General features: G+C 43.2%; 1 protein-coding gene across 1 annotated transcript; it reads left to right on the top strand.

Moving 5' to 3' along the window:
* The first annotated feature begins 30,149 nt into the window (after positions 1-30,149).
* On the top strand, positions 30,150-51,583 carry LOC119655012. Its single transcript, XM_038060682.1, is given in 13 exon segments — positions 30,150-30,866; positions 30,970-31,148; positions 31,243-31,399; positions 36,918-37,156; positions 40,136-40,268; positions 40,329-40,437; positions 40,496-40,573; positions 47,877-47,947; positions 47,950-48,184; positions 48,280-48,382; positions 48,475-48,583; positions 51,027-51,211; positions 51,274-51,583. Coding segments are annotated over 13 exon segments (1,878 nt in total). The 5' UTR covers positions 30,150-30,796; the 3' UTR covers positions 51,484-51,583.
* Positions 51,584-72,089: the final 20,506 nt, after the last annotated feature.

The following is a 72,089-nucleotide window of genomic DNA, read 5'->3' as shown; positions in this document are numbered from 1 at the left end:
CAGCTCTCCAAAATCCTGCCCATCCAGAAGTGTTGCTGATTAGGGCATCTCGTATCCTTCGATGTCCTGGATACTTCCGTACTTTGTTCAATCTCTTCATAAAATTCCCTAAGAATGTTTCGTTTTGCTTCATTGATCACGTTGCTATGCGTTTCCAGTGCATTTTTCTACCTCTGCTTGTCCCCGGTTTGTTTCGCCAGGTGAAAGGGTTTTCGGGCTCCCTTCCTCACTCTGGGTAGATTCCTATTCCGCCAAGGTACATGCCTTGATGACGTGAGCTGGGCAATTGGCCTGGGATATCTTCTGCCACTGTTTCCAGTTTTATTTTCATTCAGGTACCTTGCATCGTTCATTAGAATATCTCCCATATAAGGGCGATCTTTCTGCCCTGGTCGATCCTATCTATCGCTCCCTGAGCAGTTCGTATGGCCAGTTGATCGAAGTATGACCAGTAATTCACTATTCCACCAGCGATACGGTCTTCCACTAAAGAATGTGCATCTCTTAGTCTTGAATGTGTCATATGCCTTTGCGATGTATTGCATCACATGGAAAGCTCTTTCCATGGAGGTTTGTAGTTTAGTAAGTTTAGTAGGTTGGTTTAGTTACTCTTCCATCGAAGTTTGCGCATTTAAAGCTTTCGCAGACTAGTCTGATGTTCTTTCCCATTTGACTTTGGATTGCCCCGTGGTCGGTATACGGGAAGTCATCGCTTCCGCGCTAGGACACATTACGCGACAGCGCAGGGCTGATTGAAGTCAAATCTTGAAAAACCCCTTTCTGGTGTTTACATCACCTTCTTTGACCAGTGCAAATGGCAAATGCTTCTAGTAGATTGTGCCTCCTTGATTTTGCCTATCTGCTCCCCTATCTGAGGGTATATGAATTCATCTTATCTGCAATCCTCTTTTAATTTCGTCTCCTTGCGTCGAGAACGGAAGGGATTGAACGTTCTATTGACCCCTGCGAGGGTAGGCGGTCGTGAAGGTGGAAGCATCAGTGGATTAGTCACACTCTAAGGAGGAGCTATAATTGCATTGATGGGTTCATCATACTGTGGAATCTACTTTTCCAAGATAGCTGCCTGAAGAGCACTTCCTGCAGAATAGTAGAGAAGGATTGTTGGAGTCTCGGGAAGTCGTGGGAGGAGTTGAAGTGCATTTTAGGTAAGTGCGAGTGATGGACCGTAGTTGTGATTAACTGGTTGTTGTTGACATGTAATATAATGTATGACACGTTTTTTATCAAACAGAAGGGAATTTACTGAGTGCAGCCTCCTCCTCCTAATTGTCTAGCGTTCTTTCTTTGATCCCGAAACTTAAAGACCCGCACTGATTACAGTGTTCCCTGTTCACCCCTTGGTGGAGTATAGGGCATCTACACAGTCAGATTGTGCATCAGTCTCATTATTATCACACTTAACGTTGTGCAAGTGATAAGCTCACAGTGGCGAGACAAAAAAAAAGACGAACACAGACACCCATGGCGACTGGGATTCGACCTCAGAGCAGCGAGATTGGGAGCCCGACGCTCTACCGGCACGTGAGCATTGGCTCGATTGGCCAGGAACTGGGTATATACCATAAAACGGTTTGGAACCATTTACACAGTTACACGAGTTGACACAAAAAAATCTCTTGGACCGAATCAACGCCTGCGCTGCACTGCTGAAACGGAATGAATTCGACCCATTTTTGACTGGTGATGAAAAGTGGATCATGTACGACAACCTCCAGCGAAAATGATCGTGGTCAAAGCGCGGCGAGCCGGCCCAAACCATCGCCAAACCCGGAATGACGGCCAGGAAGGTTTTGCTGAGTGTTTGGTGGGATTGGAAGGGAATCATCCACTATGATCTGCTCAACTATGGCTAGACCCTCTATTCGATCCTCTACTGTGAAGCAGGCGATTGACCAGAAGCGGCCAGAATTGGTCAATAGGAATGGTGTTGTGTTCCACCAGGACAACGGTCGGCCACACACATTTTTGATGACCCGTCCGAAGCTACGGGAGCTCGGATGGGATGTCCTATCGCAACCACCTTATAGTCCGGACCTGGCACCAAGTGACTGCCATCTCTTCCAGTCTATGCAAACCGCCCTTGGTGCTACTAAGTTCGCCTCAAAAGAGGCTTGCGAAAACTGGTTGTCTGAGTTTTTTGCAAATAAGGAGGGGGATTCTATAAGGGGGGGGAGGATAATGAAGTTGCCTTCTAAATGGCAACAAGTTTGCGAACAAAACGGCGCATATTAGCTTGAAATCGGATAATTCTAAGTATCTTAAATAAAGCGTCAAATTCGATCACAAATACGACATTTCTTTTTCCCCAACCCAATATCTTAGCTAAGGATTCAGTATACTTCTATCCAATTTTTGAAGTCTTTGCTAAGTACTCACGTCGAATTGGTGGTTGATTGATGTCGCAACATTTTAGCTAACAGCCCCCAGGAAGATCTTGCCTTCGAAGAATATCCTCTGATCGCATTTATTTTTTTATTGATTTGATTAAAAAGTTAGGTCACTGTTACTTGCATACGTTTTACCTAACTTAACCTACCCCCTTCCTATTTTACAACCCTTTATTCGCAGATAGACTCGCCCAACGACACAAGTGGTGTAACTTCCTCTACCGCAACCGAACTAGGTTAATAATGACCATCTATCTAGTAACATATTCACTCTTCAATGCAGTTGCAGTTTACAAACAAGTCGGAATACCGGAAGCTCGCGCTTCGGGTATAAAGGTTTTGTGTTCATCTTATGTAAGAGACGCACATTTCTCTGTCCGTATATAGCTACAAATCCAACATAATCCTTCATATTTTTCCAAACTACGAGACATACGTACATATTAGAGCCATAGATATCACGCTCACCCTAAACAAACAAACTGCCTATTACCTGCTGTACACATATATGCACGTATCTAAATTTATCGTACCCATATTTCCGATTTACGTCTTATATCTATCTGAATTAGGCACTACCCGCAAAGTTCATTAGCACGCATATATTATATACCTACATATACACATGTCTGGTTGACAAATAACTAAAAAACTAAAACAAAATAATTGTCTGCGACCCAATTCGTAAGAACTCATTTCGTCGTGGTATTGACGAATTGATGACGTCATGCGGGTTGTAGAGTGCACGAAATTCACAAAAAATTGTAAAGTTTCACCCCCAATAACTTTGTTAATAATAGTTGGATTTTCTTCAAACTTGACCAAACTGTGCATTATATTCTTCGTTACACTCATGCCAAATTTTGTATTTCTGGGATGAACATAAGGGGGGGTGCCGGGTAAATTTCTAAAATGTGGAAATATACTATTATTAACTTTATTTGTGCAGATATCGGAACCGGATATATTTTGAGGCCTAGATTTCGTAGAGGTGCACCACTGTGATTTTTTCCAGATTTTTCGGTTGGATAGGTTCTGAGAACGAGACCTGTTACACTTTTTGTGGGTCATATTTTCAACCCTTACTCCCCTATGTTTCATCTAATATCAAATATTGAACCAGATTCGAAAAGTACTAATTGAGACCTTTCATTTGATACCCTACTTGGCTACATTCTGTGAAAAAAAAATTTGCACCCTCCATTCACATGTACGGAGAGCCCCCCTTAAACTTAACGCAAGATGGCGCCACTTACTGCATGTAAAGGGATCACCAGATTACATACTCTCACCAATTTTCGTGACAATCGGTCTAGCCGTTTCCGAATAAATCGGGTGTGACAGACAGACAGACAGACAGACAGACAGACAGACAGACGGACAGACAGACGGACAGACGGACAGACAGACACCGTCACCATTCTAATAAGGTTTTGTTTCACACAAAACCTTAAAAAACTGCGAGGCGTTAAAGATTTACGTTATAAATGCAAACGATAATGCGCTGCAAATACCGGGCTTAAAAACATACACGAATGACCGCAAACAAACCGCAAACAACCATAATACCAATGGATGGAGCTTTCCCGGTTCACATCCCCCTTTTACTGAAGCAAACCTGTGTCGGTCGCAGGGAGTTAATGATTTCGCGGCTGTTTTAACAGCGTATAAATATTAAATAATGCAACAGTATCGAATGCCAACTCAAATATAGATACATTCCGTAGCTACAATTGTCAGAGGATTACAAAGTATTGCTAATGCTTCGAAAATAATTGCCATTATTTATTTTCATCGGCCCCATGGATGCGCTGCACCGGAGCTAGGCGCAAATAGCACCGTTTATAGGTATAAGGCCCTAGCAATTTGCGAATTACTCCAACTACTCGCAAACTATTCCCAAATGGTTTGCCTGGGCCTCCGATTCTTGGCTATGTGGCTGTATCTGCTGCATCGCTACCTACCAAATTATCTGCATATCCTTTACGAAGGACTCGATTGAGATCCACGTATGAAATATTTTGCGCACCAACTTTGAAACCAAAATGTAGTCATTAATGTACTTCGCCGCATGTGAATGTTTCCACATGCAGGATTGCCGTAACAAGGAGCACCAGAAGGTGCAGAAAGAATTTGCTGAAGGGATTGTAACAAAATTCGTGGGGGCCAGCTGAGAGGCACAAATAACGAAGAATGTGGCGCAATTCACCACTGACTCTGGTTGATCCCCATTTTAACCAATTCCTGCTTCCATGCATTTCCAAAACGCAGCCAATTTCAATACAACTCGTAAAACAACCAAATTAAGAGCATGTGAAATATCTCCGAATTATCCATAAGCTCCGCCACCCGGGACCCGGCCACCAATATTCGGCTCATTTCCTCCGGGGGGCCCTCGTCTAGAGTTTGCATATAATATTGTAAACTCCATTTTCAACTTGCAGATGTTACACTAAGTCGGTTTCGACGGTTGGAAATTACACAACCATTCAATTTCACCCCCAGCCCCGGGCGAGCCGGAGTGAAGAATTATTTGCAATTATCGGCAAACAACATAAAACTGAATTTATTTGCTCCGGTATCGAAACGTATGAACTCATTGATTACACGGAGCACAATGTAATGCCGTTCGCAACGCTTTTTTCAACAATATTCGCATAAATAATTGCGAATATGAAATTGAAATAATTTTTATCTGCAATCGTTTAGGGAGTCTGTAAATTGCTAATTTGTTATTTTTGCGATATATCAAAAAATTGATAGCTCACGTATGGAAGCCGTGGAACACGCTTTAATTTTCTGGATTGTTAAACTTGTAAACAATATGCCAGGTTTTTGTGTATTTTTATTAATGGCAGGACAGATGTATTCATACGCTCTCTTATAAAGGTTTTCCCATAGGATTTAACAATGTAAATTGCCGCGTTTTCCAAGTAAACAATCATCACCCTCAATTGACCCTTCTTAATGAGAAACATCATAATTTTGCAATATAGATATGTAGATTGATAGATATGTAGATCTTCAAATCCTTCTTATAAATTCGTCCGTATGTATAATAAAAAGTCTTATTAAAATCGGTTCAAAATCTGTCTTTTGTTCCTGAGATGGAAATGTTTTAAGATATATGCATGATTTCATATGTTGCTAGCATTATATCGATAACATGCGATTTGGTGTTTACAACTTTGTTAGTAATAGTGCTGGGTAATTTCCACCAAATTTGGTAAGATCATGCTCTATATTATACCCTACATTGCCGCAAAATTTCTGGGTGCTAGGATGAACTTAAGGGCGTTTTGCAGCCAATTACTAAACATTATAATAATATACTATTATTAACTTTATTTGAACAGATATCGGTACGGGGGGTATTTCGGAGCCTCGAAACTATATGTATAGTGGTAGCCTCTTGATGTTTTTCAGATTTTCCGATTGGGTAGTTCCTGAGATTGGGTCCGTAAAAGAAATGATGATTTTCGAACCCCCGCACACCCCGCCTTTCCAACAAATGTCAAAACTAAGACCGGCTTTAGAAAGTACTAATCGATACCTTTCATTTGATATCCCAGATGACTATATTTGATGAAAAAAAATGTACACCCCCCTTTCGCATGTATGGGAACGCGGGCGGGAAAGCTAGGAAAGTTGTAGCTGCGTTAATTGGCATGATGCCCAATATCAAAAGGAACCAAACCACCGAAGAGTCTATTGCTGTGAGTGTGTTCATCCATTTTACTCTATGCAGCACCCGTTTGGTTCAGGCGTATAGGAGAAAATTATCTTCAGTACTAAGACAATGTGCGTTAATAGTCGCTAGCGGATTCCAAAAAACGTCAGGCGAAGCAGCTTTCGTAATCATGGGAATGGTGCTCATCGATATTTTGGCTGAGGAGATTCGAACACTATACAATTGTAAAGTACGTAGTGGCCATAATACCGAAGATCGCTGACGAGAAGGAAGAGCGCGTACAACCAGGGTGTGGCGGGAACTTTGGGAAAATTCTTATAAGTGGAGGTGGTGTACGTCCACCTCCACATATAAGAAGATTCTAAATATCCAGCGTTGGATTATGCGCAACCATGGAGATGTCCACTATCACTTGAACTAATTTCTAGCTGGGCGTGGGGAATACCGCAGGTATTTACATCAACATGACGATTCTCCCATCTGACCTCAGTGTATAAACGAATAAGAGGACCTAGAGCACATACTCTTCGTATGTCCCAGATTTGCAAATTAGAGGGAAAAGTTTCAACTTCTCTTTACAAGACTCTTACAATTGGAAACTACCATCCCGCAAACGCTCGAATCCCAATAAGTGTGGAAAGCAGTTAGTGACACCATAAGGTGTATTCAGGAGCGCTAACGAAAAAGCGGCAGGAGGGAACAATTCTCACCGTAGGAGTAAGCCGATAGGGCTTTAATCTGTCCCAATTTAATGGTTACAACACAACCGAACCCAGCAGAAACATTTGTCGGGCATTTGGAGCAGACAGATAAATGAACGTTGGTACGAAACTTTCGGTCAGGGGACATGCCCCTTCAAAGCGGGCCACGTGGACAACCAAAACCTTCGATCGAAAACGATGAGCGTACTAATAGGATTTGACACACATGCATCTGTAAGAGACATTGCAGACAAATTGAGCGTATACTATTTCGCAACTTGCAACTGTAGCTGGAGTTATCCAATATTCTTCTTTGCAACTTTGTGAGACCATTAATGCACAGAGCTACTCTGCCAAACTCGATAAATTGCATGCAAATTGCGTATCCTTATACCCAAAATAACGACCCAAAAATTAAACTCTGCGTCATTCACCTTATTCGTCTGATCCTTCTTCAACCGAAAATCATATTTTTAAACATTTGGATCACTTTTTGGCGGGAAAACGATATAGTAATTTCAAAAAGAGTTACAGTTGTTTGAAATAATATCCCTTAATCTTGCATTCCATCTATAACAACCTGGGTTCAGACGCTTGTGAAACCACAACAAATCGTCATCATCATCATCAAGGGCGTCTAGGCCTGCCTTAACAAGGAACTCCCTACACTCTGGTTTTGCGCCGAGGTCCACCAATTCGATATTCTGAAAAGCTGCCTGGCGTCCTGACCTACGCCATCGCTCCATCTCAGGCATCTGCCTCGTCTTCTTTTTCCACCATAGATATTGCCTTTATATACTTTCCGGGCTGAATCATCCTCATCCATACGGATGAAGTGACCCGCAAACCGCAACCTGTTGAGCCACAACCAGACGGTCATGGTATTCGTCATCCATCCTCATGCAGGGGGCCACAAATTCTTCAGAGGATTCTTCTCTCGAACGCGGCCAAGAACACAAGTTTCCGAGGAATACATAAGGACTGGCAAGATCATTGTCTTGTACAGTAAAAGCGTTAACCCTATGTTGGGACGTTTTGAACTAAACAGTTTTTGTAAGCTGAAATGTTGGCTGCGCGGATTTCATGGTCATAGGTGTTATCGATTGTGATTTTTGACCCTAGATAGGAGAAATTTTCCACGGTCTTAAAGTTGTAGTTTTCTATCTTTATTGTTTTCGTTTGACCAGTGCGATTCGATATTGTTGTTCCTTTGTTCTTTGGCGTTGGCGTTGGCGTTGCCATCATTAATATGCAGCTCGTGATCTCGTGCCGCCTGCTCGATCTGAATGAAGGCAGACAGCATATATTATGTTGTTTTTCCCATAATGTCAACATCGTCAACATAGGCCAGTAGTTGGGTGGACTTGTCCCTCGCATTTACGTCTGCAACGCGAACCACTGTGTCTAGGGCCAGGTTTAAGAGAACGCATGATTTGGCATCCCCTTTTCTTAGACTGTTGTTGATGTCGAATGGGCTCGAGAGTGATCCTGCTGCTTTTTTCTGGCCTCGCACATTGGTTAGGGTCAGCCTAGTTAGTCTTATTAATTTCGTCGGGATATCGAATTCTCTCATGGCCGTGTACAGTTTTACTCTGGTTATGCTGTCATAGGCGGTTTTAAAGTCGATGAAAAGATGGTGCAACTGATGTCCATATTCCAATAGTTTTCCCATTCTTTGCCGCAGAGAGAAAATCTGATCCGTTACTGATTTGCCTGGAGTGGAGACTCTTTGGTATGGGCCAATGCTGTCTCGGGCGTGTGGGACTATTCGGCCTAGTAAGATAGCGAAGAAAATCCTATAGATGGTACTCAGCAACGTGATACTTCTATAATTGCTTCATTGCGTGATATCCCCCTTTTTATGTATGGGATAGATAATGCCTCTTTGCCAGTCGTCAGGCATTGATTTGTTGTCCTTAAACTTGAGCATCAGTTGACCAAACTGTCGCAAATACAAGTGTGTGGATAGAGTGTTTTGTGGTTTGTGTAGGTTATCGGTTTTTTGGCACAAATAAATGAGAAATTGCTGCCTACTCAGAACACACTAAGGTACTTCGAATTGTGTGGAAGGCAATGTTTGATCCCCAAAATTAAGCCAAACTTTTGTTATGCTTATTGGGCACTAAGCTAACTATCCCGTCCGTTGACTGAACAGTCTCGACACGTTATAACGATGTTCAACATTATGATGAAGCTCCTGGCATATAGTTATTGAATTGAACTTCCATTTTTCAGTCGGTCAGACTTGTAGACACGAGTTCCAGTTTGAAATAATAAAAACTTGTTTCTTTTTCGTTGGTGTGAATGTTTATTCTTGCAAATACCGATATTTCGGGAACCACTTGTTCCCTTCATCAGTGCTAACAAGTGTTGTATTATTTCAAATAATTAATCGTTGGAAACACCGCATAATTTCATTCAGAGTTCCAGTTGTTTTTCACCCAGGACAACCTACAAATAGTGCTCCTAAGTAAAACTAGGCTGGATTACCGTCAAAGGCCTTATTTTCCAATTTAAACCTGTTCTGAGTTGACAGACACCATCCTAGACCCTCCTAACGACTTGTCTGTAAGGCAGAGTGTGGGCTGACTCCACTTAACTTGAAGAATCGATCTTTGAATCCTCTTAGTGGGATGAAGTCGGACCAAGTGCGGATCGATGAATGGAAGTCGAAGGCAATGCACGGTAAATACGTGAATTGTCTTCGGCAGCCATTTGTCAATTTGCATTTGTCGAACAGATGGCTGTGTGCTGGGGAGCTCTTTGTTGAGACGGAGGGATTCATGCCTGCCATTCAGGGCGGCGTGGTCGGCACCCCAGCTTATAAAAAGCTTATCAAGAAAGAACGGGTGGAGAACGACCAGTGCAGAATGTGTGTTTCGGCGTTAGAGACGTTGGACCATCTCATTTCTAGCTGCACTGTCGTGGCACCGGTGCAATACATCACCAGGCATAATACTGTATGTAAGGTGATTCATCAAAACCTTGCATACAAGTATGGCTTGATCACGGGAATATGTTCGCTTTACCGATATGAGCCGCAAGCAGTACTTGATAGTTCTGCTTACAGCATGTATTGGGGCCGGCAAGTTTTGATTGATCCCCGTGCTGCACATAACAAGCCTGACGTACTGTTAGCTGACAAGACGGGTCGCTCCGCGTATATTATTGAAGTTGCTATCCCTCACAGTGGCAACATTGAACAGAAATACGTGGCGAATATTGAGGGTCCTGTATGCGCCAGGAGACGTCTTGTTATGGGAGCATGGCCACCGGTTCTCCTCTATGGCGAGGATGTATTGACTGTTGCCCTTGACAAGTAGGTGCATCGTAACAAAGTTATAAAAGTTGCGGTTTTGTGCAAATTTACTGCAATCTAAAACTTTGAGATTTAGTATCATGCGAAAATGGATAGTCCCACATAATCATTACTAGCTAGGTATATATGGGACAAATGTCCACTTTAATAGATCAGAAATATACAAAATTATTCATAGGTCAAATTTTTGTTTCAGATGATGAAGCTCATTTGTATGCTTGCCATAATCCTTTCGTAAAGATTATAATAAACCCCGAAGTTCCATGAATCAATCCTAGGAACCCATCACATGGCTTTTATACGTTTATCAAACATAATTAAGGACGTAGCGTTTGCAGTTATATAATATTTTACGACGTGGACGCAACCGGGTACCAGATACAGGCTACATGGTCATCCGATAAATATTTGAGCAGCGCCATAATTTGTCCAATCATTAACTCAAAGCTTGGCCGCTACAACTTTCATCATAATGAAAACATATTTGCCAAGCGCAAGTAATCACTTAAAAACATTAGTTGGTCAGAAGACGCAGCTCGGGGTCGAAAGGATACGTGGATACTGGAGTCCTGAAATGGTCACTAGAGTCGGATATTATAATGTCCCCGTTGTGGATCCCAACGACGACGGCAACGACGTCGACAAAACCAAAACTCATTACCCGTAATAACAATAATAGAGTTTATTTTACAAACTACTTTACGCCGCTCCCCAGGCTCATGGGTGTATGGGCGTGGAGTTAATAGCAAAAGTTTTTGCCTAGCTGGGAAAAAATATGATCCAGAAACTTCTTTAGAAATGATTTTGTAAAGCTTAGGACAAAAGCGAAACACCGGACGTACATAACGAATCCCTTAATGGTGATTAAAAGAAATGCATGGGAGTCTGAAAAGCGCATAATTGCAATACAGTGGAATTCTGAATATTCCAGTGGAGACAGGACGTTCTAGGAGATTATAGCAGGGAAGGGACATTTTGGAGGCTGCTAGCATGTATTACCTATGGAAGAAAGCAAGAAATGCTTCTGAAAAACAAGAATGGGACTAGGATTTTGAAATTTAAATGGGTTGAGTTCTGCATACTAAGAGTCTGACAAGGATCTTTGTAGAACCCATCTAAAAATACGATAATAAAGTAATCGAATTATGTATCAGTTAATGCAAGGTTTGGGAATAAGGATTGAAAAGAAAGCGCCTCCCCATGTATAACAAGTCGGGAAACTGGAAGCTCAGCGCTTCAGGTATGAAAGGTTTTGTGTATTTCCTTTATAAAGAGATTTGAGTGCGCATTTGTCCCATTAGCATGTAGCACGCAAAACATGCATATATTATGTGAGAATTTCAACTTTCAAGTAATATTTACATTCTTAGTCTTGAATTTGTGGAGAAGCGACAGTTTTGACCTAGTATAACTTTGTTAGTAATCGTGCAATTTTGACCAAATTTGGCAGGATCATGCTCTATGCTGTAGCCTACATTGCCGCAAAATTTTGTGATTCTAGAGTGAACTTAAGGGGGTTTTCCTGTCAATTGCTAAAAATTCTAGTAATGTACTATTATTAACTTTATTTTAACAGGTATCGGTATGGAGGGTATTTCGGAGCCTAGGCACCATATAGTGGCAGCCCTCTGATTTTTTTCTGCTTTTTGGTTGGGTAGTTTCTGAGAATGCGTTCGTTAAAAAAATGACCACTTTCAACCCCCCGCACTCCCCACCTTTTCAACAACTGTCAAAACTAAGACCGGCTTCGAAAAGTAATAACCGAGATCTTTAATTTGATACCCCACATGACTATATTTGATGAAAAAAAAATGTACACCCCCCTTTTGCATGTATGGGGACCCCCCATTAAATTCGATGTAAAAGGATGTAACTCACTATATGCGTGAGCGTTCACAGTTCCCACCTTTCTACCAAATTTGGTGCCAATCGCTATAACCGTCTCTGAGAAAAATGCGTGTGACGGACAGACAGACAGACAGACAGACAGACAGACAGTAAACCGATTTTAATAAGGTTTTGTGTTTACACAAAATTTTTAAGGTTTTGTGTTTACACAAAACCTTAAAAATTGACTATGACTAAATTGAATTAAATGATTTGACTAAAAATTAAACCCAATTTGGAAGATGAGAGGGTAACATTTTGGACGGTGAAGGTCTTTGAAAATCTATCACTGGTGGGTGTTGCCAGTGGCAAGGTGGCTCCCGGGACAACAATATCCAACGGCAGTATTTCCTCAGTATTAAGCTACTGTGGCTAGATGCTAGATGCTCCAAGATATAGAAGTAGAACGGAGAGTAGATCAATACCGATTGCATTTAGGAAGTACTACAGTACTACAAGTTTGGAGGTCCTCATCAGAGAGAAAGATGGCTTTTGGCACTCGAGTTTCATTACTGGACTCAGTGTGCCCCTGCGTTGTTACAATCGTTTTTGGTGCTTATTAAGGAGAAGCGAAATATCTATCAAAACATTTGTTCTTCAATAAGCGGCATTAAGTTGTCTTAAATTAGGACACGCTCAAGCATTTCCTCATAATAAAGCAAGTGTAAAAGTGAACACACGAGTAGGGATGTTGTCAGTGACTTCTCGGTATACCAGTGAGTGGCCAAGAAGAAGAAAACCTCTTCTCCGAAAAAAGTTTCTCCATCGTTGCGTACATATTTGCAATAGTAGAAGAATTCAGCTCTTGATAGCCCGAGGAATAGATAACGTTGAGCAACAGAGAGAGGTAAAATGACAGGAGGAAGATGAGCCCAGATATGATATTTATTATTTATTATATATTTTCCTAAACCCGGAAGGTAAGTGAGGATCCGGAGTTGACGGACTTGGATAACAGTGTGGGTCCCACCAGGCGAATACAGAAAAGGGATGCTAGAATTAAAAAGGGACCGTGAGAAATTAGTGACCAGTTTTTTCGGCAATATGGTGGAACAGTCTGTGATTAGAGGTAGAAATCGTTAAGGAGGGAACTGAATTGCACAGGTAAATGTGGTAGATACAAATCAATCTCAATCAGGGAGTGAGGAATACTTTTGATGACACCGTAATATGGGCATGTAGAAGACTAGCCATAGAAGAAGCGATGGTTTCATCGAGAGTCGGTCTTGTTTGGGCAAAAATCAGCGATGTAAACGCCAGCTACTACTTCGTTCTGTGTGTATCCGTTTCTGAGTTATTACGATCTCGGAGAATGCACTAAGCACCAAGCATTTAGGCTTGGACAACCCTACATACGTACTACAGAAAAACAAAGGGGCTTTGGTGTTGTAGCTGCTGGGGGATTATTGAGAAAATAGGCAGAGAGCGGCTTGTAATATTGAGTGCGTTTATAGAGGGGTGTAATTCTGGATGGTATGACCCAGACAGTGCCGAAGATCAAGGACTTTTTGGGGGGACCGTCAGGATTTCTTTTATGTTAGGTGTGCATTTTGTGGAAACGTAGTAGAAGTGGACGATGAAGAGATTGGTTTATCCGTTGATTTTAGAATGGTCATCGTGGCGGCTAGATTTCAAACTGCCCAACAATTGGGGATTCGAAATCGTGGTGTCTATTTCAAGGAGGTCGACCCTATAAAGTTTCTGAATTTTTCTAACCTGTTTCATAAGACGCTGCAGTGGCTTTCAAACATTTAAACTAAAGTTACATATTTATGTCTCCTCCTTTCACAATCAAGCTTGGCGCTGGCTACGACTGCATTTTTAACGCTTTTCGGAAGTTCCGATATTATTGTTCCAAACCGTGTTGATCCGACCATCCTCAGGCCATTCGGAGGCAGCACGAGCAACTCAATTTTCTGTCCAAGGGGATAAGCAATATATTGCAAAGTAAAGTTGCATTCCAAGGTTGTGCGTTGAAACAACTGTCACATGTTCTTCATAATCCTTACTATGCCTCCAACTCGCCAAGCTAGTAACCCATTTGGTGAATTTGATGGCATCAATGGCTGATCTGGCTTTACGGAACGCATACTGGCGATTTGAATTTATTATAAATTACTCGTTGTAACATTTTGCCGACAGTGTCCAGAAAACATGTCGGAGGATAGTTCATCTGGAGGTTCACCAGATTTAAGTAACACTATCAACTTCTGCTGTTTCCATGCCGCTGGAAATATCCTCTCGAACAATTCAGCGAACATGTCCGCCTTGAATATCGCTGCAAGCTTAAGGGTCTTATTCGGTACTCTGTCCAGTTCCGGGACTTTACTGTCGCATATTCTGCCAGTAGCTCGTCTCTGATGACTGGGGGAATTGGTGTTACATTCAGAAATCGCTGGAAGGTGTCGCCGCTCCTTATTTTGTATGTAGATCTCATATTTTTGAGCACGCACTGCCGCAGTATTCCTAAGTGAGATTTAAATTTGAGTGCAAAAGTTATCAGTTTTGCCTATGCTGAAAACATCAGTTCGAATATGAGATCGCCTTCCTCGATTCTTCGGATTCTGTTCACATTTCCGCTCAGATTTTTTAGGTCGGAATCAACTTTGACTTTTTTGAGTATCTCCGCGAATGACAGATTGCCCTTGCTGGAGGTAACAATCGCCTCTGAACGAATTAGCACTTTTGCTTTTCTTTTCGCTTTTTGGTTGGTAACTTTGGTTCGTACATTATTTTCGTTAGCCTTGGGCTTCGCAACGCTGGCCGACGTTCGTATATTAGCTGTATCTTTTAAGTGATTATTTCCACAATAGGCTTTCTGGCGGTTTCCCGATTTCTGGAGTTGTTCATTACCTTATTTATTTCATTTGCTCTATCTATACTTCTCGTGAGGCTTTCTTACTTGCTGCTTAAGTGTTTTGCTGCCTCTAATCGACGCGCCGATTATTCAGTAGATATTCCGACACTTTTTTATGAACTCACACTTAATTAATCCGTTGGGTCGTTTCTTCGTTATGTTTCCCCCACTGAATGCGACAGTGTCAGTCTAGGGATTGTTCACGCTCTGGAAACGGGTCGCTGGTTGTTGATAGGCATTGCTTTCATCTGCGGTATTCTCATAAGTGTGAAATTCTTTTAAATGTATCTGCCGTGCATTTAAGTTTTCCTCTTCCATGATCTTTCGTAGCCTATTACTACTGAGAAACTGTGGTTTGTCGAGAATTGGGAAAAGGTTCTTGACGTATGGACGACGTTAGGACGTAAGTAAGTTAGTCCGAACAAAACAAATACCTATCTGCACGCTAAATATTGACACCTTTACTGGAAAGGGCGAGGGACTCGCAAGAGCCCTTCGGAACAGGCGCATTGATATCTGCGCTCTACAAAAAATCCGATGGTCTTGTGTCAAAAGCTGCAACATAGAACGCAAACGCAGTAAAAATGGCTATCAACTTCTATATTTCGGTAGCCCACACAGTAAATATGGTGTTGACATTGCCATCTCAGAAGGTTTCCGTGACGCCATTAAAGAAGTCGAACTATTTGATGACCGGTAGATGAAGCTCACCATTATATCAGTTGATCGCACTATTCGCTTCCCCATCGCATATGCAACCCAGATAGGTCGACCTGATGCCGAGATGGATGTCTTCTGGCAACTTCTCGATTTAAAGACCTGCAACGTGCTTGCTAATAACTATATTATCATTGCAGGCAGACGGTAAGTGGTGCCATTTGGGAAAGCGGTTTGGAGCGCGCAATGAGGGTGGAGCGCGCAATGAGGGTGGCGAGCGTATAGTCGATTTTGCGGAAACCCATGACCTTATACTTATCAATATATGGTTCATCAAATGATTGTCTCATCTTCCTACATTTTATGGTGGGAATGGTAAAACGCAAATCGACTATATTCTCATAAGACGCCGTCATTTTAGCACCGTCACTGATTACCATGCCGTCCCCTATGAGATCATCGCATCTCAACATCGGCCGTTGATTGCTATCTTACGAATCAAGTCACCGATAAAACAGCGTTAGGAATGCATTGGATTGCCACGCATTATGTGGTGGCGATTTCGTGAGAAGAAAGAAGATATGATCTCATTACGTGATTACCAACCATTACGAATGTGGAAGAATTGTGGAACCAAATTAAAGACACGATTCACAAAGCGGCCTCTGCAATTCTCGGAGTTATTACGCCAGGCAACCGAGATACTTGTTTTTAGAATGACCATGTTGAAATGATGGTCCGTGAAAGAGCTCGCCAATTGGCAAATTTATGACAATGTTAACTGGAAAGTAAAGAAAGCCATCGTTGTCATCCGAGCGATCCATTAGAAAGATGTTTAAGATAAAGTGGACACTCGGGATGCGATAGAAATCTGTATCGACATCGCATCTGAGCTCTAGAATGCGAAGAGCTGGGACCCAACACACTGTAGGCTCAACCGGGTTACTGGAGAAGGTAGCACACCATCTGAGTGGCAAGAAAGTACCACAGTTCCAACATCGAAAAAGAAAGATAAGCTAGCAGAATGTCCAATTACCATCCTATCCGGTTACTATCCCATACCATGAAGCTTTTTGAACGCATTCTTGACAACCGTATTCGCGAAATCGTTCAAATCAGCGTGAATAAAGCCGGATTTGTAAACAACTGTAGAACTAATGACGCAATACACGCTGCGCGGCTACTCATGGAGGAGGATCGTGAGAAGCATCGCCCTCTTTACATTGTATTTTTGGATCTAGAGAAAGAGTTTGACCGTGTGCCACACAAACTCATCTGGTATGCTCTACGATAACACTTAGTACCACCTAGTGCGATCCGAAAAGTAAAGTTCGAAGTGTGGCGAGTGTATCAAAACCGCTTCATGCTTCGTGTTTATTAAGAAAGCGTCCTTTCACCACCTCTCTTTGTTCTTGTTATGGATACTGTCACACGGGGCACCCAACGTCCAGCGCCCTATATACTATTTTATGCAGATTACTTTTTCCTAGTGTTCAATAGCAAAAACTTTCTCGAGCAACTTGTCCAAAAATGGAATGATCACCTCATGCAGCACAGTCTCAAATTGAATCTGAATAGAACTGAATTTTTGTCGATCAATCCCCTAGAGACAGGCACAATCACTGTCAGCGGCAGTGTCCTGCCCAGAACTGAGCGATTTAAATAATTTGGGTCAATACAAACAGTCCATGGAGGACTGCGTTGTGAAATTGCTTTCTGTATTAACGCAACCTGAATGAATTGATCGACATATCAATGAACGTCTCAAATCTAAAGTTTACCGTGGTGTCATCCTCTCTACCGCTTTCTATGGTTCTGAGTGTTGGCCGACTATAAAGTACAATGAACGGTGTTTTGCAGTAATGGAGACGAAGATGTTGCGTTGAACTAATGGCGTGACACGCTTTGATCACATCCGATATGAGGATATTCGCGACTGATATGGGGTTGCACCTATCGTAGACAAATTGCGAGAGATCCGTCTTCGATGATGTAGCATTCTTAAAAACTATAAAGAAAAGGAAGAATTAGGGTATAAACTCAGTAGTTTATATTAAAACTAAAACGCGCTAACGGAAATTCACTCGCCAAAATTGGTCTGAACGTCGAAGTCGAGATGGTAAGCGATCAAAAGGCCGGGCGAAACAAAAGTGGCTTGATACGCTAGGTGGGGATTGGAAAGGCTCGCGATTGGATGCAGATCAGCCTTTTGATAAAACCAAATGGGTAAACCGATCACGGTGAACGGGACAAAGGCTGAAGAAAAAGAAGAAGATACTATAGTAGTGACAAGTCCGCCACTTGGAAGGCATAAGGGCAAATTATGAATACAAACATCTATAGCGATCCGGGTGCTAATCCCGGGGCGATGAGATCGAGAGGTTGACACTTAATCAACTTGATCTTGGCAACGTCATAACAAACCGCAGAGAGCAGATTGTCTTAATAACGGATTCTCTTATACTTCACTCCAATTTTTCACTTTTTTTTGTCAGAATCCTTCAAAGGAGTGTAGTATCTTATGTCAAGGACGTCGATTATTTAAACTAGCTTCTGCTCCTTCGTCAACTCATGTGACTTGTTCAAATAGCTACTAAGAGGGAAAATCGAAACAAGTACGATTGCACTGGGAAGTGATGCGAATAAAGTCAGCAAACGATTTGTTTAGAGGCTAGAAGCTACAGTGAAAAGGTCACATATGAAGAGGAAACAACGATGACTGATGTCTGAAAGGCAGGCCCACAGGAGTCGCCAAAATAGTTGCCTTGGAGCTACGTGGCCCAGACAAGTTGAATTTCTTGGGAAATCATCGGGTAGACCTGACCACATAGAGAAGAACTGGCGGTTTGCATTGGTGTGATCATATAAAACCCTTATTGATTTTCCTACTTCCGACAGTTCTTCTGATTCTTAGTCATTTTCCTCTGTAACACAATCACGGTTCACACTGTAATGCAGTAGCCAATAAGTATGAGAATAGTTTTGCGGCTAAAGAAAACTTTCCTTCAAACATGACGACCGAGGATATGTGCATGAAAGTAAGGGAAATTGTAGCCGAGACAAAATTGCTCAATTTTTCTAGTCATTTTCCTTTTACACTAGCAAGCGAACGAGTCCATGGGGCCGTTTACCACACTCAGGCATAATTTATGCCGCTTCTTACAGCAGGACTATATGAGAGGCGGATCTAGGAGGGTGGAAAGGGGTGAGGGTGCAGGCGTGCTTCGTTTCTCTCTGCGGTAATATACAGCATCATGAATTTGAAATGACGTTTCGGTTAAAGAACCGCTTTTGCATTTTAATCGATTCGGAAGCAGCAATGCATGACCTCCGAATGGGAATATAAAAGATGAATCCGCCATGGCAAGTGAGTTTTCAAAATTAGATTTTCATATGACATACATTCTTTCTTATCGCGGAACTCATCGTCCACGCAGTAACCTTTTCGTGAAGTTACTTCAATAGATAATTTCTTTTGGGAAATAATAATTTAAATAGTGAAAACGCACGGAATATTCATAATTTAAGTCTGATTTGTGATGAGTAAAAAGGTTTATCTCAGAAAACGCGATGATATGCGGGAAGCTAGTGAAGGGCATCCGAAATGTGTACATACGTACATATAACTTTTTAGAAAGTGCTCCGTGAATTTCTATGGAAGATTATGCTCTACTTTTTCCCTTCCAATTTTCTTATTATTAGCTGGGTGGCTGGGGGTCTGGTCATAAGCGTTCACATAATATACACATGTAGTATAAAAGAAAACATAAAAGGCACATGAGGATGATATTGAATACCATGAATTTTGGTTGAGATTATTATTAATTAATTTTAATTATAATTTTTTGATATTTTTCGAAAATGATTTGACTGTCGATTTTGGTTGATAAACTATTCAATGGTTAGTGGTCCCAATCACTAGTCTTTGAAGAAGAACGGTTTTAACGTGGTATACATTTAGTTTTAAAAAAATGATGATAAAGGTAGAACCTTCTTCAGTGTTCAACCCATGGAAATCTTTCGTATCTGAAATCAGATTCCGGTTAGTTTTCATTACTCGACAGCGTCTGATGAGTTACCTCTGCCTGGACGAAACCGCAAATCGTCTATTTTTGTGAATTTGGATTTTGCAGAAAGGGGCTCGTGGACCAAAAACCGAGGAAGAAAGTTTCTTTTCTATTGGTCTGGACTGCCATCAAGTGGATGGTGGACTCAGGACTCCCTCAAAAGCTTGAACAAAATTTAGTTCAGGTCCGGCCGGCTTAGTCCTGAACTTACTAAGTGGTTTCTATCATGAATATAATTCATATCTCTGGCGTGTTATGAATTATATATAATGGGACAAACAACACCTAGTAACCACTTCGGTCACATTGCTATCAGCGTCTGATGGGTTGCCTCTACCCTATACGAAACCACAAGTCGTCTATTTTTGAAAAAAGAAATTAATTATTATTATTTGATGTTCTTAGGGAATTCCTACTTTACAGGAAAGAAAAGATTAAAGTATCTTATTGGGTGTATTTTGCTCTTAAGCATTAATGTCGTTGCCGAAAAAGGGGGAATTCGTTTTGAGTTTAATGATGAAATGATGAAATATGTCACACACGTAATTCTTCTTTACTGTATACATAGATCCTGTCCTTAATGTCTTATGGATAAAAGTCAAATAACCCGTGAAATTGTCTAGTTAGGTATACTTATTCTCCGTCAGGCAAGTATCAGGTAAGTAGATTTGGAGGAAGATATCTCCGTTATCAGATCTGCTTGTGTGTGTGTTTGAGGGGGGGGGGGGGGGGGCGGCGGCGAGAGCCAAAGCCTCTGAGCACTCAGACGTTAGTGGTCCATTGTCTAACGGAATATCCCGGATTCGTTTATGTATCGCAGGATTTCCGTTAATGGATGCGATGTACCCGCTGCAGTTTAGGCACATCAGCACCAAAAATCTCATGTTTGTTGCGTCCATAGGGGGAACACTCACATAGAAAATTTTTCGTGGATTCTGCTGACTCATTACAGGATGGACACGTATCATCTTGGATAATTTCAATTCTCAACATATGCCCAGCTAGTGAATTATGGTCAGTTAGAATGCCCACAATACCCCAAATCTTACTGCTTTTCGACAGTTTATTTGTTTATTTGGTTCTAACAGGAGAAGTTTAGTGTGTCCAGCGGCATTAAGGCTCCGTCACGTGTCATTCAGGGAGGTTTTTGATAGCAGCATTAGCCAATGTCACTAGCACCCCAATTGCTGGTTTCGGATCAGGCATGGGGGAAGTTGAAGCCTCTTTTGTTAAGATATCCGAGATTTCATTTCCTTCTACACCACAATGACCAGGTACCCAGAGTAGTTTCATTGTATTGAATCTAGAAACAGAGTTCAATTGACTTCTACATTCCTGAACAATTTTTGAAGTGAGTAAATTCTTACTCAACGCCTTCAATGCAGCTTGACTATTGCTACAGATTGCGATGCGCCTGCCTTTCAACTGCTCGTCAATCATCTAGGTGGCCGTGCTTAGGGAGTATGGGTCCAAGGGAAAAGTCCACTTCTCGTTTTTACTCGAGAGGTAGACTGCGGCTCCAGAACCACTTTCTGTTTTTGAGCCATCGGTTTAGAAGACGTTAGTATATCCTGGCATGCATTCTTCTGGTTCGTCCCAGTTTCCTCTTAGTTTCAAGATAACATATCTTCTGCCAAAGAGATGTATGGGAATTTGAGAATCGAAAGGCATTGTGAAAACTAGATTCAGTTCTCCCAATAACTTTTCCAATATTTTGTGCTCCTACGGCTATTGTTTCCCATAGATCTAATCGAATTAGTCTATGAGCTGCTCTCATTGCAGTGCTCTGAATAAACAAAAATCAAGGGCTGCAAATTGAGTAATGCATTCCGAGCTACGCCGGATGTGGTACTTATGGCACCGGCGATAACCAGACACACAACTCTTTACAGTGTAGCTAGTTTACAGCGAAAATTCTTTTGTTTTACCTTAACCCACCATACTACGGACGCATAAGTTCGTTTCATCTTTATTTCTACCTGTTTGTTCCAAAGAAGCTTCTTGTTTAGAATAATTCCCAGATATTTCACTTTTTCGGAAAGTTGAAGGGTTGTACCCCTCTTGAAGGCAAAAACCATTCACTTTCCTCCTGTTTGTAAATAACACCATTGTAGTTTTATTTGGATTTACTGAAGGTCCATGCCGGAGACACCAACTGTCAATCAAATCAAGGGCGCGTTGTGTATTTCTACACACCATTCCGAGATCTCGGCCACTTCTTCTTGGCCCCACGAATGTAGGGGCGTATCGTACGTTCGCAGTCATTCGCCAGCTGAAGTGATAAAATCGAACAGCTTCTCTCCTCTAGAATTGCATTTGCTACTGCTCCAACAAATATGCTGAGCGTTCGCATCACAACCTATTAAAAGTTCAAGGCCGCTTGATCCTGCATATTGCCAGATCCCTTAGTTCGGCGGAGGAAACAAAGAATTATAGGGTAAGTAAGCAGAGGCAACTCGGGCGTTCCCCCTCTTACCATTAACCTGGTATTGTGAGTTGACTGCAACAAGGTCCTGGGAAAAAATTGCCTCAGCATGGTTGCTTCTAACAAACAACAAAGGCCGTTGGTCTTGAAGATCTTTCATCGAAGACGAGCCTAATCTCCTTGACTGATCCAATACCACCGATTCTGTTAAAATGAACCCATTGCTCTTGAACTAGTCCTGCAACTTTGCCAGCCTTGTCGCCAGTAGATAGGAAAAGCTTTGGCATGCTGTAGGTTAATTTGACTAGCTCTTATGTTTGTTACCATAAGTGCAATCTAATATGAAAACTCCCGCTAACTGAAAAGTTTGGTGCATTCAGTGTGGATTTCACCGGGGTTACCAGCTTGTCCTCATCTTCCGCCGAAAGTTCCGCTTTCTTGTGTCCGATTTCTCTGGATATCGCCACACTTGGTGGTGTAGCAACGTCCATGTCCTTATTCGCAAGATACTTCGCCTTGTTTCGCAGTGCCTTCCGTTGTCGTTGGCTAGAAGCCCTCTCAAGTTCACGGTGGCCGGCCTGCGTGGATCTGTTTCCACATACTGGCATTAGACCAGTTGCGTCCATATTACCAGCCTCCCGTATTTTAGAAGAGATAGGAAATAGTATCATCGAAAGGGCGCCCATAGTCAGGTTTCCAATTTCTCTCATTAAGGGAGTTGCTGTACTATTTTTTTCTGGTTGACCGCGTTGTAGACACCAGGTGAAAGTTTTCAGCTGAAGTGGAGAGCTTATCTTCCACAGGTTCTTCCGGGGTTTTCTTGTGGATGGAAGGTGGAAAGCTTGAAAAGCTACCGCTGGCCAGATGGTCATGTAGGCTCCTAATCCACTGAAACCACCCGCCCCCCCCCCCCTCTCCTTCCACTATACCCGCGGACTCTCATGTGGTATTACGTATGGACCAGGATTTATCCTGCATTGTCGTTCATTCTTCCCGCTGATTTCTTTCTGCCTAAGCTTCTTATGGTTGCTGTTATCTTTTTGTTTTCAGTCCATATCGTTTTCAACTTCAACATATAATACATGATGTTTTCGGCTTTTAAGTGCTCCCCGGTTGTAGCGAGCAGTGAAATAAAATGTGTTCTGTGACTTTTGCAATACTCGGGCATTTTGCGAAACATGGCGAATCGTCATGCTTAAATCGATAGAGATATGTTCGGCAACTTTCGTGTGCGTTCAAAAGCTGTAGTAGATCGAAACCTACTTCGCCGTGGGGTCGTTCGATCCATTTCCGAATATCCCAAATGATTTTGTGGGTCCTACGACATTTTTTGGACTCTCCATCAATAGTTCAGTTCATGCGAGCTGCCGCCGACAGGCAGGTGTTTCTCCGGTGAGATACGCTCGATCGTAAAGACGTTGTCCTTATCTCGCCACAATATCAATAGGCATCATTCTTGCTATCACGCAGGTTGCTTCATCGCAAATTGTTCTGTAAGCGCCACATGTTGTGCAGTTATGCCATATGCAGCTCCAATTTTTCTCTCATTTATTGTATTATTCAGTGCTATAGCCAACACTGGGGCTGATTTCGTCACCACCGAAATAAAGAGTGGACAGCTCGGCCTTGGGTCACCCATATTTGGGAGCATTCTCGCAATCAGCGCCTGGTATTATATGCCTTTGTTAGTGCACACTCCACATGTGGTTTGAAATTCAGCCGCTAGTCAATCGTCACGCCTAAGTACTTGAGTGTAAGCTTGGAATGTATTGATTGTGTTCCAGTTTTGATTTTCACACCAGTAGGAAGGTTTAGTGTCAGTATTCTATTATACATAATAACTCACAAGAATGGACCGAGGACGGACCAATGTGGGACTCCGTATGTCGTTAGATATGATTTCATTCTGTGATATGAACACAAAAACCTATCAATTAAGAAGTCGACAAAGGTACGCATCAGGTACTTCGCCTAAGTTGTTTAGGGACTCAAGTATTTTGCTATATCTCGCGGAATTGGAGGCATTCTTCACATCGAGCGTAATCACTGCACAGCATTTATCTTTGTCGTTCGCTTTTCTGTTTTTTTCTTTATAGGAGATGGAAATCTTCCACAAACACCGGTACACATATACCAGAGTGAGGGATTTTTCATCATCATTATCAACGGCCTTGAATGAAGTGCTCTAACACACTTCAAGGCCCTGATCCAATATGGATTGTTGTGCCAACGATTATTATTGTTATTATCAACGGCACAACAACCGGTATCCGGTGAAGGACTGCCTTACCATTCCGGTTTTGCGCCGAAGTCCACCATTTCGATCCCTAAAAGCTGTCTGACCTATGCTATCGTTCCATGTCAGGTAGGGTCTGCTAGATAAGAGAAATTTTCAATATTCCCAAAGTTGTACTCTCCCATCTTTATTCTTCCCGTTTGACCAGTGCGGTTAGATGTTATTGGTTCATCGTTCTTTGGCTCTGACGTGGCCACTATGTACTTCGTCTTGCCTTGATTAATGTGCAGCCCGAGATCTCGCGCCGCCTGCTCGATCTGTTCTTCCCACAATGTCAATATCGTCAGCGTGGACCAGCAGTTGGTTGAACTTGAAGAAGATGGTACCTCTTGCATAGATATCTGCATCGCGAATCACTTTCTTCAGAGCCAGGTTAAAGAGGACGCATGATAGGATTACCTCCCTGTTGTTGATGTGGAATGGTCTCGAGAGTGGTCTTATTATTATTCTGTTAAGGGAAAGTCGCACCGCGTTCTTGAAGAACTATTGTGCCCCTTTTACTGGTTATAGTGTACCTGTTGATCATAGTATCTCAAGCAGGCCTGTAACCGTTAGGAACTTTAGTATGTTCCCCACTTCCAGAAGTTTCAGCTTTGCATCTGGTATTAAGTGTTCTCCCAGATGTATCGACCTACTGTGCACAAGTGTCGGACACTGTCCCAGGACGTGCATAGAGGTTTCGTCCTCCTCCTCACAGAACCTGCAGGCAATGTCCGTAGATATCCCTAGCTTCCCTAGGTGGTAGTTCAGCCGACAATGACCAGTGAGAATTCCCACTATGATTCGAAGGTTCTTTTTGGTGAGGTTTAAGCAATCCTTTGTGCGCATGGGTTCGTATCCCCCAATAAGCACTCTGGACTGCTCCATCCCTGGTAGGCCCGCCCAATATAGTTCCCTCAACCGTTTCTCTTCGTTTCTTAGATTCATAGCCATGAAACCATTTCCGATTCCACAGAAGGGTTCTGGCCCGTGTAAAGGCATCCCTGCTCCCTTCTTGGCTAGTTCATCCGCTGCCTCATTGCCTTCCAGCCCAGCACGGCCTGGAACTCAAAGTATCCAGACCTTGTTGGACGAGCCGAGTGTATTCAGTCTCTCAAGGCATTCCCATACCAGTTTAGAGTTCACCTGGTTGGACCTAAGTGCCTTGATCGCTGCTTGGCTATCGGTGAGAATAGCTATGTTCTGCCCCCTGTAGTTCCTTTGCAGATTAAAGGAGGCACATTTGTCTATGGCGTAAATTTCCGCCTGGAATATGCTAGTGTACCTGCCCATTGGCTCAAAGTACATTTTCCTTGGACCAATGACACCGGCACCCGCTCCCTCTGCTGTGAGGGATCCGTCAGTGTACCAAGTAATCAGTTGCTGATTTAAGCGGTATGTCGCAGCCACGCTCTCCCAGTTTGCCTTGCTACTCCAACGTGTTTCAAACTTCTTATCGAAGTGAAACCTCGTTGTCATGTTGTCCCTCGGTATCAGTAATTCGGGATATCGCCTAGAAAGGATATCAATCTTCCTTCGATTTAGGCAGCTCCCCGCCTCACTCATGCTACCGGCATCTGTATGTGCAGATGGAGAGGGGTTAATCCCAGAAGGACCTCCAGGGATGCCGTTGGGCATGTCCTCATTGCCCCACTGATACACACGCAAGCCAGCCTTTGGAGCTTATGTAATTCCCTGGCTTGTGTGCTGAGTTGGGTTCTTTCTGCCCAGATTACCGCTCCATAGGTAATCATTGGCCTTACTATTGCAGTATATATCCAAAGTAGTATCTTCGGGCTGCAACCCCATTTTTTTCCTGCTATGGATCTGCAAGTCATCAGAGCCCTCGTGGCTTTCCGACAAGTGTTTCCGACATGTGTCTTCCAGAGTAATTTTTGGTCTAGCGTGATTCCCAAATATTTGACCTCTGTTTCTCGTTTCACCTCCATATCATGTAATGTTATGGCTTTCAGGTGATCCAGCTTACGCCTCCTAGTGAATGGTACTATGGTGGTTTTGGTTGGGTTGATCCGCAGTCCCACCTTCCTGCACCAGGCACTAGTAACCCTTAATCCAGTTTGGATTCTATCACATAGGGTATCTTCATATTTGCCCCTACAGATTAGAACAATGTCGTCCGCGTAGCCCTGGACTTGTATTCCAGTATTAGTTAACACGTGCAGGAGTTCATCCACTACCATATTCCACATCAGCGGCGATAGTACTCCGCCCTGTGGACAGCCTTGAGTGGTGTTCATGATAATAGAATTTGTACCTGTTTGTACCTCTATTTGTCTGCTTTCTAGCATTTTGCCCATCCAGAGTGCCAGGGTGTTTCCCACTCCTTTGCGGCTCAGGGCATTCTGTATCTCCGTGTGCGATGTGTTGTCGAATGCTCCTTCCTATCCAAAAACGCGCATAGTGCAATTTCTTTTGTTTCTATGGCGTCCCGTAGTACCTCTGTCAGCTGGTACAGAGCAGTTTCAGTTGACCTTCCTGCCCGGTAAGCGTGTTGACAGTGATAAGGGATTACGCTTTAGAACGTTAGTTCTTATATATTTGTCTATGACCTTCTCCACCGTTTTGAGTACGAACGATGTTAGGCAGATTGGTCTGAAAGATTTAGGGTGAAAAGGATCCTTTTTACCCGCCTTCGGAATAAATACCACTTTTGCCCGTCTCCATGCCCTTGGTATGTAACCCAGTGCTATGCTCCCCCTTACCACCCTCAGAAGAGACTCTAAGATAATTCCTAGGCCTCTCTGGATAAGTGCTGGGAAAATGCCATCTGCTCCGGGAGATTTCATTGGTTGAAAGGTTCCCACTGCCCATCTTAGCCTAGCTTCTGAGCATACCTCTTTTGCTAGTTTCCAGGTCTCTTTCCTTCCCCTTTTATTCGTTGTTGGGGTGTCAGGCAGATTATTGTCGCCTGCCGCCGAGGGGTAGGACCCCGGGAAATGAGTTCTGAGAAGCAGGTGTACCCTGTCCTCCTCATTCTCGGTGACTGTCCCATCTTCCTTTTTCAAGCAGACAGAGGATATTCCCCCGTCCTTGGCTACAGCCTTGTACAGCCTGGTTGCTTCTGTGATCTGTTCAATCCCTTCACAGAATTTCCTAAAGCTGTTCCGTTTCGCTTCCCTGATGGCGTTGCTATACGCAGTCAGTGCATTTTTATACCTCCGCCAGTCCCCGGTTCGTTTTGCCCGGTTAAAGAGTTTTCGTACCTCCGTTCTCATTCTGGCTAAGTTCCTGTTCCACCATGGTACATCCCTTGATGACTTGACTGTCTTGGCCGGACAGTTGGCCTCATATGCGTCAATGACGATTGTGTTGAGGTCTTCCACCACCGTTTCTAATTCTAATTCGCTCCTGATGTCACCGCCCCCTTGAAGGTGGGCAATGTTGTTGCTCAGGTGCATTGTGTAGTATTCCCAATCCGTTCTCTTGGGATTCCTTATTATTCTTTTTATTTCGGAGTTACCCTCAATGTCGAATCTGATTATCCTGTGATCAGACATTGAGGGTTCATCCGACACCCTCCAATTCCTGACCATCCCATTCATTAGGGTATTTCCTAGAGTTATATATAGTACCTCTTGTCTGGTGCTGGTCACAAATGTTGGAGTGTTTCCTACGTTGTATATTTCTAACTTATTACTAAGAATAAATTCGAGAAGGTCCTCACCTCTACGATTAGTGTCACTGCTTCCCCACACTTCGTGGTGGGCGTTGGCATCGCAGCCGAGAAGAAGTGGTAACGCCCTCTCCTCGCAATACTCCGTCAGCTTTGCGACTTGTTCCGGTGGAGCCCGGCTCTCGTCTCCTGGGAAGTATCCCGATGCTACAACTACCTCTCGAGTGCTCCTCCCGGCTTCCAATGAGACTTGGATAGCCACAAGGTCCCCGGTTAAGAACTCTGAAAGACATATGTATTTTAAATTACGTTTGAGAATTATGCAAGCTCTTGGTTTTTCACAAGAGGAGTCCCAAATTACCTGCATGTCTCCTCCTTGCAGACCGCGAATCTGCCCCCGGTACACCCAGGGCTCCTGAGCCAGCACTATTCCAATGTTCTCCTTGGAATTTGCCCTTGCAATCACTGCAGATGCAGCTCTCGCATGGTGAAGGTTTATCTGGGCTATCCTAGTGTTGGCCATTGGCTCCGTTATTGTTTGGAGCTCTTCTCCACTGTCGTAGTGTCACCCTCCTCCTCCGACATGGCGCTTTCCTGCGCGTCGCTGTCCACCCCGAGCCCTAGCAGTCCTAGGTCTAGGTCGTTTAGCTTCTGCTCTTCACTGGGCAGCAGGTCTATTTCCCTGGTTGATCCCGTTCTTTCCACCTCAATGGCTTCCGCGACTTCTTCAGGGACCTCGGTAAGTTTTCCACCCGATGCCTCCTCCGAGGTCTCTTTCCTTGGCTTTTCCTTGTGCACATGCACGGGTATGTTGCCAAATCGGTAGTTGATATGACAACTCTGACGTTTAATTGCCTCTAGGGATCGGTCATCTACCCCGATCGTGAGGAGTTTACCCTTTCCCTCCACCTTGCTTCTGAAGACTCTCCATAGTCGAGTATGGAGATCTTCGTTCTGAGCAATTAGGAGTCTCATAAGGTCTTCTGTTACTATTGCCGCGGCCTTTGGGAGAAAAACTGTCACCATGTGGGCTCCTGGTATATCATCTCCAGCACATGTTGACAGTTCCACCCCTTCCCAGCCTGGCAATCTAGGAATTATGGTTCTAACCCATTCTGCGGTACCTTCCGTCGCGCAGTCCACCAGTATAAGGCCTGATCGAAAGCGTATCCCGGTGAACACCAGTTTCCACGTCCAACCCTTGATTATCTGCTTAACGACAAGTTCTTCAATGATTTCCTGTTCCTCCCGAGTGAGTATTTGCTCGGGAAACCTTTTTGGCAGTATGGCCAGTCGAATGCCCTTGACCGCACTAGCATAGCTAATGCCGGGCTTCCTGGGTCCTGCCTTCACTCCTGACCTGCCCGGGTTTTCTCCTCCCGTGGGTTCAGGTCTGGGTTTTTTGGGAGCATTCCCTTCATGCGGGCTGATCTCTGCTGCTCCCCGCTTTCTCGGCTCCGGTAGAGATGGCTTAGGTCTGTCCTGAGCCTTCTTAAGGGCCTCTTCTGGTTTCAGGCCTTCCTTCAGATAGCGCAGGTACCATTTAACCCCGACGCCACGGAGACCTGTCTCCTTCGTGACGTCTGTTGTATTTATCTCAGACGTGCTTTTGCTGGTCCCTGCTCTTTGAGCAGTGGTGTTCGTTGGCTGTAGTCCACGCAGTATACCAATACTCACCTTGGATCCACTGCTTGACGTCCCAACTTCTTCCTTCTTGGGTGTAGTCACCTGGCTTTCAGTAATTCGGAGACGTGCCTCCGCCTGATTAACCAGTTTTGGTGCGGTGCGGGCCCCGCTTTTTTGGTTTTTGTTTTCTTTTCTAGTTTTGATTCCCACGAGTATGGGGGTTAAGAGGTCCGCCGTGCCATAGCCCCCCGTAGCACGGTAAGATCTAACTTACTCACTGAGGCGACCAGGTATCAGTGAGGCTCCGTTCGAATACAGTCAGTTACCCCCGACTGCAAACTATCCAATGGGCACGGTTTGCATGACACCCTGGATTGGGGGAGGTGTTTTTCGACTCCCCAGTCTAGATCCGTAGCGTTTTGTTAATAGTAGGGTCACCTCGTACAAGGTGTGGCTATCACCACTCACTAACGGTCTTGGTAGACGAGAGGCTTGGCCCCTGAAAAGGCACACACCGTCCCAGAGGAAAGACAACTCATCCTTAGAGAAAGGTAGGTTGGCCTCGGGGAGCTATGTTCCGCATCAGTCTATCCTGCAGTACACTGCTTGACCCCGAGAGTGGTCTTGCTCCTTTTATTTGGTCTCGCACACTGGTCAGAGCCTAATCAGCCTAGTCAGTCTGATAAATTTCGTCGGGATGCTCATAGAGAGTCTTAATGTCGGTGGAAACCAAAGATGATGATGAAGCAATGATTTAAGCTGGTATAATTTGCTTGATCCTGTTATATATATGTTATATGTTTAACCTGTTCAATATGCATTCTATATACTGTGGCAGGTTTGAAAAGGTCACGCTTGTTGTTTTGGATGGGATTGGTGTTGACTGTTGGCTGTATAGTGTAGTGACATTTTTGCGTTTCAGCATTTGTGTGTGTTTCCTAATCCAATTCCCAATGCAACTTTATGCTGGTAACTATGAAATGGAGTTGTTGCGATTGTACGTTGGGTGGGTTTCCTGTAAATATCAAAAGGAAACTGTCCGTACAATCCTGATCAGTTCATTCCATAATTATCAGCATAAAATGGCAGGGACTTGCCAGTTTCCGGGCGTACTATGTAATAATTTGTCGCATCGAGTGAGGCTTCCGACACCCTTAGTTACATATGCCAATTATCTTTCTTTTTAAAATTTGCATGAGAACTGAATGTATCTCTTTTACCATTGTATTTCCCCAATTGCGAATTTCAGATGAACTTAACGAATCTCGATCAGATCTGTATTGCTGAATGCTATTTGTCGAATTTACTCAATCAAATAGGTAATTCGATTTCCTGAATATTTCCAATACCAGCAGGCCAACTTATGCTTGGTCTTCGGACGTGCTCCTATTATTCTTATGCATCCCTTCATGCATATTTCAGTGCAGGTTTACATGCTGGGACTCTATTCGGTGTGCATACTGTGGAATTCTCGGTGGGACTATGACTTTGCGTCTGACTTACACTGGCAGGACATGGCCCAAGTAGTTAGTCTGAAAGTTGAGCTGGTTTCGAAATTCAAAGTTGACTTACAACAGGGAATGGAGCAGAATTATTGTCAGGTAAACGTATCATTTCAGTTTGTTTTGTGTCTATTCATGGGGACAGTGTACCTGCTCCAATTTGTTTGAAATAACAGCAATTTTTCGTTTTCAGGGATTCATAGTTTTTGAAGAAGACATTGCAGTTTTTCTGGAAGTTTATGACGATTTATACAGGAGAATTCACAGAAGGTTTCCAAGGTACCACTTTGTGTTTATAGTGAGAGAGTTGGAAGCGCTGAAGTATGCGATGGACTATTCTGTCTTTCAAGGTATATCGTTTTCTCGGCAGGGATTTTAATTTTATTAATAAATATAATCTGCAGATTTGTGTATCTACTTGAAGAGTTAATCATCACAGCTAACTAATTTTAGAGTAAACTTTGACCTTAACTTATAATATGCAGATATCAGAAACTTTTGAGAAGATAGAAAACCTCCATTCTTTACGAATTTTTAATAAATAATATGGTGTGTAAATTTAAAGAGGGTTAGGAATATATCATACAATGTTCGTAAATATACACAGACAGGATAATGTAGGTTTTTTTGGTTTTGGGGATGAAGCGTAACCAAGTTCATAGTGCTGAAATTCTTCTAGATTTGAGATTCGATTTTGAGGCATCCCATAAGATAAGAAATGAAAGAAATGCTCGTTGGAAAGTCACCATTATATCTAGATAGACTATTTTTGTTAAAATTCCAGGAATGCGACTGTTCAATGCAAGCTTGTGTATTAATGGTAATAGGAAGACTGAAATGACCTACCAGAGTAAGAACTTTGCTGCTTTTTAAGGTTTTCTGTAAAACAAAACATTATTAAAATCGATTCATGTCTATCTGTTCGTCTGTCCGTTTGTATATTTTTTCTGTTTATAGAGGTGGAAAGCGTCGAAAGCCACAGAATTATCCCAACTTTTCTGCCACACTCTGATTGTGCGCGCTCTTTCTTCTTGTCGGCGATCTTCGGTATTATGGTTACTACGTTTTTCCAATTGTATAGTGTTCGGATCTCCTTAGCCAAAATATCAATGGGCATCATTCCCATGACTACGAAATCCGCTTCGTCTGATGTTGTTCGGAATGCTGAAGATAATTTTCTCCCATAAGCCTGAACATTAAGGGCTTTTGTCCGAACGGGTGCTGCATATAGTGAAATGGATGAACACACTCTGGCTAGCAGTAGCACTTCGGTGGTTTGGGTCCTCCAATATTGGGGAACTTTTGTTGCTTTCTCGCCTGCACAGCTGAAGTATTCTTTCAAGGTCGACCGATGATCCAGCATAACGCCGAGGTATTTAATGAAAGGCTTGGACTCTATCACATGCTGCCCCACACGAAACCGTAGATAGTCACGAAATGTGGGGAGAATATGTGGTCTGTGCGCCATTACATGCAGCGAGTGGCGCCATTTTGTTTTGAGTCTCCCTATACATGCGAAGGCTCCCTATACATGCGAAAGGTAGGTGTAACATTTTTTTTCGCAGAATATGGTTATGTAGGGTATCCAATGAAAGGGCTCCATTTGTGTTTTCCGAAACTGATCTTATTTATGATATATTTGTGGGCTCAAAATGTGTGCTCTAAAAAGTGAAACAGGTCTCGTTCTCAGAACCTATACAACCGTAAAATCTGAAAAAATCACAGTGATGCATCTATTCGAAATCTAGACCTCAAAATCCATCCTGTTCCAATATCTGCCAATTTAGCCGGAAACCTCCCTTAAGTTCATGCTAGAAGTAAAAAAATTGGCATCAACATAGGGAGTTGAAAAGTATCTGACACGGTGTGGATTAGGTATTTCTCCGTAACTCTACTAAGCATTGCGAACCATTGAAGCGACAAGGGGTAATGAGACATCAATGCAAAATAAAAGAACGGGGATGGCAGGAGATGTCGTACCGTTAAGAAACTGAAACTATATGTATTATAATCTGACTCTAGCGTCCTTAAAGAAATATAAAAAGTCATCAATCATGCAAGGATCTCTACTTAAAAAGATTTGATGAAGATTAAAAAATTTATTATACCACCTACACTTAACCCGAAATCGGACATAGTCCTTACTCTCGAAGATTAGTTTCTCTAAACATGCAAGTGCAACTTTGTTATATGTGTGATTGGTCTGAAGACGATTCAGTAATTTTTGTTCGGAAACTGTAAGCTTGCGCGTAGCCTCCGGTTCAATTATGGGTAAAGCAGCGTGAACGTAAGAGAAAAATGGTCCTTTGACAAGTGATGTGCCCAAAAAGTCATCCTCCCACTCTCTATAGAGGTATTCCCGAATTGTCTTCAGAACATCTACAGGGGAGGGTTCGAGACGAAACTTATGGGAACCCAGAGCTCACGGACCTCTATCTCGAGTTCATTTAATGGGCGTCCGGCGTGCCCCGGGACACTATAGAACATAAAAAGGGGGTCAGGAGCAGTTTATCTGAGTAATATACAAGTATGGAGACAGTCAGAATGACAACATTCTCCTCACCCATCCTGAAAGCCACCTTGACGGTCTGAAGCATGGCAAAAATTTCAACTGCTAATACCGAACTGACATCCAAGGAATCACGTGAGACCCATCACGCATGAACGCAGCATCAGACGCCAGGACCAGATCGAGGAGAGACAATTTCCGCATCTGGGTTCTGAACCAACAAATGACAGGTTTTGGGATTTCTTTCCTTTAATTTAAATAGTTCTCTGACTGTTAGGAGGGGTCTTTTGAAATTGTGAGGTAGCTCGTTGGCCAAAGTAAACATCTGGTGCAATGGTGTGGTTCTGGTCAGCCCAAAAGTATCTACTCGGGATACAAGCGGATATTGAGTTGAACTTGTTTTCAAAATATTTTGGCGGATTCATAGTGGAAGTAGCGATATACTTTATAATAGGCCTTACCTCAGATCTACAGAGATTGATGGTATTACGGGATGTAAGACCGCAAGAGAAACCAGTTAATCAATCTTGCTGAAAGGTTTGGAGAGAGTGGTTGAGCTTCACATTCGTGGAAACGCACTTAGGTCACACCCACTTAATGAAAACCAACATGCTTACCAGCGTGAATAGTCGTGTGAGTCTACTCTTCATTCTTTGGTTACAAAAATAGAGGATGCAACTTTGAATGGTGAGTACGCGATGGGGGTGTTTGTGGACATTGAAGGGGGGTTTGACTGTGCGCCTTTTCAAAACCTTTGTGATGCCTCCAGAACGCATGGTGTTGATGATGCTTTAATTAAGTGGATCCATGCTATCTAATGTTCGTTTATGCATTCGTAGTGTGGTGGGTTAAGGTGAGACAAAAAGGTTTCACTGTAAACTAGCCGCACTGGAAAGAACTGCGTGTCTGGGTATTGTGGGTGGCATTAGCACAACATATGGCGCAGGTCTAAGTGAATTACTCAATTTGCAGCCCCTGGATTTATTTATTCAAAACACTGCAATGAGAGCAGCTAACAGACTAATTCGATGGGAAAACAACGGTAATGGGGGGCAGAGAGCATTGGAAGAGTTATTGGGAGTACTGAATCTAGTTTATTATTCTCGTGTCTTTATACATCTGTTTGGTAGAAGGAATGAAGTTACCCTGAAGTGTAGAGAGAACTGTGAAGTCCCAGAGAAAAGCGCGGCGGGATATATGGACATCTTCTTCAACGATGGCTAAGAAACAGAACAGGGCTCTGGAGCTGGAGTTCACCTCGCGAATGAAAACGAGTGTGGGCTTTTCCTTTGCGACAATATGATTTTTTCGGAGTTTATGGGTTCCTAAGGGCGGCAAACTGGGTGATTGACGAGCGGTTGAAGGGCAGGCGCATCGTAATCTGCAGTAGTCCTTTGATCACCTCGAAAATCGTCCAGGAATGCAGAAACCGTTTGATCTCTATCTCTAGATTCAATACAGTGTAACACTACTTTGGGTACCTGGTCAAAGTGGCGTAGAGGGAAATGAAATCTCGGATGGTTTAGCGAAAGAGAAGTCAATCTCTTCCATGTCCGGACCGGAACCAGTAATTGGAGTATCAGTAGTATTGACTAAGGCTGTCTTCAAAAACTATGAACAAGCTTTTCACAATGACAAGTGGCAGAGCCTAAATGCTGCTAGACACACCAAACTTTTCCTACCAGAACCGAACATGCATACGGCAAAGTTTATCCTGTCGAAAAGCAGAAGGACTTGCAGGAGTATTGTGTGTATTCTGACAGTCCATAATTCACCAGCTAGGCATATGTTCAGAATAGGAATTATTCAAGGTGGTACGTGTCCTTCCTGTAATGAGGAAGTGGAATCCACGGAGCATTTCCTATGTGAATACCCGTCTATGGACGCATCAGGCATCAGATCTTCGGAGTCGATGTTCTTCAGTTGCGACGGGTGGCATCACATCCACTAACGGATATCCTGGGATACATTAACGAATTATTCAGAATATTCAATTAGATGAGGGTGGTGAGTACAATGGGCCAACATGGCCTGAGTGCTTAGAAGCTATAGCTCCTCCCCCACCACACACACCCAAGGATATCCGGAAGAGAGGGGGAAGGAGGGCTTTACTGCCACCTGTTCGATAATGTGTTCCAGGATCTTTTAACTATTATCTTTGTTTAGCAGGGAAGATTTAAGTATTATTTCAATGATCGCGCTCTGTTTAAGAATACTCTCAAAGTCTTTTCTGATTATCGTAAAAGGCGACTAAAAGGACTACTGGCTACTGGCTACTGAAACAGCAACACAGTTTTTGACAGGTGATATCGATTATCGAAAATGGATTAGGATTGGTTTCTGGAATATGCGAGAGAGTACTCCTCTCCCTCTTGCCATACTAATGGCTTGTACTCTGGAAAATCAAGTGGTAGCGGACGCGAATTTGGTATCGGATTGTTTCTGGCGGACACGGTAAGGCGTGCTCTCTTGACCTGGGACAAGATTCTGGCTAAGATTGCGGTCCAGGATGAGGAAATCATAATTTTACAGTTCTATGTACCAATGAAGACTTTTGAAAAGTGGAGCAATTTAGAAGAGTCTTCAAAAAGGTGAAATCAGGTACGTGATGGGTGATCTGAATTCCAAGGTGAGTTATTGAAATAATTTGCTCGAACATGTGACGGGGAAGAACAGTTTTGGTGACCATAACGATAATGTTGGGAGGATTTTGGATTTTTGGAGTTTTTACCGTCTCGTCATTGGTGACACAAAGCTTGCCATAAGGTTAGTGGTTTCAACTGACTGACACCGTACGAGCAATCAGATTGACCACATTGTGATCAACAATAGATTCACGTGTTGCCTCCTGCATGAGCGTAACAAGAGAAGCGCTGATATCAGCCTCGAAGGAGATCACCATCTGATGGTCGCTTACTTTCGTTTGTGTGTTGAAGAACTGCGGCCCTCCAAGTTTAACACTGTCCGCTTATATGATTTGACTTACTGTACTTCACTTTCGCAATCAACATACTCAATGCTGCGCAAGTGATAAGCTCACGGCAGCGAGACAAACACAAGGCGAACACAGCCACACTTTACCATTGGGGTTTGAACGTAAGCACCGAGATTGGGAGGATGGCGCTTTATCCCCTCAACCATTACGCCATTCGTTTTTAGTTGAGGAAGCTAGAAAATTTTGTCTGTAAAGAAAGTAGCTTCTTGCCTCTATATTTTTCAAAACGAACTTAGAAATTGAATATTTTAGAAAATTTATTGAATTTTTTTTTCTTCATTTTTACAAAATCTAACCCATATGTGAGATACCAAGATACTGATTCGTGACTTGCTTATCAATTGTAGCTTCGTCTTTTTTACAGACTCTCCAGATATTTTAGTTATTGAAAGAAATACTGAATCTGTTTTCCGATTATGGACTACGAGATTCAGTGGGCCCTATAACCAACGAGAACTAATTCTGTTGGATTCCTACACCGGCGGAACCCATACATTTTCTAATAAATCAAATTTATTCCCCAACAAATTGACCAACCTCATGGGGCGACCATTGATAACTGGAGTATTTACATATCGTCCCTACATTGTAGTGAAGGAACCAGTAAGTGAATTTTTATTGGATAATTTTTCATATCAATTTATTGTGTTCTATCATTTCATCGTGGGCAATTTCTACATGATTAGATAAAGAAGTGGATGAGTAGATTGAATTGGTTTTCAGGTGCCTCAAAGTAACAAAAGGGGTGATACTGTGGATGAGAAAATATAGGCATATGTAATGGGATTAGACAAATACGTTGGTGATTTGCTCGAAAATCATTTTTCGGGAGCAATGCGATGTCTGGAAGAAAGGATGGCAGATGAGCACGTTGAAAAACTCTCTATGTAAACTTTGGATTTCGATATCCTGCGATAAATACTGTTATTCAGCAGTGGAATAGGGTTTGTTAACTTCAGAACACCTTTGGCAAACTTGGAGAAGAGAATTCAACGAAGAATATTAACAAGGCTTTTGATGCGAAGCAAATATTAGGTCTAGATCTGGATAAGGCTAATTTGTGGATCTTATGAGCCATTTCTGTAATGGTCCGGTTACTGTGGATTGGAAGATCTGTTGAAGGCAATGGGGAAGATAATGAGAACAGCTGTCTTCAACAGACTTCTATCCAATTTTCTTTGAGACAGTGGAGATTTTAGATTTCAAGGGGGCAGATTCGCTCTCGGCTAAAATCGAGAGCCTTCTCTCACAGTTGCCCTTTAGACGCCTTACAGAATGTACTCCTGTTAGTTGTCGTAGGGACTAATTCAACGATGACTTTGTAACCCTTGTTCCTTTCCGTATGAAGGGCACTTCTTCTTCACTCTCTTCTGTTGAGAACTTCTGTCAATATCTTGGTCTCCCTTCGTTTCTAAGCCTTTCCCATTGTTAATTTACCATTTGGCGCTTAGGGTGTTCTCAATGGGAAGCTTTTCGCGCATTTCATCGCTGCACATGTCCGCCTATAGAAGGGAATGCTATCCAGGGGTTCTTACAGTTCCATCGACTCGGTTTTCACGTCTTTGTTGACATTTTCCTAGAGCAACATCTCCCGATCGAATGTGCTTTACCCCTGCCGCGAATGTGAGTACAATGGGCCAACACGGCCTGAGTGCTCAGAAGCTGTAGCTTCTCCCCCACCATACACACACCCCTGCCGCGCATTTTATGATAAACCTTTCCTTTTCGGTTGTAGCGAAAACAGTGGACTGCACTCCCACTTACGTCCCAAGTTACCTGCTCAGTTCAAGCGATTTTCTCCTGAGTTTTTTTCTCTGAACAAGAAATCTGCAGGGTACTCGAGCTGCCGTACCCGAACTGGCGGACGGATCACTTTGGGAATTTCCTGTTTATTTGTTCGTTTGCATCTCGGTGTCTTATCGAGTGTTTTAATCCATAATAATAAAAATCGCTGGCGCAACAATCCATATTGGATCAGGGGCTTGAAGTGTGTTAGAGCACGTCGTTCAAGGCCGTAACGGTACCCTACAGTACACAGTAAGAGGCAATGTGGTCAGCGTCGCGCTCGCCCCAGATTATTACTCTGAGACTCAGGTACTCATTCTCAGCAGAGTGGGCTGTTATCCGACATCCAGTTACGATAACAAAACCCTCTGCTACCATTGAGATTTTAACCGCGACCTTCCACTACAACAGTTCAGCGCTCTAACCACTTGACCCTTCCGGATAGGGTTTTAATTCATGCCCATCCTTTTTCACTGAGCGTTGCGGCTAGCGACCAATTTTTGTGCTAGGCCCATACCCCAGTTTACTCTCCCTCCTTCTCTGGTAATTAATTGATGTTGTGAATTTTATAGTTTTTGTCCTCTACAAAAATCTTATTAGCATATTGTGTGCAAGGGTGGGGGCTGACACAGTCAATAACGGGCGTATCCTCGTATCCCAGTTCCCTGTGGTCTGACTTGCGATTAGCTGATCCGGAATGATCTGCGTTTCCTCGGGGTGGCGCGGTCTACTAATACCGGTTCAATGCGAACTACCCAACCAGTGTCGCGGGGGATTAGGCCCATCGATGTCGGCAGAAAGCTGTGGGCGACGTATACGGGTCACTCGCTCTTCATCGAAAGACTTTCCCAAGGCTACTACATAGAACACAGGTATACTGCCAGCTAGGGTGCCAGAACTACTTACTCGGGCAACTCGATGACGTCACTGCCAGCACTGTGAGCGACCCACTCGAAACTGCAGGTGACCCTTGAAAGAGATTCTATTAAGCTTGGTTCTGTTGTATTTCTCGAAAATAGAATTGCACGTAAGGATGGGACACACTTGTACATACAAAAAACCGTCCTTGATTAGTGACCCAATTTTTTCGTGAGGGTCTTCTTGCAGGCACTAAAGGCTATAGAGGCAGTGTTAACCCTTAGTTCCTTGTTCAGTTTTCAATTTAACTTTGGATCTAAGTTCATACTCAGTTAGTTTAAAGGGAAGGAAAGGAACAATTTTTGCCGGTTACCTGTGGTAAATGGAATCCGGATATCTTTTGGATCTACATCTTGGAGCTCACAGGCACACGTTTCCCCATGTGCTTTTTATAATTTCACTGATAATGGAGGGAAGCATACCCTGACACCAATATTACCAAGTTGTCTAGATCAGACTAGAGTATCATAAATTATTAGTATTGGTATTAACCTAGACTAACTAGACCTGCTGAGCCTTGATGGGCCTAAAATATTCCTTTTGTAAAGTAAGTATGTAACATGGCACGAGTTGGGTAGACCAAAGCTTCACTTCCACTTTCAGGTTCGTGATTAATATATTAAGTGAAAACACCACCAGTATCATATATTTTTTTATTAAAAATAATTTTGATTTTGTTTCTATTAGCCAGATTGAAATGGATCCATGCCTTTGGTTAATTTATAGTTTTTCTTCAATTAAAGGGTTCAATTTGTCCAAAACTTATTATTCTGTAAAAATAATTAGTTTCCCAAGTTCTCTCTAGTATATATGGACATACATATATACTGGACAAATATCTACATGATATATTTACAAACAATATATTTTCATATTTAGGACCATAAGGAAGGAGAGAACGTCGAGACAGTTGAGGGAAGCGACAACAACGGAACTTATCTGGATGGAACTGAGGGCGCCTTGATGTTATCCTTTTGCAAAAAACATAATTGTACTTTGCATCTATTTATCGGTAACAAGCAGATTATGCCCCAATTAACTATAATCAATTACTTTTTCAAATTAATTACAGAAGAAGCTGCTGAATGGGGAGATGCTTACCCAAATTTTACCGGGACTGGTCTTCTCGGGAACCTTGTGGAAAGAAAAGTTGAAGTCATAGCATGTGCACTGTATTTATGGTAAAGCTTTAAAAGTGTTGTTGATTAACTTATTGCCAATCAATGGAACTCTTTTAAGGTACTCATATTACCCATATTTCCAGTATTCGTCAGTTATTTCTAGAACTGGTATAACTGCAGTGGTGCCAGTCCCCAAGTAAGTATGATTTTTAGCTGTTAAGTTTTGTGGTAAGAATTCGAAGAATCCACTGCTGACTTGTTCCATTATAGAAGTTGCAATAGGGTCAGCTGGTTTATAAAGGGGACTTTACTTGAATTAGATTAGCAACACTGCAATTGAGAGTGGAGTTGTGTTTTGGATGAGCTCAATAGAAGGATTTTGGTGTCGGTTTTGAAAAAAAAGCTAGTTCCTAAATGGGTTCATCGGATATCAGGAGTTGCCTTCTGGAGTCAGGTTCCTTCCCTTGCGTATTGCATCTCCATCACTCGCAGGGGGTAATGGCTTGACTAGTTAAGCTTGTTCAGTACTAGGAGAATTACTTGTCCGTCAGAATGAAACATATCTTGAATAATTTGAGGATGATGAATACTGTGCCAACATCAGAAGTGCTCTCTTTTGCTTGTTTCTATGACCTAGCTCATTGCGGAGATGATCAAGAATGTTAAGTCGGTTGCTCAGCTACGATAAAGAGTAGCTTATGAGGTCAAAGGAGCCCTTCGCAATGGTTAACCGATATAATCTAGTGAAGTTCCTCACCTCAAGGATGAAACGGTTGGTCACTGTTATATGCGGAGATAGATTGTTCCTCTAAACAAAAGTTAAATAATCTCGATTATTAATGAACTCAAGGTTGGTAAAGTCGTTGAGCTTTAGGTCTTCATGGGGAAGTATTTACCGTCGCCACTACAATTTACAGATTAGAAATCTGTATTCATTCTTGGCAAATAGACGATGATAGTCAAAATTTCGAAGAAAGGCACTCGGTTTGAATTTGACATTAAAGGGTCTGGATGGAAGTTAAAATAATTCTGGAGGTGGAGGCAAGCAGGGTCGGAATCTCATAGACACCAATGAAAACAACCTTCTTAGTCTGACGGGTCGTCGCATTTTTTTCCATTTGCATCAATGGGCACAACAACGAAGGGTGACGTTGTTCTTGTCAATCATGGCACCGAATTTAATGTCACTTTATGTATCAATAGCGCTTGAACCGTCTTCGCTTCTTTCTAGATCTAGCCACCTGGTCATCACCACAAAGTTGAAGAAGCTTAACACTTGCCTTCGCGGTATTATCGGAGTACTCCGCCCCACTACAATTATGATCAGTAAACAATATCGGTGTATGGTTAGACATGTTAATTGGGATGACGCGGAAGTGGTAATGGATGGGTCTAACATTAAGAAATGACCACAACTCTATTACTGGGTATGCCATGTAATGGAATCCACTATTTCAGAGCGGGCGGTGAGTGGGCTTTTTTTGAAGCAAGTGGCTCAGGACAATAGAAAAGGGTTGAAGGTTTCTTGGGAAAACTTGCAAGGAACTGTGATTGACGCGCCAAACCCCATTTGGTGGTGAATAATGGCAACTAACTTGAGGAATGGTAAATCTTTAGCCATGTAATGATCGATAACGCAGAGAGGAAAATTGAACTACCTTCCAATTTAACCCCCCCCCCCCCCCCCCCCCCCCCCAGTCTGCAATAGGATTTTCAAATATTTCTGAAGCAAAAGTAAATTTTCGTACAACTGCACAGTTTATAATCAAATCTAATTAAAGTTCTTAAACTAATAAAAGAATAAATATATTTAAAGTGGAATAAAAGTATTTTACTAAAGTAGATCTAATAAGCTGACGATAATGATACGGCACTCAATCAATTAGTTGGTTCGCTACAAAATTCATCTGATTGTGGTCCAGAAGTTTAGTATAGTTTGGGATTCATGACTGGCTAGACATGCTTTATCAGAGGATACTATTGCGATATCTACTCCTCTTTCGACTATGTTAACGAAGTTTCTGATCACGAACCCTTGAATGGCAAATATTAACGTTTTGAAGTAATTGATCCGATGACTATTAACCCTATTCCCTCGAATTTCAATGCTGAAAATTTAATTTTTAAAAATTGTACACCTAATGCCAACTCCATAAGTTTGGCAATTGCCTTAAACTCTAAGCCTCCATAAATGTTTGGTGGACCAAACATCGCTATCTACGCTATCACGCTTGCAAGTGTTTTCAAAACAAGCAAGCAAATTCCCTTTGATGTGTTCAAAAAACCGAAGTTCTATCGGATTGGTCAAAAACGCTTGCAAACCTACCCAAGTCAAGCGTTTTATCTATACGTTTGATTTCGCAATTGGTTTGTTGAGGTTTGGCAAACATGTCAATGGGGTATTAGATCCCATGGAACCTTAGGTATTGTTGGTCAAGCCTTATTCGACATTGTTTAATCTGAAGTGTTGGGATTCTCAAAATAAAGCAGTTACATCTGCTTACCAGACTTCTAGGACAATCGTTTTCTACAGATATTTATGCAACCCGAGAGCAGCATTTTGTTTTTGAGGTGGAAAGTAAGGTAATCTTAGTGGAGTCACTTTTGGAGAGACATACTTAATTGATATTGGGTGGAGGGGGTGTATTGTCCACGTCGCGAGGTTGGTTTGCATTGCATATTATTATTTTGTATTTTTACTATTGTGGGGCTTGAATATCGTCTCATTCGGGGTTTGTTTCTAGCTTGCAGATCTCACAACCGGCCAATTATTTAATCCAAAGCGATGAAGATCCTTTTTACAGTAACCAGCTCGCCTTGTCCGCAATGGAGTAATATGGTATGTGGCTCTGTTAAAGCCGCCTCGATTTGTTAGGCATGAACCTGCGCGTCAATCGACCCTTCCCCGTTCCATTTGAAACATGAGTGACCTTGCAAATCCGACTTTGCAAAATTTGTACGTTCTGGGCAACCATCAACACATCTTGTATAATACAGAACACTCATTTTTTGTGCCAGTATGCCGGATAACACCCATCACCACAGCATACACTTTAATGCCGCCTCTACAGGCAATGCAGCTAGTGGCTGGCACCATTCTACCTATAAGCAATCTTTGACTTTGGGTCGGCAAAATTCGACAATATTCTTGTAGCTAGTGCCACAGTATCAGTTGCTTGCAGGCAGGCATACCCTACCGCTGCTTCCTTCTACCCTCATCTGCAGGTAGCTGGTAGCCAGCTTAACATTTTTTCTTTCTAAAATTCGTGATCAATACAGCGTCTGGTTTCTTATCAGTCCGTATCATCCCAGACTTTTAAAGCCACAGTTTCAATGCTCTCACTACTTCTGTATAGTAGGCCACTTCACTCTCTGTGCTTCGCTGTAACAAATAAGGACAGATTATATACAAAATCGGCAATTGTAGTCTTTTCCAGGACATTCATTACGCACAATATTCCAGAGCAGAAGCCTGGTATCAAGCTTAGCGGTACTACCAGTGTAACGATGTACTCTTTGGAGCTATGCATTTCTTAACATAGAGTTATCTACGAAAGACAATTTTCAATCAGACTCGTCAAGTATCTAGGAGCATCTATTTCAGACAATGTAATTTTAATCCAGGTCCAGTTGGTACAGTTGCATGTGTTTTTGGAAATCAACGTTAGTACGGCTTTGTACTGGGCGCAACTGGATCGAACACACCGAAACACATAGTGGTACTCCGACAGGCCATTGCCGCTTTCGGTGATGGGGACCAATATATTGTAGGTTATACTCTTTACTATTTTTCCCACTGTATCCATGAAGCAGATGGGCGAGGAGCATTATCAACTTTTGCTTTTATCACTGATGAGGGATTATTCTTTTAGGCATGCCTTGAAGGCTAATCTTTGTTGGGAATGTCATTCAAATGTGAGGATTTATTGTTGCTGGTCGACCCATATACCCGTATTGGAATTTCCATTTACTAATTGGAGGCATCACGTACTCGTTAGACTGGAGCACCGCTTGCTCTTCATTATTTTTGTGGTGAGGAAACAGGGTGGCAACAATTTCCTTAAAAAGGCATGGTCACGTCTCCTGCGGTAGTCTTTGCAGATTTCTCATTACTATAATCCCCATTCCGAGCGTTTATTTCGGCATCCTTATTTAGTTGTTGGAGAAGTGCGCTCTCTTTTAGGGTTGGTTGTTACATAAATGAACCCTAGTAGTTGTATATTCCTTTTACATTCACTTTTACGAAATCTGACAGTTCTGAATTTCTAAATTGCTTGGTTTCCACAAGCCCATGTCCTTTGGTCTGTTTGATTTTTAGCCTAAATGCCATCAGCGTGATTCCGATATGATTCGCTAACTCTGGTGACATTGGTGTCTTTTATATTGATTCTCTGCGTAGGAAATTCTGTCTCCCTTTTCGGTGGGTGACGACGGTTTGTGTAAACCTAGTAGGGTTCCTCTGTGCATCCGGTGCCTGTTTTTGCTTGTAATATGCTGATTGCCCATCCCTCCCTTTTTACTGTGTAACTTGAAGTTTGGGTTGGTGTCACAATTTCCACTGATGTGGCCCGCTGTTCGGTTTTCCAACCTTGGTTGGACTAGCATTTGGTCATCTGAAATGTCGCTTCTGTACACTTCAGTGCCCTGCGGTAGGCTTTTCGTAGTGGCTTTTCCGTTAATTCCTGACATTTGCTAATATCGAACTTTTGCTCTAAGACCACGGCAACCGCCATCTTTTCGTGAACTCCTGTTCCAATGCCTCGAGAAAAGTCTCCTTCGTAGTGACTTTACTTATATCTTTGCACTTCATATTGATTTTTTGTACGCTAGCCCCTATGCCTTCTGCTTGTCTTAAGAAAAAATTCAGTTTGCTCAAGAATTCACGAGACTAAATTCACGGATTTTTTAGTTGCAATCGGAAGATAGAAGTACCGCGTAGTACGCTAACGTTTTCCCCAAAGTTGGTGAGTTCTTAATTTGATTTTACTTTTCCAAGAATGTCAGCATATGATCCGCCACGTTCGCTGGAGACGATTTTCTAATTCGATCACATCCTCCTCTTATGGCACCTTAGGTGCTACCTTTCTACGAACTTTCGCATCATCCTTGTTGGTCCACTCATATTCGAATTATGTGCGTTTCACCAGCAATTTAAGTCTGTCCCTTAACTTGTTCAACTTTCTTGCGAGGAACTGATTCGTTCAACTATTTTCGCAGCCTCTTCCTCAGCTTTATCTGTTCAATATTTTGAATGGAAATCACTTATATTGGGTTTCATTCCATTCGACACTTTTATCTTGGGTCTTACTGTACGCCAACTTGATGCCTTTTAACAACACTCCTCTCTTCCGGTGTATATTTGTTTCCAATTATCACTGCATCGTAGTTTGCCCTGGTAATCAGAATTTTCTCCCTTTGTGCGCGCTTTCAAGCCCGGGCTGTTAAACGTATGGAGAAAGGGATGGGTCATACGGAAAATCAAGCTTCTTTTCAACGCTTTCCACGATGTAATCAGTTCTGTGCTCTTACACGAGTTTGTAACATTTCATTGTACAGTAACCAATATGCTCACTACTGTCGTACTTCATTTATCGATAGAAATCCGCTTTCTTGTATCAAAAAACCGCCAATATTGGTACCTCGTAGAAGAGGATCAATGAACGGCAGGGGTTGAAGACTCTATTGACCGCTGCGGGCGATGGCAGGTGTGACGCGCTCGAACTCTGATACCGAGCGAAATCCCGCAGTGTACAAGAGGTAATTTGCTATTGCACTGGACAGACAAGCGGAAGATACATATTGCAAATCGCAATCATTTCAGGAATATACTCGTATACCGAATCGCGAATGAGCTTGCATGTGGTCGCAAATTTTTCGATGTTACTGTGAAGGGCATCAACTGTCGACTTTTCATCCCGAAACAACTGGCGAGGTAGAAAGATCCGTATCAAATCCGGTAAAATTTTTTCTCTTGTGGATGAAATGGCTAGCCACCGTAACAACCAGTTACGGACTGTTCCTCCAAGCAGAGAAGAAATCATTTCCTCCATTAATGCACTCAAAAGAAATAAGGCCGCAGGACTTGACCAGCTCCCGCAGAGTTCTTCATCGCTGGACCTGCAATTACTGCTGCTCTGCCACTTCTATTGCTACAGAAATCTTGGGAATCCGAGGCCTCTCCCACAGAGTGGAAGAAGGGAATGATCCTCAAGATCCCAAAAAAGGGGACCTGTTTTGAGTGTGATAGTTGGAGGCGTATCTGCGTGCTCTCTGCCGTTGCAAAAGCAATAGTTTCAGTAATTCTGGAACGCATGAAAGCACATCTCGAAAGCTTGGTCGACAGAGAGAAGGTTGGTTTCCGATTGGGATTATCCTGCCTTGACCACATGAGTACCCTACGGATCGTTTTGGAACACTGCACAGACTTTAGATGTTTGCTGCACTTGGTCATCGATTTCGAGAAAGCTTTCGATAACGTGGACAGGGAATATATCTGGAGTGCTCTACTTAGGAGCGGCATTGCGGAGAAACTAATAGCTATTATCAGAGCTAAAATCTCAGAGACGACCAAAAGGCAGGCCTAAACAACGGCGGGTTGATACACTGGATGGAGATTTAAAAGCCTCGAGATTGCATCCAGATCAGGCGTTCGATAGAGCCAAATGGCGAAACCGATCACGACGAGCCGATCCCGCCTGTGAACGGGGCAAAGGCTGAAGAAACAGAAGAAGAGTAAAAATTTCAGACTATTTTGAGGCCCAAAGTGGAGTTGGGGGGAGCTAGGGTTACATCATGTTACCGATATTGTTTCTTTTTGTTAACGATGATGCTTTTCATGCTGCCTTGTCTGGAGGGTGTGGAGGAGTTCAATGGACAATGACATCTCTCCTCAAACACCTCCACTACGCTGATGACATATACTTGCTCTCTCACCGGGCCATGGACCTTGTCCAATTGGCTCTTGATTTCGGAAGAGAGGCAAGTAGAGCTGGACTGGGATAAACACCAACAAAACCATGGTTCGCCGTTTGACAGGTCAACGCACTTTCGAACTAATGGGCACAGCATCAAGAGCGTCGATTAATTTTCATATCTAGGAAGTGTGGATTTTGCGGACGGTGGTTCAGAACTAGATGTTGCCACTCGTACGTACTGGGATCGAAACAAGGAAGTGGCAGTGGATAGGCCATACTTTAAGGAGGGGCGACAATTGTATCGCGGGCTACATTTCAGGTAACCACGAGCGATGCGCGTAGGCATGGTTGATGCACTATACCCCACCAAGGAGTGAATCATCAACATAAACGGCGCAACAATCGGTATCCGGTTATCGTTGGATAGGTGTGTAGCCCTTGCCATGTGTGGCGTTCGTACAAATCTCCAAATGAACTTACCATATATACATACCTGCTAAAATATGAGGCAACTCCACACAATTTCTTTTTATTTAGAAAGATTGCGGCCGTTCTGAACGAGTTCAATGCTCTTTTCATTTTCAGGAGAGCAGTAAGCTGGCGGCTCCCATTAGCTCCTTTTTCCTTCGAGCTATGGATATGGATGGAGCGATATTAGTAGCATTTTTGGCAATTTCCGTCACTCTAGGACTATCTTATCATTCTGTTTCAAATCAAATTGCTCACTTCTTTCATGGACTGACAACAACATTTCGCATTTGTCTGGGACAATCTACAAGAATTCCCTTCAAAACTGTTCCTGAAAAAGTTTCAATTTTTTGTTGTTTTATTGTTGGATTGGTAGTTATCAACACTTATGGGAGTGGTCTTTCAAGTTTCTTAACAATTCCCAAGTAAGTACAAGGAAAAAGTTAGGAACAGCTATGGACATCAGAAGTCCAGCTGTTCGGGTGGTCATAATTGTTTTGAGATAAGCCTTTGATTCCAGTTATGAAGAGGCAATCGACACAAAAGAACAACTGGCAGAAAAGCAGCAACTCTGGGGTGCCACTTCAGAAGCGTGGGTGAATTCGATAGATGGGACTGAACAGGTACTAAGTATAGATTTTTAGGTGGTAGAATACGCGTGTAGTATCGTATTTCGGTTATTACTTTCTTAACTCCTTGTTTTGCGTTTTTCTAGTTCGTGGAGAAAACGTTGGTGCGAAATTTTCGCAACTTATCTAGAGAGGACCTCTACCAGCGAGGCTTAACTGGCAAGTTTGGATTTTCTATCGAGCGTCTATCATATGGTAGGTATAAATTTCGCTAAAACTTGAATTTTCGGCTATTCTCCAGAGGGAGGAGTATATGGGCAGAGAGAAGGTCCCCAATCTTCAACCCCGAAAAATGCTCGTGGTAGTCGCTCTCAACTTTAAGAAGTTACTGCTCTCAAGTGGGTTCCCTATGTCATCGTGGCAAAGTTTGCAGTTTTAACCCTACCCCGGGGGGAAAAGTGAAGGTGGAGATCCTCCTTTTTAATCCCTTTAAACAATTGCGTTGGTCATTGTTTCCTAAAAATTATGGTGCTTGATAGTTGGACTATTTGCATATCGCAACAGTAGGGTTTAATTTTGTTCCGATGTAAAAGTAATTTTTCTTACAGCGTTCCGTGGTAAAGATCACTTTTATTCCATTGCAAGTGTCAACTCATTTTACTCGAATTTAGCCTTCAGAGCATTAATTCCTTCGCATGAAAGTTACTTGGCCTCCCCATTAAGGATTAATCACTTTAACGTGTTCTCTATTGTGTCTTGAGAGCATATGGTTTCAAAGGAGCATGATACGTTTGGGGATTTATTAGTCTTAAGAACCGGAAGTAACATTCAACCGCTTTCGTGATGCGGGTAATATTCTTTCAGACATGCACATTTCGAACAACTTTTCTGGTCTGGATTGTTAATGAGCTTAGGCACCTTATTCGCTATGTCGTCCAGTTTTTGTTGCCTCCTACTGCTCTGCAGCTCGTCTCTGATGATTGTCGGTCGCATTCAGAGACCTCTGAAAAATGTTAGTATACATTTCTCACTGGGGAATAACTCCTGGATAATTTTCAGGAATAACGTGAGGTACGTAATCTGCGGAGGCGAACGGCCGTTAAATAGCCCTATTACAATTTGATAGGCAACTTTCGCGGGTTTATGTTGGCCCCTGCTCGTAAACGACTTTGAGGTTTTTGCGGGCTGCCTTGTAGGATCCACTTTTCCGACTTGGTCGCTCCTACCTAGTGTTCTATGAGTGGCTTGTCACTTGGTTTCAAGTCAATTGCAATGCGCACCTTCCTTTTATGCTGTACTTTGTCTCCTGAGGTGCTGCCTTATTAGGCTGTTCTAACCACACCTCTAGAAATTTTTCTTCAGTGAATGTTTTAGCAGACAAACATAACTTCCTTTTCTGCTTTGGGTTTGAGTTTGGGCGTCTCCATGCAAATAGCCCACTCGCTAACATGGCAGTTCATGTTATGCACCAGCGCAATGCCAATGAAGATTTACAGCTGAACCAGCCTCGACTGGTTTTTTCTCCGTCTTCGTTGGTTTTGGTATAAGGAAGGATATTAGAATTGATGTGTTTCATCTGATTGGTTCCTATTCCTGGTCCTGGAATATCTCTAGTGATAAACCTATTTTAATAGGTGTTGTGGATATCGAACACACCTGTCTTTTAGCTCATTCTTGTTGACTTTTGTTAATGGTTTTCTTGGTAAAGCAGTGCTCCGTATAAATCACCTGTAATATAAGGTGCCATGGGAGTTAGGTTATCTATTACCGATCACGGTGGAACTTCTACCATTCCTAATATCAATAGAGATTGCTCGTCATGTCAATTACTGCTAATGTGGAATCTTGTTATCGACACACTCATACTCGTAAATGAGTCGCCCAAGGGTATGCTGAGGAAATTAGCATGCTTATAATGAGAAATTCCTGTTTTTAAATTGAAATAGGCATTTCGAGTAATTAACAAGGGCAAGTTTGTATTTTTTTCAAAGATTACGATAATTAGGAAGACACGATTATTAGGAGAATCTTGCGAATCACGTACTGTGCTGCGCAGATGGATTTAAGACAGAGGCACGGATTTGGGTGCAGGTACCTGGAGTGAATCTGAGGCTCAAAACGTTACAATTCGTAGGCCAACATAGTACTGCTTGCCGGGCTCTCTGGCAGTTAGGTGGAATTAAAGGCCATCCGAACACCTAAACCAGATCTAAACTGGCATGGAATTGTTTTCCAAACCTCGAAACCCTTCCTGCTAAAAACAAACCCTGAGGAAGGGCCCGGGCATTATGTCCTCAACCTCGATACTAAGGCTCGATTTTGCACATAAATGAACTTAATGTCCCATCCATGCAATACGCCAATAGGCTGTAATAGGGGGCAGCGAAGTACCTCAATCTATACGCAAGGGTCTGGTTCAGACTTTTCGAACAACAAGGATAGCTGGATTCACAATGCCATTGTTATTAAGGTACAGGTGGGCTTGCCTGCTGTAATGAATCTGGGCCTGAACGGAAGACTTATTTTTGGTGACTGTTTCCGTCTTTATTTATTAAGGATCTATTCCGAGCAGATTAAATTGCGGTTTATTTGTTACTGTGGGTGAATTACAATTGTAATTGATTGCAGGACATGTTTCCTTCAACTCGACAACTTAACGCTATTCATTTTTTTGAATGATACCACATTTCCATTATAGGTCATTTTGCAGCAGGCGACTATATAACCACGGAAACTATGCAACATCTTCAGCGAATGCTTCATGACATCTACTACGAATATTGTCTGCTGATGTCCTTCAAGACTTGGCCGTTGATAGAGCATTTTAACAGTTTTATTCTGCGGGTTCAGCAAAGTGGAATTCAGAGCGTAATGGAACAAAATGTAGTTTATAGACTTATAGAGTGAAATCCGGAGTAGTTTAATCTGCGCTAATTTTTTTTCAGGCGGTAAATCGGTATTCGAACGTGCAGGTGCAACTGCAAATTGCAATTAAACGGGAAAACCGTAAAACGAATGAGCCACGAGCTCTAGGTATCCCTGATATTTTGGGAGTTTTAATGGTCCTGGTGTTTGGACTAACGTTGAGCTTGATGGTGTTTATTTTTGAGATATTTAAGTATAGAATTGAGAATCCAACTAGGAATCAGTATTAATTAGATTATAGATCCTACGTGGTACTCTATTTACATACTTGTTTAAGAATAATTCAATGTTTGTAATTTGATAGAGATTAATCATGACCATTAATTAAAAATTTTCATGATGGGAAATATTAAGGTTCTATGTGCTGTATTCTGTGATTCGGACTGCTTTGTTTGTTTAGCGGTCTTCAGGATAAAATAGATATAAGCAAATGGGTAAAAATCAGGATTAATTTGACTTACCATTGCTGACACGGATTCTAGAGTGATTTCAGTATCTTGCCGTGTATGTACTTCCATGACACCTGCTTAATTATTTTGCTCTTCTCGTAATTTTTGATTATTTAAGGTTTCGTGTTTACAGGCCTGCATTATACAACGTGAAGGACGTCATCATCCCATACAATTCGTCAATATCACAACAAAGTCAGTTGATATGAAAGTCACAAAGAAACATTTTTTGGGTCATTTGAATATCAATATCAATTACTGCAGACAGAAATGTGTGTATGCAGGTATATATGGGTTGCGAATGAAGTTTAATAATAATAATCACGACATATTGGATCAGGGCCTTGAAATGTGTTACAGCACTTCATTCAAAACCGTAACGGTACACTACAGGATCACAGAACCCTGCAGGAGGCAATGTGGTCAGCATTGCACTCGCCCGAGATTATTAGGCTGATTTGACTCAGATAAACATTAACAGCTGAGTCGACTGGAATCCGACGTCAAATCACGATACAAATCCCACTGGTGACAACTTTCCGAAGACCCGAGCATTTCCCGGATTAAGTTTTGGGAGCACACGCCGAATTCCAGGGCCTCGCTCAGGCTTCTTCTCTCCTCCCGGAATCTCGGGCACTTAAACCGCACATGCTCCGGGACCTCTCGTCGGTCAAGCCATTCCCTAATATCAGGAATAAGGTTGTATGTCCAACGACCCTTCGACGACTCGTTCCACCGTCGTTGCCAGAGTCTATGCGACGCCTCTTATGCAGTTCGCCGGTGATCTGTTTTCGCTCCTGATGGACCCGCCAGCCTCCGCCTTTACAGGGATCGCATCTCTTCCGCTAATAGGCTAATAGGGACCATCTCTGCGATTACGAACACCGCATCATCCGAACTAGTTCGAAATGCGCTGCATACCCTCAGCGCAATCAGACGATAGGCAGAATTAATCTACCTCGATTTTATTGCCTTGTTTTTGCCCACCTACGTTCGGTATCATCCTGGCAAGGGCCGTGGTGGCCTTTGCAGTTTTTTCACAGGCGTGGAGGAAATACGCCTTCCGCCATACACGCCTCGAAGGTATTTATGAATCAATCAGGTCTGGTCCCCATCGCCAGCTTCAGCGCTTTATTAGGGATGCTATCCAAACCTGGAGTCTTGCCATCGCCCATCCTTCCGCAGACCCCTCATAGTTGCTCTTTAGTAACGCGGGGTATTACATCCACCTCAAATTGGGCCTCTGTTTGATACTTGCTTCCCGTATGGTGAGACAAGAACGTGGTTACAATTTTTCGTAGAAGCCGTGGACAGATTACTTGGGGCGACCTTTGCCCCTATAACGTCTTCACAACTAGCCTGTAGGCCATGCCTCAGGGGTTTATGTTGCCATCCACACACGATCGCCTAAAGTAATCTCCTTTGCTCCTACGAATGGCCTCCTTCATTTTGCCATGCAACGGGTCCCTGGATCGCTAGAACTGCTCATCGTCTTGCTCGATGGCATGCCGATCTTAGCTCCGCTATTTCACTATTCCACCAATAGTTTGGCTCTTTGCTTGCAAACTCTCGCCTCCGCGGCATAGCGTCGTCGCATGATTCGGTCACCCATCGCGTGATTCTCGACGCCATTTCGGTTGCCGTGCCATTCAGGTCGTCCTAGCCCGCCACAGCTTCAGAGAACGTACCCTGCTCGAACGTCTCGTCGTCTAGCCTGGCATCCTGAGTCGCTTCCTGCGAGCATTCAACACGCCGCTTGGCCCACCAGCGACTTTAATGAAGATCGCCTGGTGGTCGCTTTGGGTGTAATGCTCAATGATATACCAGGTGGTTCCTCTCGTCAAAGCGGTGCTTAAGTACGTGAGGTCTACGATAGAGCCCAGGCCTCTCCCTCTGAACATAAAAGAGTTCCCAACAACTCTCGTTTGTCCTTCGGCACTCCACTCACAGGCCCGGCATTGAAGTCATTTGCTATGATTTTCGCTAGGAGGAGTGTAACAGTTGTAAACATGAATCCCGCCCAACTTTACTCTCTCGAAACCAGCTTCCGGAAGGCTTGCTCGTCGCATGCCCATATCGCTGCTTAACCGGTTTGGCCCCTGGTCCAGACACCACTACCGAAGTTGCGTTACAAGTAATGGCAACGTCCATTCCCTTCTCTCGGATGGTCTGTTGTTCAAATTGATTTGTATCAATCTCATTTGGGCCTTGTATTTAGCGCTCTCCTGAACACTGGACATCTGCTTCTGCCAGAAATATGTCGGTTGTCGATGTCCTCCTTTCCTTCGCACAGCACGCATTTCGGGTCAGCTGTGCACTCCTTGGCGATACGTCCATCTCTTCCGCACTTTCTGCACCGCTTTGATCTATCGTGGTGCATGGTGCGGCTATGTGCCCAAAGTTTAGGCACCTGAAGCATCTCTTCATGTCCATTCGCTCTCTGAGCCGGCAGTTGACCCAGCCTATCTTCACTCTGCTCGCCGCTAGTAGTTTAGACACTGTCTTTGCTGGCAGGCTGATAACTGCAGTCTGGTTCCCCCATAAGCCTTTCGCACCGATTTGACTGCCGACTCCTATAGTCCCGGAAACTCGAACACCTTTTCCAGTACTGCACGGATATCCTCCTTCGTGGTAACCTCATCGATGTCCTTGCACTCGATAGTTACCTCCTGGCGTCGGGCGCTTACTTCAGCCTGGTTGCCAAGGGATTTTTCCACCTGACCGAGGGATTTCTCCGCTGTTTTGTCATGAGGTCTCTCTTCTGTGACCGCGTAATTCGATTGACGCTGTTTCCTAGATCCCTAAGCTCTGGATCCGACTTAACTTGCTTAAGGATGTCGGCATAAGTTGCTTCCCCCTTTCTGGAAATGACGATCACTTCTGGCTCTCTCCGTCTCTCCTTCCTGGGCTCTGCCATATGATGATACCTCTGATCATAGGCCTAATATTTTGGTGGATGTTCTTCCCATCCTTTATGAGCTCGCAGAGCTCAATTAAATTTTCACCCAGTGCGGCAAATGCAGGTGTCCTCCTGGACACCTGCAGCCGAGGCAATACGATCGCTAGCCATCGTCGGTCGGGTGCCGGTTCGTTCGTTCCCAAAAACCGCCGGCGTTGGGCTTTTCAAGCCCTCTATTGTTGGTGCTGGTATTTCGTTGTTCGCATCCATTTGACCAGCCACAGCCGTGGCAATTGCTAGCATTTTGCGTCCCGCTACCCCCGTGCTCCATGAGAAGTCCTATTCCAGCAGCCGTCCTTTCGCGTCTTTAAACTGCCTGCCTATCATTAGCAAGCAGTGGCCGAAAGTTCCGTAAACCTTCAGGAGAAGTCCAACTTGCGCGTCTCCTGAGTTAGCTTAAACTAGTGTCCGTCCGTCTTTTCAGTTGTACTAACTTAGGTGTTTCCCTTAGTTTAAGGCGCGCTACCTCCCTAACCCATGGTTAACCTGTCTCAGGAATGCAGCGAACTGGCGTGTCGGATTCCGTATCCCGCAGGTACCATTCACCTCAACCGACCAGCTACAACCTTACCGGGGTCGCCGTATCGCCCATGCGGAGAGAATCATGGACGTCCCACTGACACGTACGGCTGGCTAGACCGCTTACAGGATGACACAGCTGGTTGCGGTACCATGTTGCGTCAGTAATAAGCAGTTTATTTGTTTAGGGTGAGAATAGTATCTATGTCTATAATATGTACGCATATCTTGTAGTTTAGAAAAATATGAAGGAATGTGTTGGATTTGTAGCAATATCATCATCATCGGCGCAATAACCGCCCGCTTTAATAAGGAACTCCAGACATCCTGATTTTGCGCTGAGGTCCACCAATTCGATATCCCTAAAAGCTCTCTGGCGTTCTGACCTTCGCCATCGCTCCATCTCAGGCAGGATCTGCCTCGTCTTCTTTTTCTACCACAGATATTGCCCTTATAGACTTTCCGGGTGGGATCATCCTCATCCATGAGGATTAAGTGATCCGCCCACCGTAACCTATTTAGCCAGATTTTATCCACAACCGGACGGTTATGGTATCGCTCATAGATTTCGTCATTGTGTAGGCTACGGAATCGTCCATTCTCATGTAAGGGGCTAACAATTTTTCGGAGGATTCTTCTCTCGAACGCGGCCAAGAGTTCGCAGTTCTTTTTGCTAAGAACCCAAGTTTCCGAGGAATACATGAGGACTGGCAAGATCATTGTCTTGCATAGTAAGAGCTTCGACCCTATGGTGGGAAGTTTCGAGCGAAACAGTTTTTGTAAGCTGAAATAGGCTCTGTTGGCTGACAACAACCGTACGCGGATTTCATCATCGTAGCTGTTATCGGTAGTAATTTTCGACCCTAGATAGGAGAAATTATCAACGGTCTCTAAATCGTATTCTCCTATCTTTATTCTTCCCGTTTGACCAATGCGGTTTGATGTTGTTGGCTGGTTGGTTTTCGGTGCTGACGTTGCCACCATATATTTTGTCTTGCCTTCATTGATGTGCAGCTCAAAATCTCGTGCCGCCTGCTCGATCTGGATGAAGGCAGTTTGTCCGTCTCGGGTGGTTCTTCCCATGATGTCGATATTGTCAGCATAGGTCAGTAGTTGGGTGACCTTAAAGAGTATCATACCTCAGGACGCATGATAGTCTATCCCCTTGTCGTAGACCGTTGTTGATGTCGAATGATCTTGAGAGTGATCCTACTGCTTTTATCTGGCCTCGCACATTGGTTAGGGTCAGTCTAGTTCGTCTTACCAATTTCGTCGGGATACCGAATTCTCTCATGTCCGTGTACAGTTTTACCCTGGCTATGCTATCATAGGCGGCCTTACAGCTATATACGGATGGAAGAATGTGCGTAGAAGTTTCTTACATATTGTAAAATGTACACAAATCCTTTATACTCGAAGCGCGCTTCCGGTATTCCGACTTGTTTGACGATCCCTCTGATACAGGACACTTAGCTGGGATACTTAGCTTGACTATTCTCTTAATATATGTGGTTTCCATTTACCCCTTGGACAGGTACAGGGCGTAAAGTACACCCATGCATTATCCTTCGGAGTTTGCTGAAATGTGCTTCAGCTCCGACCGGGGTTTATTGAGATGTCTGCATTTTCCCTTCTACTATGCTATGCCTAGTGCGGTTGGCGCGATCCACCCGCTCGCCATATTGGTAGAGTGGGTTCCATTGACATAGCCAGCGATGCGATTGTACTCCGATGATGCGTCGTGGACAAATGTTGACGAAGGCTTGGATTTTTTGAGTGACGGTGTTGGCCAATTTCCATGTGCTGCTTCCATATACAGCAGCAATACAGAAAGAACACTAGCACAGAACGGTCTCAAATTTATCTTGGAGTTGAAATGACTGTATTTTCAGATTTCCGACAAAGGAGCGAAAATGGATCGAGCGTCAATGCGTCGGACAACATCAATTTCGGTGCAATCTTCGGAAGAAACTACGATTACTAGATATAGAAATTGATCGACGCCTTCGATGCTTTGTCTAATAATGCAGACAGGGAGAGTGCCATGAAATGCTAGAATGGGCATGTTCGTTTGGTTGGTGTTTATTTCCAGTCCAACTTTACTTACCTCTCTTTCTAAATCCAGAGCCACTTGGCCGGGGTCCATGACCCGAATGAGGGCAAGTAGTCCAGCGTAGTCGAGGTGTTTGAGGAAAGAGCTCATCATTCTCCACGTATTCCGGGCAAGGCAGCATGAAGAACGTTATCAATAACGTGAAGGAATAATATTGATGACCTCTGAGATTCCTCTGAGATTTTAACTCGATGCAGCATCTTACATTTGTGTCATCATATGCCACTCTGATAATAGTTATTAGTTTTTCGGGAATGCCTCTCCTGCGTGGAGCACTCCAGGTACTATGAAGAGAGGATTTATGCTCTGCGCACTATTCCAAACTGATCCGTAATATTTTAATATGGTCAATACTGGAGGATCCAGAGCAGAAACCAACCAGATCTCTGTCGATCAAGCTTTCGAGTTGTTCTTTGATAAGATCTAGGATCATTTTAGCTATTATTTTTGAGCCGACAGGGCGCACGCAGATACTCCTCGAATTGTCACATTCAAAATGGGTGCCCTTCTCTTGAATATTTAAGATCGTCTCTATCTTCCATATTTTGAGAAAGGTCTCGGATTCTAAAGAATTCCATAAAAATGGACGTAGCAGATCTGCAGTAATTGAGTTTGCAGTTATAAATAACTATTCGTTCTTCGTTTTGCGATAGTATCAGGCCAGTGTATTCTGATGATACGACGCAGGCAGGTATTAATGAAAGCTCGGAACTTTTGAATAACAGTGGAGTTCAATTTGCATGTGCTGTTGAAATACCTGTATTTTCAAATTTTAGACAAAATAGCGAAGCGGATTTAGTGTTGTTAATGCCTATGAATGCAAATGGGGAAAGTGCGATCACCCGCCAGATTGAGAGCTTGGCTTTATTTGTGCGTATCTTCAGTCTGACTCTATTTGCCTCTTCCCAAATTCAGAGCTATTCGACCAAAGTCTATTATCCGGTGAGTGACTAAACAGGTGCATCAGCGTAGTCGAGGTGTTTGCGGAAAGATGCCATAGTCCATTGAATTCTTCTACGACCTCCGGACAAGGCAACATGAAGAACGTCACCGATAACAAGTAGAAATAATATCGGTGACAGGATACGACCCTGACGGACTCCGCTTTGTAGCTCAAAATCCTCCGAGAGTTTACCTCGGTGCAGCTCAGATATTAGTTTTTTGGGAATACCCTTCCTCCGCAGAGGACTCCAGATACACTCCCTGCTCACGCTATTGAAAGCTATCTCGAAACCAATGAGGAGCATGTGAAGCAAACATCTGAGCTCTGCCCACTGTTCCAAAATGATCCGTAGGATGTTGATGTGGTCACTGCAGGGAAATCTGGAGCCGAAACCAGCCTGCTCCCTGTCGATTAAGTTTTCGAGATATTCTTTAATGCGTTTCAGGGTTTTTAGCTATCATCTTTGCAACGGCAGAAAGCATGCAGATACCACTCGAATTGTCACACTCAACACCGGTCGCCTTCTTTTGAAACTTAACGACAGGGGGGAAAGGATTTCCTCACGAGTGGAAGTAGCAGGTTTGTGTTAAATGGATCCGGGTTAATTACCAAGAAGCAACAGGATTTGGTTTAGTCAGTAGTCTATCTGAGAACAGCAATCTGGCTCTTTGTATGTTTTGTTTGGACTTTTATTGTTCCGCTTTCTCTGATTTAATTTGCAAACCTTCCAGTTTCGCAAAACGATTCCCTGGGAGCAAGATAGGTCAATTTAGACGTTGACAGACCTCAATTCAAAAATAAAATCACGCTGTTAGCCATATAACATATATTTGTATTATATTTCATTATTCCGCAGAGGCCAAGGATATTTCCAAGTCATTATGTCTCTAGTTGATTTAGATTTTCATCAGAATAGTTTGCGTCATATAAAACTAATTCCAGTAGGATCAACGCATCCACAGTGCATTTATGATATATTGTAGGGATGCCTGCAAAAGCAGCAATCTATCTGTGTTGGCAGCTTTAATCTCGTTCGAGCCTTTCAAAATATGAGATAAGTTTAAAGTTTGCTAATACCAGAGTGAACTTCCTGCTTTCCCGAAATGAAATTCAAATGTTTCCCTAATAAAATCATACCCTCTCGGTTTTCCCGGGTATTGAATAAACTAAAACGGGAAACTCGTCCTCATTAAAGCAATCTCAAATAATTACGTCTGTGTGTCTGCGTCATCTATTCGCCCGGCACACAGTGCATAATTCCCCGGTTCGATAGTGGGTTTTAATTTGATACTCACATGATTTCCCATGAAATGAGGAAATTATCTATTATGCGTATTCGGTTTCGCAATATCCTGTGTACAAAAGTTTTACAGTGGAGTCGGCATTCGGAATATGGAGTCTGTTCGAGGACTCGAAATAGCAATTTCCTAAAAACGATTATTTGTTATTTTCCGGAAATTGTTCAAATTATAATCATATAAATGCTGATTTTGCGCAATACAAGGGCTAATGGAAGTAAATTCAATTTGAGGATTCACACACATAGCCGCACACTGTGGATTTCGTCATGTTATTATTATGTTCGGTAGCTCAAGGGGTCAATAATTTACAGAGGGTATGTTTTGAGAGTGCATTTCTGCAGGGCGAATCCGGACGGAATTTATCCATGGTTTGTTTTTATTTGCGGGAAATATTTCACAACCTCTCGTGCCAAAGCATGGTCTTTTCTATTTTTGATTGGAAATGATAGTTCAGTTCAAATATCAAATTTTGTTCGAATAATTTCGACTGTAATGAGCTTTGACGCGTCAACAGGATCTAGGATGCACTCCACCTTGGGCAATTAGTTCAGTAAGGTATCAGGTGGCATCTGTCAGTAAGTAGGCTACAATCCCCGGCACCTAAAATAATAAGCGCATAGGGTAAACTTCCTTTGGGCGGACCGTCTGGATCAAATTACAGCTCTTGGGTGGTAGCGAAGCTGAGGGAAAATTATCATCCCGTCTGTGTCTGAGGGCACGTAGAAGCGATTTCTACTAATTTGCCCAAATGACAGCAAAGCGAGCTCGGCCGCAACGACAAAGTCTTCATTTGTTGTCAGTTCTTAAAGCCGATGTCCCAACAATAAGCGTTGCGAACAACTTAGGAAGAAATTCCTTTGGCTTTACTGACTACAGCATGACCAATTTGGTAGGTTACGCCATTACAACTAAGCTATCGGCGAGAATAGGAACGATTGGCCCAAGAAGTCCTGCTCTTCTTTGAAAGAGGTGCCAAAGAGTGCGAACTAATCGTGAGAAGGATCACTGAACCACTCAATTAGTAGTCTTAGTACTAGCTTTCAAACAGACATCGAATGCGGAAGTTCAGGAATAACTTGTCACCCCCAAAAAACCTAGACGTCATGTGAAATTTGTTGAGTAGCAGAGCAAGAGAAAGAGCTTATTAAAAGGTTCATGAATAAAAGGACTGCCTGCCCTTCTACAGACTTCGAATCGCCACAATATAAGTGTCGGTTCTTAGGGCCAGGTATAGTAACGTGTAGTCCATCCTTAGCATAGACGTGGTTCAATATTTTTCACAAAAGTTCAGCATTGCAAAGCAGCTACTGTACTGAACATCTCTAAACGTCTCAGGCAGGTTGACGATCTAGCTTACTGGCTGGAATTTGGGAAATATGGACTCTTTCGATAACAAAAGTAGTTTTCGACGTTGAGGCTAATCTTATCCTCCGAGTCTGGGTCCTCATAATTAAAAGCACTGCACTCGGCAGCGAAATGACTTGTCAAAACTAATGCATAACTGGACTGATGAGATCAGCAGCGAGAGAATTACAAAACTGGGGTCACACCACTGAATCAACAGTAAGCAAAAGCTTGTCTTGTCCCCTTCAGTAGTTCCCGGTTGGGAAGGCGAATATTCCATAAAATTGAAAGATAACTCCTGGGCAAAAAGTGGACTCGAAAATAATGCTGAATTTGACCATTATTAACCAAGTAAAAACCGGAAGCTCGGCGCCTATGTCCGTAAAAGAAAAGATCACTTTCAAATCATCGCAGTGCCTCGGTGGTAGATAACTTGGCTACCGTGGCATTTCATGCTACAAGTGTTTCAGATTTGGTCAAGGAGGTGTTCAAACGAACTGACTTACCGAGAACACCAGTATTGAAACTGAAGAAAAATGGGTTGAAAGCAGATCGCTGGATGAGAAAAATGGTAACAGCACCCATCGCGTTTGTTCAAGAGGGGCGACAACAGAAGGTACTCCAGGAACAACAACTTCTATTGAAAAAGCTCGTCAACCCTGAGATCTGTCAATGGCGAAATCGTAAGAGATAAACCGTATCGCACTGAGCACCAACAGCTCTAGTACCAAGCCTTATCTTCATTTCTTCGTGGTGATCGCTGGGAGTTCTCTCTTTACGAAAAACTGCAGACGGAGAAGGAGGAAGGTGTCTCCCGCGCCTAAAAACGGGACAAAATGTACCAACCGATCCTCCAGGTAGGGGGTTGGGTAGGGCTGACAACCCTACACGGAAAACCGATGTGACGAACCCACGAAAGGAGCCTCGGACAGGATGAATTTTACAACGACGAACTCGACAACGATAACGGATTAACGATTTGCGCATTTTCTCATGGAACGTGCGCCGCCTGTACAGACGGAATATTGGTGAACAGCTAGCCGATACCCTGTCCTAATATAGGGCCGATGTAACAGCGTTGCAAGAGATGTGATAGACAGGGACCGGTTTCCTGGAGAAGAGCCGCTACACCATATATTATAGCTGCCATCCAGTATACCATGTGCTGCTGTGTATGACGAAGTTGTGCGTACATTTTGGTTGAGCCTCCTGTCAACCAATATACAGGGTGTCCTTGCCACCGAAAGGGACGTCGCCTTGAAACTTTATGCATTTTCAGAAAACGCGACCGGCTCGCAATAATGGCGGCGAGCGAGCCAGTTACAAATTCACGCCGCCTATTGACGAACGCGATGTTGCACTGTATATATTTGATTGATTCTGACGTCGAAAATCGTAAAACAATCCTCAACGGTTGATCGGCGGCAAACGGCACTACCATCAGCACTTATGACGCAGAAGCTCGCACTCTCACTTCAGTTTGCAACATGATTTTACCTGGAACTTTATCGTAGCAGGCGTAGACCGAGCATCATTCGCACCGATTTTTTAGCCCATTACGGTCTCATGGTCGATCTACAAGATAAGCAGTGGATCGACAAGGCAACTCTGCTGAAGTGCTCAATTCCATGTATCAAGGTAGATTCCGGTGGCTCGCAGTACCATAAACTGCTAGGACAGCACCCAGAAATTACGCATCCTGATAGTCGATCACCACAGTGCAAAACGGTATATTTCGACCTCACCTGGATCACCGGCAACCTACAAGGCTTGCCCCCAAACGTTTGTCTGTGGCTATGAGGAAGTTTGTGGCGGCACGACCTTCATCTAGAAGCTGGGCGGCGCCGATGCTCATGTCACCGAAGAGGGACGGAGACTGAGGGGTCATTCCCAAGACCGCAATAATCACTACATTCAGACTATTTGACTTTCGGGTGCCGCAACGCTGCTCAGGCGTTTCATAGGTTAATCTACTAGGCGCTGAGTAATCTTGATTTTATCTACGCTTATGTGAACGATATCTTGATTGCATTGAAGGCTTAGGCCTTTTTCGCGCAAACTTAACGTGTACAGTGCGTTCGAAAGTTAACTTTTGGCAATTTAAAGCGCTATCAGGCATTTCAAAAACATGCTTGAATTTTCAGTTTTCACCGATCACAAGCCGCTCACATTCGCCTTCAAGTGAAAGCGCGAGAATGCTGCACCTCGCCAAGCCCGGCATTTGCATTGCATAAGACACCACGGGTACCCAAAACGTGGCAAGCAGAGACAATATGCCGGCTAATTTTCATGGGTCGAAAGTTTCAGGGTTCCAACATACTATGATGCCCTCGTGAAAGCCCAGTGCACCCACTCTGAGGTGCAGAGCCTCCTACAGGATGAGCGCGGCTCATGGTGGGAACTCAGGAAAATACCGGGCATCAAGCATTTTGGCAACAACGTCTGGGCACTCCATGGCACAGTCAACTCGTCTCGATCACCTGCACGTATACAAAATCAGGTGATCTTGCCTCGAAGGAAACCGGTACTATTTTATATGCATGGACCGATTTTCACGGTGGCCATTGCTGAAGAGGAAATCGAAACGTTTGCTCGCGCCTTTTACGAGGGCTGGATTTGCACTTTGGCAGTTCACTGCGTATTACTACTGATCAGGGTCGCCAATTAGAGTCATCTTTGTTTCAATCACTTGACAGCTTGAAGGTACGAAATATCAAGACATGACTCCATATCATCCGTAGGAGAATGGTTTGGTTGACATATGTATCGATATTCCACCGTCAACTAAAAGCAGCTGTCCGCTGCCAACAAAACGACTCGTGGATCCAAGCATTACCAACAGTACTCCTAGTCATACTAGCAGTCTGGTGCGGGGATTTGTCAGCAACTTCAAGCGAGTTCGTATACGGAACAGCCCCTGGGAAATCACCAACGACCCAAACGAAGAGGTTGCTTTCGTCCAAGAACTTCGTCGACATTTTGACATGTTACGGTCAGTATCGACGATACTACACAGTCAACGCACGCCATTTGCCGTACGTTTTTGTCCGGCACGTGGCGGTGTTTGGGGTTTGATATGCAGGGGTCTCACAGGGAACGGCTTTTCAGTCAGTCACGGTGGTAAAAGCTCGGCGGTTTATGGAAATAAGGGCATATAAGGGCAATATCTATGGTAGAAAAAGAAGACGAGGCAGACCCTGCCAGAGATGGAGCGATGACGTAGGCCAGGACGCCAGACAGCTTTTAGAGATATCGAATTGGTGGACCTCGGCGCAAAACCGGGATGTCTGGAGTTCCTAATTAAGGCAGGCCTAGACCGGATACCGGTTGTTGCGCCGTTGATGATGATGATGTTCCATGGAAATACTGTCGATTTGCGTTTTAATGTTGCCGCTATAAAATGTAGGAAGATGAGGCAATCGTTTGATAAACCGTATTTTGACAAGTACAAGGTCGTGAGTCCGAAAAGTCGACTATACGTAGGCCACACTCTGCGTTCTCCAAACTCTTTCCGCGTATTTCACTTGTTGCTGTCTGCTTTTTCATTCAAATGACCATTTAAATTGCCCTAAAATGACGACATAATCATCGGGTAGCACGTTAAAGGTCCTAGTGTTAAATAGTTGTTAGAGATTGTATTGAGTGTATGGGTTACCAAAATAAAGTTTATACCCACTTTACCGCGTTCGCATTCTATGTATGTTGTAACTTCTGCCACCGCGCAATCTTGTAGAATGCAAATATCAATGCACCCCTTTCGATAGGTTCTTGCGAGGGTACCAATATTTAGCGTACAAACTCGCATTTGCTTCTCATTGGATTATTTGCGTCCTTACGCCATCCATGAGTCAGAAATCCTTGCTCTTTTCTCGACAGGACCGGGACCTGCTCTGGCGCGACAACAGAGGTGAAGGTGCTAGCATTTCTGTCAGGTTTTCTAGTCAATGGCGCAATGACTTTTTAAGGATATTGTATGGGCTATCTTGGTCGGCCTGCTAGAGGGAGCGAGAGATCAGTTAGGATTCAACATAATGGAGTAATTTCAACTGCATTTTGTTCATCTCTTTCTCTGCTTTCAGTATCTTAGTTTTGTATTACTCAGGATAATACGAAGGAATAGTATAAGGACCAGCATGCTATGTAAATATTAAAACGAAGGGGAGTTGTGTGATTGATTAGTGGTTAGCATTCCATATTTGCTTGCATTCCACGCCACTTTATTGGACATAATTCAGTACACTTGATCATAATTTTGCCACAAAATAAGGTATTACCAAAATATCCTGTAGCCATAAAGAAGCTCATGCAAATATTCACTGAGAATCAATTCAATTAAGTGCACACATGTCCATCCCCAAAGCACTGAATATATCTGAAAATTTATTAACTTATCTGCTGGCTGCAGGAAAAGTAATGAAATTATTGACAAATAGTAGGAGCTACAAAAAGTGCACGGGAGAGAATAAACAATGAAAAAAAGTATTTAAACAGAGACCAAAAACCGGAAAATACAAAAGGAAAAGTCGAAAACGAGTGAGAGCATAAAAAGCGCGTATGTTTGGAAACCGCATAAATTGTATGCCATGTCCAAGTCAGATGAACTTTTTTCCGCCACCGTGATTCCATTTCGGGCTCTATGCCGCTAACACCAGACCCAGTTGACAAATTATCAGGGCTGAAAAGATTGCAATGAATGTTTTTTGAGCTTTTCTCTCATTTTGTTATCCTTTCCACAGTGTTTCATGTTTTATTTGTACTTTGTATTGTTTTTCGAGTGGAAATTTAAGGAGGGTCCTTTACAGTCAGTTTAGGAAACGTCTGGTTCTGTGATGTTGGAAAGATTGGATATGTAAATGCTTTATTTATCATTGACTAGCATGAAGGTCAGTAGGGTTTCAACTGACCGACACCGTACGTGCAATCAAATTGGCCACTTTGTAATCAACTGTAGATTTAACCGTTGACATCAGTGTTGACAGGGAGAATCAGGTAATGGCCGCTTGCTGGTTCCATTACTTCTTGCATGGTTGGAGAGCTGCGACCCTCCAAGTTAAACATCGACCGCATACTATATTTGATTGAACTCTCTTGCTGGTGGGACTGCAGTATCTCACAGTACCTAGTTCAAAATATTAGTGGGCTGCCATCAAAAGTACTCTTATCTCTGGTGCTGTGTAGTTCGTCGATCACGTCACGAAGGGACCTTATAAGATCTGGATTACTGTAGATTCATAAAAGTGGATCGATGAACAGAAGGGATTGAAGGTTCCATTGACCGCTGAGAGCTCCGATACCGGTCGAACTTCAACATGGAACGTAGTATGCATTGCGACACAAGGGAATTTGTTTTTGCGCTTGCCAGGGAAGCAGAAACTGCTGCAGATAACAACAATTTCATAATCATATATTGCGTCACGAACGAATTTGTGTATAGTCGAAAATCTTTCCATGGTCCTGTGAGGTTAGTGGTCGATTCCTCATCCACGATGACGGGCTGCTGAAGAGGTGGAAAGAACAGTTCAACACGGTTCTTGACGGTTTGACATCCGGTGGAGTTTCAATCTTTTGTCGACGAAATGCCTAGTAACCGTAACGCACAGATACAAACCACAACTCCAAATAAAAGTCAAATAACCTCCACTTGCAATCCCTTCAAATCCCTTCAATCTGTTCTTCACAGCGTATAAAGTCTCCGCAAAGTTGGTATTTGGTCTGATTTGTCTCATTTGCGTACAAGATTTGGATGACCGTCAAAATACCGAAAAGAGGCACCCTTCTTGAGAGTGATAATTGAAAAGGTATTTTATCGCCGTCAAGGTAACTTACAAAAAAAAAATATTTTGTACTTAGGGCAGTAGTGCTCTTACACAGGACATTAGCACCTTGTAGGAGGCAATGTGGTCAGCATTGCCCTCGCCTATTATTATTACCCTGATTTGACTCTGGTACTCATTTAGAGTTGTGTCGACTGATTTCCGACATTCAGTCACGATACAAGTCCCTCTGCCCAGTGTAATTCGAATTATGAGCTTCCGCTACGACTGCCTAGCACTCTAAACACTGAGTCAATCGAACACATGCCCTCCAAATTTGGCTTCATTCTGACCCCCACGCTTCCGATTGCTGCAGTTCCTGCTCTTACAAATTTCTCAGTTTGCTACTTATCTTGGTACTCCAATATTGGCAGGCTGATTTTTTACTTTTGACATCTGCTTTAGGGCGATCCTCACCATCGGTGGTGTCAAGAATTAACAATATGAGTACATTCCGGCCCCTCGAACACCATCTTACTGTAGTAGGGTTGCCTGCAGTAGTCCACTACTACACTAAGAGTGCCCAACACACACAGACGAAATGAACGACAACAATCAATCAACGGAACTCTCAAAGTGGTAAAGAGTTACAGAATTAGAATCTATTCGCAATTTTGAGCAATCAGGAAGACTCGGCATAAAGAAACTTCAGTCGAAAGTGTGAAGGGACTATACACTAAATCTTGCTGGTCACATCTACCACGAAAAGCGGAAGAAAGGGAAGCTGGTGATGTGAACGCGACTGCTATAATGCTGGTATGCGGAAAGGGATGCAGGACACCGTGAACTTGGGAAGGGTCATAGCGGATGAGAGCGGAAGCAGCTGTGTAGGAGGGCGAAGTTCCTTGGGAATGAAGGCATGGGTGTTGTTGCGCCACCAAGTGTAATAAGTAGTACTCAGAGAAATCGGAAGGAAAAAGCGGAGTTTTATCTGGAAGATGGGAACAAGATAGTTACCTCGGCGAGGCCTACACTGGGCGCAGCCAACTCTTCAGTTAGCGGCGTTTTTTTACATTAGATTACACCTATGCAAACTTCAAAGTTAGACAAATTAACTTGCAGTATTTCAAAACCTGTATCTATCTACTGGCAGCAAGGTTGGCAAAGTTGCAGAACTGGTACAAAAGCCATGGATTTGTGCTTTTGGATCAGTAAAGGAGGCTAGGATCTTCTTCGACTAGAGACCAAGAACCTGTGCCTTAATGTCAAAATTGTTGTGGGTAACTATCTTAAGACGATTTTGCCACCAGGACCCAATTACGGTCATCTTACAATACCAGATTAATGGCAAGAAGAGCAATGTCATATTCGCCTCTTCATATTAACCTTATAATTCTTTGTGTCTTCCGTCGAAGTAACAAGAGATGCAGAATCAAGTGTTCTTGAACTCTTAATTGGCCGAACGCTCAACATATTTATAAGTTGCTGTTGAGGTTTCACTCTCGGATCATCGTTACTTAGAATTTGATCAGACTATTGCAGGCGAACAGAATGTAATACAAAGACGGGATCCTAAGAAAACAAATTGGAGAAAGTTCAATGAACTACTGCCTATTCGACTAACGACATTTTTGGCGTTAGAAGATATACCTTAAATTCTGAATCTTTAGAGTGCCTTGGAGAACCTTGTCTTCTTACCCCAGGTTGTCTGGTAGAAACGAGAATTGAAAAAAATTCAGGAAATCAAATAGACGACTTCTGAACTGTGGTTGTAAGCATGAAGACAGGTTAAACATTCGGAATTCACAGCATGAATATAAAACTCGTTACGTGCTCGACTCGAGGGTCCTTTACATACATACATACATATTGTATGGAACTGGAAGGCCAAAGAGAGAGTCCTTAAAGGCAATGGGTTACCCAAGTTGAATTCTTTTAAAAAGCCCGAATGGAACTTTCACGAACTCGAGAGAAATACACCACCCGGTCAAACAGGTGACAGAAGAGGGACTGAGAGAATCGGCGGTTTCTGTAAACCAATCAATACGAAAGTGTTGCAAGGAAAATTGGGACACTGCGTGAGTAAGAGCTGCTATAATCTTCTTTGAACACTTCAAAGCACTTGGCGTGAATAGCATCTATCGGGGAATGCTCGAGGAGGGTATAGAGCATCCAGAGCGACTTCCAAAATATATTTTTCTAGCAAGTCTTAATCTGATCTATAAAGGGCCAGCGCGCGATGGTGTGTTCGTAGACATTGAAGGAGTCTTTGACTGTGCATTTTCCAAAAATTTTGAGATGTCAGCAGAGAGCATGGAGTCGATGAAGCTTTGATTATTAAACTATTATAATTGCTGAAGATTACAATATCATTGGTGCTCCGGGCTCGAGTAGCAATACCGCCTTCCCTCTCTGACAATCAGGTAAGTCAATACTGAAGCCATCCACAACACAGCCCCCGTAACACCTACAAGGGGGAAATTAATGCCGCAATAACCGCTACAGATGTTCAGGAGATGAAGCATCAACAAATGATTTTCACAACCACCTGAAGATTGTTATCATTGATAAGGCCACAAACATACTTAGTTGCAAGAAAAGTCGGAACAGCTGGTTCGACGATGAATGTAAGCGGAAGAATGTCGCATACCGGGCAATGGTGCACTCTCAAATTACGCGGGCATGCGCAGAGCCCTATCAAGAACTCCGTCGAGAAGAGAAGCGACTTCACAAACAGAGAAAGGAAGCGCGGGAAAACCAACAACTCTGCGAACTCCAGAAGTACAGGGAGCATCCGGGCCAGGTGCGCAAGTTTTACCAATAAGTCAGCAGGATGAAGCTTAATACACCTTGATGCTCATCGCGCCGAGACAAAAAAAAAGAAATCTGATTTAGTATTTTGATAAAGTGATAAAAGTGCTAAAAATCAGAACATCGGCGAGTTGGAGGTCCCGTCAATTTAAAGCGATGGACAAATGCTGCCACCACCAAGCATAGAACAAACAGTCCTTGCATCCAATCCACCAATACGCCCAGAGCATCATTGGCCCATACCAAAGCAAAGCAACAGATCAGATTTTTCTGTGGGGCAAACGATGGAAAAACTGTTAGAATATGGAGATCAGTTGCACAATCCTTTTATCGACTTTAAGGCCGCCTATGATAGCATAGCCAGAATAAAATTCTACATGACCATGAGAGAATTCGGCATCCCGACGAAGCTGATAAGGCTGACTAAGCTGACCCTGAGCACTGTGCGAGGTCAGATCAAAGCAGCTGGATCACTAGAGACTTAACATCAACAGCGATCTAAGTCAAGGGGATGCACTTTCATGCGTCCTCTTAAATCTGGCCCTGGAAAAGGTCAAATGCGGTGCAAGAGGCACCATCCACCCAACTACTGGCCTACGCTGATGAAATTGACATTACGAAAAGAGCGATCCAGGATGTATAATCTACCTTCATCCTGATCGAGCAGGCGACGCGAGATCTCGGGGTGCATATTTATGGATGCAAGCCAGAGTATGTAGTGGCAACGTCAGCGCCAAAAACCAAAAAACGAACAACATCGAATCGCACTGGTCAAACACAATAAAAATAGGAGACTAAAACTTTGATACCTTTGATAATTTCTCCTAACTAAGGTTGAACAAGCGATAACAATTATGAGAGTGAAATCCACGCACGGTTGTTGGCTGCCAGCAAAGCCTATTTTAGCTTGTTTTCACTGTAAGCTGACGTCATTGCAAAAAAAATTTTGTGGTTGGATATAACCGGTGCCATAAGCGCGACGTGCGGCATTATTCAATTTCCAATTGGGACAATATATTGGAATAGTTGGTGGGAGAACTGAATCTAGTTATTGCTATGCCTTCCCATGCTCGAATCCCCACACATCTGATTGGTAGAAGATATTAAGTTATCCTCTAATGTGGAGAAAATTTGGACGAGCTAGGAGAATGCGTCTTAGGATATACTGAGGCCTTCTGTACCAATAACTCAAAAACAGAAAAGGGTTCTGGAGTGCACCTTGCAAATAGAAACAGCGAGTGGGCCTCTTCGTTGGCACCATATGCAGCGGTCATTGAGGCCGAAGTTATGCGGTTCTATGGGCTGCAACCTCTATGATTGACAAACGGTTAACGAGGAGCCGTATCGTTATCTGCATTGATAGTCAAGCTGTATTGAGGATACTGGGTAGTCCTTTGGCTACCTCAAATATCGAGCTCCCAGCATGAATTGATATGCACAATGGAGCATAAAAGCTGGAAAACACCATCTGAACCAACACAAAAAGCTCTACTACCAAACCCTATCTCCACCTTCTCCTGGTGATTGCTGCGAGTTGTTTCTTAACGATGAGGGCGAGTCTCCCCCACCTAAAAACGGAACAAATTGCACCAACTAGTCCTTCAGGTTGGGGTTGTGTAGGACCGACAACCCTACCCGGAAACAACTTGTTACGAAGTCACAAAAGGAGTGCCGGTCTGGACGGACAATACAACGACGAACCCGGCAATGAAAATGGAACATGTGTTTCCTGTACAGAGCGGATGTTGCCCAGAAGCTAGTCGATGCTCTGTCACAGCGTTACAATAGTTGCGGGGTTCCTGAAAAACAGTCACTATACCATATATTATAGCCTGTGCTCGGAGTAGGTTTCTAACTGAGCCAAAAAATTAAATTTACTATTATTGGTTTTGAAAACATAAGCGAAAGGTTATGCGCTTTGTAATTGCGAGGCAAATTTAGAAATATAAGCTTAATTATCGTTTACGCCCCTACAGAGGAGTCTGCAGAGTCGGAGAAGGATACTTTCTACGGGGCACTAGAACGCATCATCGAAGCCCACCCTAGGTATGATATCACAATCATACATGGAGATTTTAAGAGTCAAGTAGGGACTGAGCCCATGTTCAAGCGATACATTGACTCCCATAGCTTGTACAAAAGCACAAATGAAAATAAACAGCGGATTATCCAGTTAGCAATGTCGCGCGAAATGGTTTAGTTAAACGCTTCAGTACCACAAAAAGAGTGGGAGCGACTGATTCGAAGGTGAATATAAGCTAGCAGTGGAACGGAAGAATGCTGCATACGGGGTAACGCAGCACTCTTAAAGAACGCGGGTACGCGCAAGGATCTATCATAATCTCCGTCGAGCGAAAAGCGACTTCACAGGCGAAAAAAATCAAGCTGGGGAGAACGAACACGTCTATAAACAGGAAAGTACAGGGAGCAACTGCACCAGGTGCGTAAGTTTTACAAACAGGTCATCAGGATGAAGCCCTATACACCCCGATGCTCATCCTACCGAAATAATGAAGGAAATTTGGTTCACGATTTAAGAATTTTTGTGAACTGCTCAACAATCAGAATATCAGCTAGTTCCCGTTAATTGAAGACGACTGACAAATGCAGCTACCACCAACCGCGGATGAAACAGTCTGTCGAG

The sequence above is a fragment of the Hermetia illucens genome, chromosome 4, assembly GCF_905115235.1.
Source record: "Hermetia illucens chromosome 4, iHerIll2.2.curated.20191125, whole genome shotgun sequence".
NCBI lineage: Eukaryota > Metazoa > Arthropoda > Insecta > Diptera > Stratiomyidae > Hermetia > Hermetia illucens.
The sequence above is the reverse complement of the archived record's forward strand: the minus strand, read 5'-3'. Positions and strand labels throughout refer to the sequence as shown.